Raw genomic sequence first — 72,089 nt, forward strand, 5'->3', positions numbered from 1 at the left:
GAAAAAGCACTAGAAGGAGAAGGGGGAGAAGCCAAGTCTAGAATTCTCTTAAGATAATAATGCATCTGTACTCTGTGTTTGTTTCTTAGGGACCATTCATTCTCAACACTCCAAAGGCTGGTAATGATTGCTGTGGAAAAATACTACCTTCCCAAAAGTGCTTATGGATTTAAAGATCATCCTGAAGACAGAGCAGCAGAAACGTGTGGGCTAAAATATAAAGTAAGGAAGAGAAATATTAAGTATTTTTAAATTTGTAGGAAAAATTACAAATGCAAATGTGTAATATGACTCAATAAATAGCGCTGTTTAAGGCTGTTGAGCGGATTCATAGATTGTTGCTTGCTGGAGCCCAGAGCTTTAAGCTAATTAGTCAACTTAAGCAACGTGGATTGTCCTATTACATTACTACAACTATTTGTATCTCCAAATTTTCTTCCCCACTTTATAATACATTTTAGTCATGCACTTAACTTGGGTGATAGTTATAAAGTGGTGAACCATATGGGCCAGTGTCAGAATGTACCATAGTTAAAGAAAAACTCAGAAACCAAAAAATTATTTCAAAATAATGAAACTTCTTTACCTCTATTTCTAGAATGCCACAAAGAACACAGGTCCACAGCATTCCCTCTTAATCTCTTTCTGCTCTTGTTTCACACCCTGCAGTGGCTCCATGCTTCTCACTCCCAAAACTTCCTGGAAGCTCTTTCTCTTGACAGTCTGAACACTGTTTTTGTTGTTGTTATGTGTTTGGGTTTCTGTTTGCTTTTTATTCCTACCGCTTTCCTTTTGAATTCGCATTACAGAGGTTCAGAAGAACCAATCTGATAAAGGAGGAATTCTCATTAGATGGCAGGGGGTGGGAAGAAACAGAGAGCAATGGCAAATCCTCTTTTGCAAGCAGGAGGAAGGGAATAATAGCTGGGACCATTCATATACGAGTGGTGTATCTCTATTAACAGATTGCACTAGAATGACCAAGTATGACAAGAGGGTTACACTAGAAAAGAGGGACAAGATGAAGTATGGGAAAGTTGGCATGTATGAGTCTGGTCTTTGGTCTGATAAACAGTGCCTCACTTTAGTTTTCACACTGGGTTAATGAGAGTGAAGAGAGTCTGAGGTATGTGTTATGCTTTCTCCCAGGTATTTGGATAGGCTGTGATTGTGTTACATTATAAGTAAGGTAATAATAAAATAATAGTTAATATTTACTGAGTGCTTATTAAGGACCAGGCGTTTTGTAAACATAATCTTATTTAGTCCTCACAGATACCTATGAGATGTGTACTGTGTTCTACATTTTATAGATAAAACAATTGGGCTTTAGAAAGTTTAAGTAACCTGCTCAAATTAGTAGAGACAGAATTTGAACACATGCATTTTTAGTCTAGAATTCATAATTTAGTAATTGGCTTGACAATGTGCTGTAATCTTTTCCTTCCACCTTAGGACCCTGGAAGGGATGGAGGGGAGAGTAAAAGACTTTATAAACACATTAAATTGAAGTTATTGTCTTACCTCGTGATACTTCCTCTGAATTGTTAGCTTTTATAAACATGAGACAAATTCTCATGAATATGAATTGGCTAACCTTAGAAAGAAACACCTTTTAATAATGGCTAATAGAATTAACTAGCAATAATAACATCTATGAGAGAAAATGACCTTAAACACTATTTTTCAAATGAACAAGCATTTTTTGAACACCAACTGTGCCTGCATTTTTGGAAGTCAAACAAGAAGGGTAAAACTTTGATTTTATATATTAAACAATTACCTCAGATATATATAAAGCGTGTCACAGATGTCATTGCGTACAACAGGTCAATTAATGTTGGTTCTCTTCCCTGTTCTCATTGATGAGTTTGAGATCTAGTTGGGGAAGCAATACCAGCACATGTGAAAAAAGTATAGACTAGAAATATGATTAGTATAGGCGATATGTGTTTTATTTTAAATAGAAGTGAGTAGTTAGGTAAAACTTCTCAAGGGAAAAGGGTTCTAAATTGGTATTTTACAGGCTAGTAAGATTTACTTAGTTGAAGAGTTGGGAACTTATCTTAGGAAGATGAAATCATTTAGATACATACAAGGTTAAATATGAGTTTAGGGTAACATTGAATGTATTCATACGGCAGAGTTAAACTCCTTTCTTTCAAACTGAAAAAAAAAATTCCATAAATTTTTAGAAAATAATATTTCAAATATTTTCACTAATTTGAGTTGAACAGCATAATCATGATGAATGCTTTGGTGACACACTATCCCAAGTGAATAAAGGATTATGGGTGAGGATGTCTGACCCCAAAAGAGCTTCTGAAACAATACAAAGGCACATATCAAGTGTTTGGTTTTACTCCAAAAAAACCTCAGCATCTGGCTAAAGGGAAGTATTTTAAACATGTTTCTTAAGATAACACCCTAGGTTTTAGGAGTCTTCCAAGTCATTTGGAGAAGGGACTGTCACAATAAGGGCATCATCTTCAGGACCATCTCATCAATCATTAATTTGCCCTTACAAATATCAACTTTTCTTCTTGTGGTGAAATATTAAATTAACCATCACATGCAACTTTCAGCAGTCAATATACTACACTGGAAGTCACACACAAATCAGAATGCACCGTTTAAAACAGTGATTAATGAAACATCAGTTCATTATACGGCAACGATTTTGTCTATGACCACTCATTTTTGTTATTTTACAGTCTTGATGTTTCTGATGTATTTTTAAGGGAATAATTTTATAAAATGAAAGTTTAAATCTTGAGAGTGACTTTTTAGCTTAGAGGAGAAAATTGGATCTTGCTAACGCTGAGATATATAGTCATTAGTCCGACTGCAGTATACCTTGAAAAGACAACAGAATTATAGCTCAACGTTTACACTGCCGTTCTGTATTATGCAAACTTGCAATATTCTGCATGGTACCTAGTACACTCCAGAGGATAGAGGAGCCAAAGATGATAACACTTTAATAACATTAGGTCATATGAATTTAGTTTTGATACAGTGCACATGGAATGAAATACATAATCTTATTAGAGCTAATTGAAATCACATGCCAAAAAGGGAAATATGGTTCATTGTCTTTAATTTGTCTAAGTGCCATCTGATACCAAAAATATTTCACAATTAACTTGAGTATTTATGCATCGTATATTGTGTCTAGTGAACATCAAATGGAATAATATATATTAAAAAGCATCCTAAAATGTAAGGTTTTCCTATTAAAAGCTATCTTTGACCAGTATATTAAAAGAAAAACGTAGTATATCTCTGGCGTTTTTTATTGTAAACCTCCATTTGGCTATTTTGCTAATGAGTGATTCCAAATGATGGTCTATATCAAATCCTTTGGTCCTGTAACTTTCAGAATAAAAATATGAAATGAAGTAGAATAGACCTAACATTAAGATGCTTTATCAGTTTCTCTAAATAATTTTGAAAAAGAGTAGAAGTAGTTAAAGCTTCAGACAAAAACTGTTTTAAATGCATTTTTCGCATATCTCAAGATAACGCCTTAAGGTAATTAATGCTTCATTTTGGCCTCTGCAAATATGTGGAACACAATGCTAGGAAATTGTTGGCCCTTGAGTCTTAATGTCATCATTTTTCAGATTCAGCTTCTAAAGAATAAAGTCACTTCTAAGCACAACACAGAGAAAATGGCATTAGTGGGATTGGTCGTGACTATACGCGGCAAACAATAAAATTGACACCTTGGGCCTTAGGAGGACAGAAGCACACTTTTATTGCTCTGAAATATGTCAAATTCTTATTAACGGCACTTAAATTTAAAAGCGTCTTTCCAAACACATTTAGGTTTGCCAGATTTCATGGCCCGTACTTCTTTGACCCCGGCAGATAAGCCTGTTTCTATTTCTCCTGTTACACCCTCACCCAGGGGTTTCTTCTAATTCCACACTCTGGTCGAAGTCTTGTTGGCAGGGCTTTCTGACCCTTGTGACCCAGTCCTGGGCATCCTGACCTTAGTGGCCTGACCTCTTGGTGAAGGGACTTTTGCCCTTTGGATCCTAGTCTTTCAGGATAGCCATAAGGTACTTCACATTTGAATTCTGATACCTGCCAAGTGTGCAACCACTGGTGAAGGTCACTGGACTCCAGGTAGACAGTATTTTTGCTCAATTAATAACACTCCAGCTGCATCATTTTCTAATAGGAAGAACAGCTATATTGGCCTGAATGCACCTTCTGACTATTCGAAATTCTCCACCTACAGGAACTTCTCCTGTCCTTAAACTCAAGGACTTAGTGAAAGGGGTAAGCAAACCCAGCGGGAAGTCCTCTTTGAAGTGCAGAAGCTCAGATATGCAAAAGTCTTGATCAGCAAATGCTTGAAAAGTGCTTACTCTTCTCTCCTTTGGGATTGGCCATTAACTCACTCCGAGGCTTTCTCAAGGAAAGCTGTTTTTCTGGTTGCTTCAACTTCAGTCAGTAAGTGGCTTCTCATCAGCAAGTGTTAATAACATTCCAAAAAAATTGCCAAAGTCAACTCATTTAGCACTAGCTTGTTAGCATTTGTAAAGGACGGCCCCTAGTATCCACACGCACTTCCTGAATTACTGCAGCCTTTCTTATTTGTTTTCTCTGCCTTCAAATCTCTTCCTGCTTCAAAGGATCCTATACACAACTAGGTGAGAAATCTTCAATACTCACTTTATGTCATGACTCAAGAGCTTTCGCTGGGGTCCATGTCTCATCTTGGCGACTCTGCCTGCTCTCCCACCATTATTTCTCTGCATTATTGTGTTGTCCCTCCTTCTGTATACCTCAGGGTTATTTATCTGACCTGGTATCATTATTTCTTCCTTCAGTATTTTTTGTCCCTTCTACAACTTCCATTTGCATTACACCTTTAAATTTTAAAATCTTCTTCCTGCAGAAACTCTGCTGTGGTTTACCTACATTTGACCCATCCCTTTTCTATTCATTATACCCTCAATATGGAATAAGAAATTTTACTTAATTGTATTTAAGCTGTTCTTTAGTAGTAATGACAATATTAATAACTACCGTTTTCTAAGTCTTACTACATTTCTTCACATAGCACTTTTTATCATAGCAACAACCCTGTGAGATAAATAATATTATATTTATTTTATAGAGGAAAAACTTGAAGCTTAAGGAAAATTGTTAGGTCAGCTGGGTACCAAGTACCAGGGCTGTATGTGAACTCAAATTTGTCTAATAGCAGAACACAAGCATTCAATTACTCTGTTGTGCTCCTGGCTACTCAAGCACCTAAGCTTTAGTAAGCACCTAGAGGGGATCAGATGCCACAGCTAAGTGCTGGAGACAAGAAGAACTTAGTCCCTGCCTGCCCCCATGGATGTAACTAAAGAGATAAATGGTGAAATGTGTGGAACTGCCTGGGTAAATAAGGAAGACCCCAGAATAAGCGACAGAGCTGAATCTGAGGAAGGAGCTTGCCAGGCTGACGAGGAGTGGCTCTCCAGGTGGAAGGAGGTAGAGATACAAAGGTGTAGATGCAAAAAGGGTCTTGATGGCCTTAAGAATGCAGGAAACCATGTCGGGATTAGTCAGAGAGAAGGCTTCAGAGGCCCTGAAGCTCATATCCCAAAGGGCTTGTATAAAGGCGGAGGGGTTGGACTTTATCTTCTGACATTTTGTTGGCTTTGCAACATGTTCTCTCTGCATGATTGTCCCTCCTTATTAAATCGTAAAGGCTTTTGAGCACAAGGTCACTATCATGTCAATTGTTTGTATTCTCACCCGGGTGCTCCTCCAGATTAAGAGGGATCCATCTGTCCATTGGAGGCATTGGATTCACGTTGTTTTTTCTTAGTGTAGACCTGGTACCATCAAGAAGCAGTCAGGACCCTTATTCTGGGAAGTGTTAGATGACTCTTGAACATGTGGAATCCCTATCTGAAAAGAAATTAAGTGGCTGTTTTTCAATGGGTGTCATCCTTGTGGAATCTGTATTAAAGCTGTGATAAGGAGCAAAAAGAGAGAGAGGCCCGACAGTGGCTTAAGATAGGCAATTAGCCTGGAGAAGATGAAACAGAAACACATAGTAAGAAATAGACCTGGGAGTGGAGGAAAGTGAGGGCATCATAATCAACAATGGTCAGCCTTGCCTTGGTGAGGAGCAGTGTTTCTATCACCATTAAAATAAGATCGCTCCTCTGTACTAGGTCAGTGTGAACAAAAAGGCTTCAAGAAGGAGATCTAAGTTTAAAAGTGAGAGGAGAATCAGAAAAAAATCCAGGAGTTGGATTGGTAATTCTGTAGAAAAAAGCTTCACGTGGGTGTGTTTTTACATCCATAATAGAGTTATTATCCCTTCTTGCTGATGAAAAGGGTGGATGGTCTTAAAGATATTTATAACCATGTAGTTTGGAGCCGTTGCTGTTGTAATGGTGAGACAAGATCACTTAGTGCTCTGTGTTCTGTAGGGGATTATTAAAAGAACCTGGAAAAGATAGAATTGCAGCATTCTGGAATGCACTGTGATCATCCACTTCCCAAAGGATAAAGGAGTTTTTGGCATTCAAGTTCCTGGAAGACTTGATGGAGAAAATGTGACAATTGTCCTCTTTCATGCTAGAGCCTTAAACAGTTTATTTAGTGATCCAAACCTGGTAGGTCGAAAAAGAATCAGTGTCCTAAATCCAAGTTCATCCATCTAGTATTGGCTTAAAATCACATAGAAAAATAAAATAGCTATGTAGAATTCCTTCAGTGACAAAATCATGTACAAAGGCTTAAAATTCAATAATGAAAACATGGAAAGCAAATGTTTAATAGATGCGGTATAGTCTGCTTGAATTCAGGTGCTTCTTCTACTGCTCATGACCAGCGTGACCCTGGGAACAGGATCAAAACTCTGACCTCTGTTTCTTCATCTGTAAATGAGGGGTAACCGTGGCATCTGCCTCACGTGGTTCTTGTGAGAATTGAATGTGTTACTATGCATAGAGTACCTGGAACAGTGTTGGCACACAGGAAGTCCTCACTAAGTGTTAATAATTACTTTTATTCCTTTGCAGTCTAGAAACTTCTTTAAAGAGTATAAAGATTTATAAAAGAGATGTCATTTGAGTACATAATGCAATTGTTTTGAAGATGGTTAAGATGACAGTTTGAACAGATTTACGTATTTAATTTTTGAGTAGACCTATAAGTTGGTACCAAGTGTTTGAATTTCTCTCTATACGAATATACATATATATTCATCTGCCCCGTCTTACCCCTAACGCACACTAGGATGCATACGGGGGAAGGAAGTGGCTGACCACTACTCTGTGAGAATTTAACACACACGCACACTCTACAACAATGTTTCTCAGCACTTGGCACCCTCGCCATCACCCATCGCCTATACTTTCCCTTTATCTACTGAATCAGGAAAAACTAGAGGTGCCCAGGAATCTCCATTTTTAACTTAATACCTGGGTGGTTGTCGGGCACACTAAAGCTTGAGAATAAATGTCCTAGAATCTTAAATGAGATTTAACTAACGCTGAGTAACCAAAGTTTTATATGCTCTGCGTTGTAATTTCCACTTGGCACTTAAACACATAGACTCCACATTCCAATTCTTTATAGTAAATTAATTTTTTCTTTTCATAAATTGGACTCACTGTCAGATAGAATGGCAAGTGTCAAAACAAGCAATATGACATGTTTACTGGCTTAATCTGTGAGACCTTACCACCAGTCTCATCAGGGTTTATGCAAGGGTGATCCGATGACGTGGTCATTTTCCTATTAAAGATCAAAAGGAAATATTTCCTGTTATCCGACAGGTACATCCCTGTGCTGAGTTTAATTTCTGTGTCTCTGCATGATTTGTCTCAGGGTCATCTTGAAATGCTCCAATTCTTTTGAAATGCTCCAATGAGGAATACTTGCCTCAAGGTCCTCCCCTCATAGGGCCTCCGGCATGCACCTCGGCGCTCTAAAACGGGGCACTTTCCACAGAAGTCTTCAACTTCAGAAGGAGCTGCCTTTTATACATCTCATGAATACAGTCTAACTGCTTCAAGCTCTCCTCTCTGACCTTTGTCCTATTTAGTGGAGTTCAATTGTCTCCCACATTTATTTAAGCTAATGATAGAAGCATTAAGCAAAAGTTGAAAAAAGGGACAAATGGATCCATCATGGAAATGCACTGTGCCATAAAAAAGTCCATACACCAAGATGCTATTCACAGAGGGTAGCAAATTTATGAAACTCATTGCCTCCAGATATTATATAGGCTGTTATAGATAAATAGGTTCAAGAAGGACGATAGCAGGTTATTAAACAAAATTGAGATGCCAGGGGTGGAAGTGGCAGGCTCATCCCTTACCTTTGGGAACATTGTGGTGGAACATTGCTCAGTGCCTCAGTCAGAGAGGTGCTCACCTAGGGTGTATTAGTTTCCTGTGGCTGCTGTAACAAATCAGAACAAACTTGGTGACTTTGAACAATAGAAATTTATTCCCTCACACTTCTGGAGAAAAGAAGTCTGAAATCCAACGATTGACAGGCACACTCCTTCCAGGGGCTCTAGGGAGGAATCCAGCCCTCTTTCAGCTCCTGGTACCTGCCCTGATATTCCAAACTCTGCTTCCATCTTCACAATTCCTTCTCCTCTGTGTGTCTGTCCTATCAGATACATGTGATTATATTTATAATCCAGAACAAGCTCCTCCTCTAAGGTTCTTGACCTAATCACATCCTTTGCCATGTAAGGTAATATTCACTCTTTTGCCATATTAAGTAACATTCATAGACTCTGGGGTTTCGGACCTGGACATGTCTTCTCGGGAGCGTTATTCTGAGCACTAAGGTTGTTCCGTTCCTCCTTTTTCTTTGGAGTTGGAGGGCTACCCAGCCTAGTCATTTAATTGCTATCACGGGACGACCAACCTGAACTTTCTGTGATTGTCCTCTCCGTTCCCTACATCAGTATTGAGCACTAGTTCTGCTGGATGTTAATAGTTGTTAAATGAAAGCACGAAGAGCCAAATATGCTTGAGAAACACTGGATTTAAAACAACATTTAATGGGACTTCTCAGAGGCTTACCATGCCAACTGTCTTCATAATGTTCCAAGAAGACAATATAGCGTGCTCATTTTCCAGACTCTAACCACAAACGCCCTACCTAGTGTTCCCCAGCATACACTTTGGGAAACCACACTCTAAAACTAACGCCTATAAGAATAACATTCAATAACGTCCATTGTTGTTTTTGCTTTTGGGACCGAATGTAGATCCATGGCCATCCTCATAATTTCCTCATAATTATTTGAATTATTACAAGATGAGCTTAGCTGTTCTTTGATTTAACAAGTTCCCTCTGGATTTGAGCAGATTTTCTTTCGTTTGGGTTTTACATGGAAGCCAATAATTTTCCCTAGAGCCATCCGGGTACTATCTTCTAAACATATACATGGTCTGAGAAAAACTGTGTACAGGCTTCTGGGATTTTGCTGACTCCCTCTGGGCAGAGAGCTGGTGCCGCCTGTAAGAAACGCCTATGTGCTCGTCTTGACTCTTTCAAGTCAGGCTGGCAAGTTTACAACATTCAGAGGCTGAGCCGATCTTAAAGAGAACACTACACCTGTTCTCCTGACATCTTCGAAGTTTTCTCTTGAAGTCTGGTAAGACAAGAGGAATATTGTTTTGTCACAATAAGTTGATATATTTTTAAGTCTTTGAATTCTCTTTTATTTTAAAAAGGGCTTTACAAATGCTTGTATATTTCCTTCATCTTGTAATTCAATAAATATTTGTTGAATCTTCTGGTGTGCCAACTCCTGCGCTAAGTTTAGGATGAAGAAGCATACGTGAATCTGGAGGAGACTCTGTCCCTGCCTGAAAGGCCTTCTCAGTGTGGTGGGGGACATGCAGCATGAGAAAAACGTGTATATTATGAAACACTCGAATGGCAGTGTGAAAAATGTGTGTGGCAGTGAAGAGGAGAGAAAAACGAACTCTGCTTGGGCAAATTTTGCAAAAGTAACATTTATCCTGGGTTTTGAAGAATGAATAGAAGTTCATTAACTGTGGGAAAGTACAATCTGGGATGGAAAAACAACATATGTAGGGGAACAGAGTCATAGAAGGATTTGTTGTACTTGGGGAATGGTGAGAAGTGTAGAGTTCTAGACAGAGGTAAGAGATATAGAACTGGAAAGAGGGGGTTGAAGAGGTAGGCTAGGGTCAAACTGGGAAAGATTCTGATTGCCCAGCCAAGAAGCTTAGACATTATTGTGCTGGAAATCAGGAGCCTTGGGTGGTCTTTACACAAAGGAGTGACATGATGAGACTTTGATTGTAGAAAGAGTTCTGGAAGTCAGGACACATGGAAAATTTCCTTTAAAGGGAAGAACTTGCTAGATTACTAGTAAAGAAAACAATAATAATGTGTTAAAAAGGCGAAGAGAGCCTGAGCTAAGGCAGTGGCATCTGAGATAGAAGCATCAGGATTCATTGACAGTTCGATTCATAGTCCAGTGAATGAGTGGGTGGCTGATGCTGACTCCAAGGCTTCTGTCTTGTTGGGTCAGTTGGGTGGATGGTGAAGATAATAAACAATACTGGCAAGGAAAGGAGCTGCTATGGGTTGGATTTGTGGGTGAGAGTGGGTAGAGAGGTACTAGGTTTTAAATAGGGAGGGAGATAATGTAGCCTTCTGTGGCAGAGACTACGATTGGCTCCCTCAGCCTCCATTCCACCCCCTTTCATTTCATTCTTATCTCCTATACTGTATCACCCCATTTTATTCCTAGATCCTACACTGTGCTATAATGCAGTATTGCTCAAAATATACATTTCCCAGATGCCCTTGCGGCCACCCATCACACGTACAGCCCTGAGATTTAGAAGGTGGAAGTGGACATCCTGAGGTGGATGCAGTGCTGTACTTCAGCTGTTTCCTTTGGCAAGCGTGCCTTGGGTGTTTGTTTCTTCTGCGGCAGCAGTAGTGGAGTTTCCAACGTCCAGTCTTTGGCTTTGCAGAGTTGAAAGGCAGTGTCTAGGACATCCACTTGCTGGCAGAGGGTGTGGAAGAGGTAGCCTGGTGGATCTGGAGCTAGCAGCCTCCAGCTTCACCGATGATGACAGAGGCAGTGTCTCCCACCGAGGTGATTCTAGGGTGTTGTTCTGGAAGTCATTCTTGTGAGCTCAATTTAAGGCCTATTCCTCCAGTCTTTCCACAAATCTTAAAGCACCAAAGTCTTCTCTTCTTAATGTAGCTAGAATGGTTTCAGTTATCAATATCTGACCCCTGACCAGTCCACTTTCAAATGGGAATAGTATTTTATTACAGAATTATTTAAATACTGTTCTCTTTATAAAATCATTAAATATGTTTGTCATTGAATGTGTTCGGCAATTTATAGATTTGACTGCTACTGACAATGCAGCAATCTTCTCAACTGTGAGATTATGAAGGACATGGCCTTGTTTTAAACACCTCTGAGTGTCCGCGCCTAGAACAGTGCTTTACACCAGTGGCGTCCAATACATTTGTCAGGTTTCATTGCATTTAATGGAATTGACCGAACAATTTGTGCTCCTCCTAACAGTGTCATACAATACAGCTGGCAATCTCCCTAACTCTGATCGTTGTTTTAGATGATAAATTGCCCATATCGTTAGTATCTAAAACGCTTTGATCTTAAATTTCTTCAGAATTCTCTGATGCATACCATCTGGCTTCAGTGACTCATGGAAATTTAATGTCCTGAGTTGTGTTTACCACCTGTTGTTTCTCTTTTTGTATTTATGCTAGTGAATCATATTTGCTTTCAATGAAAAGTGATTCTTTAGTAAAAATTCTATATTTATCGTGTCAGTGACGATCACTGATCGAGTGATACAGAGAAACAATTCAAACTTCCTTTACCCTTAAATGCTCCTCTCCCCTCCAGTGAGAACGCGATTGTATTTTGAGTTCTTCTGCAACAACCACTGATCAGACAGGGATCACTTTCAACCCTCAGACTATTCTTGTAGGGAAGTGGTTTTTCCCCAAAGACTTTTATCTGAATTTGCTTGCATTTCAGTAGTATTCATATCTGGTGTTCTATGCCAATATTACTGTCTCTTTCATATGTTGTATTTCTCCTTATGGACACATGATTTTAATACTTTCTATGGTATGAGGCTTTTATATGAGGATGGCACACAGATACTCCTTCCTATTCCTATCAGATGCTTTTCATGGTAAGCGACAGAAACCCAACTCAAACTGGATAAAGATTAAGTGGAGTATATTAAGAAGTACTGAGATAGAAGCCTTTAGATATAGTTCAAATAGAGTTCTTCTTCCATTTCTCTGTGATTTTTCTTGGTTCTGCCTCCTCTGTGTTGGCTTCATCTTTAGGCTGGCTTCTGTATAGTTGGAAGACAACCGTCAACAATAATAGGAATTATATGCTGACTTGTAACATCCATTGAACAAAATTCCTAAGTTTTGCTCTCATTGGGCCACCCTCTAATGAGAAGGCTGAGTCCATCCCTGAAACAACCATGTGAGCTGTACCTCATGAGTATTTTTCAATGAAGGAAATTTGAAGGGGTTTTGAGAAGGGAACTGTGCTATATCTTTTTTCTATGACCCAGTTTCACCATGGTCTGAAGTAGACTCCGGGAGCCAAGAGGGCAATTTCCCAGTATCCTCAAGGTCAGAATAACTTCTAATACATATTGTTGCATCATTTCTACCATATATATTTTTTCTGTTTCCTCTGTTAACAGTGCAAATCCTGAGGGCAGATTTCATCTCTTTTATGCCTTTTGTATTGATGCTCCTCAGCTACTGTAGGAGTCTCTTCACCGTCAGAAGCCAGTAAAGGTTCACTTCCTAGCTATACGTCATTCTGATTATAGGGCCTTAGAATAATGCAATTTTTAGATTTATTTTATATAATTCTTGACTGAGACTTTGCCTTTTGGGTCATATTGAGCCAGAACTAGGCAATCAATCAATCACTAAATATATATTAAGCTCTACTGTGCCAGGCATTCAGTGGGAGCCTTGAGAGTGGAGATAGAAGGGAGTGTAATATATATAGTATCTCATTAAAACATTTCAAGGCAAAGGCAAATGGGAGACACCTATTTCCCAGGTCTGCGCCTCTCCTCTGTCACATTTGGAATTCTCCTTACTCTCTTTGGTGCTCTTCCCAGGTTACCAGTGCTATTGTTTGTGTCGCGCCATGTCTTTGGTTTTCTACTGCTGTGGCTCACCGGCTCTGGCAGGGTTCTTCCTCCTTCGTCTGGGAGGGCTCTGTTCATCAAACCATTGTGGAACATGTATGAGAACCCCAACATGACTGAAGCACACAGCTGCCTTTGGGACTTCACTGCCAAAAGCTTACATGCAAATAGTAATGTGACGCATGCCAGGATATAGATAAGCACTGGATCTACTCCAAGCTTCCAGAACCCGGAAGTCAAGGAAGTTTACCCTGAGACAGTGATGACTACCTATCAATTTTTTTAAAAAAGGGTAAGTCACCCAAGTGAAAAAGCATTGTGATCACAGGCAGCAGCATGGCCAGAGGCCATTTGCAAAGACCTAGCTTTTAAAGTGGTATAGTAGTATAAATAATTTCTTTTTTGTTTTTCCAAATTTTTTTTTCTCGTGAGGAGAACTTTTAAGATGTACCTCTCAGCAACTTTCAGTGTTATTAACTATAGTCACCATGCTGTACATTACATCCCCATGACTTATTCATTTTATAACTGGAAATTTTGACCTCCTTCACACATTTCACTAACTCCCCACCCCCTGCCTCTGGTAACCACCCATCTATTCTCTGTATCTATGAGTTCATTTTTGTTCTTTTAGACTTCCACATATAAATGAGATCATATGCTATTTGTCTAATACATTTCTGTACCTGGATGGTTTAGTCTATGTGAGCAACTGCTAGGAACAGCCTCGTTTTCCACGTTCTGATTCAAGTGGTGTGGCTAAAGTTTTCGCAGATCCTTAAATCACTAGCTGACACCAAGAGGAACAATTTTCCTCATGAATATATGAGGAAGCCATAGTCAGAAAAAACCTAGGATTATCCTTCTGCTCAGTAGAAAGAACAATTTTGTCTCAAGATCCAGGCCTATGTAAGAGGAGGCCGATTAAGGCAACTCCTTGCCCAGAGTGTCTTGAGAGGGTCTCTCAGCAAAACATCTTCCCAGTGGGTTCTCCACTCCTTCTTGTCTGGCCACAAATTCTCAACAGTTAACTCACTAAGTGGTGAGGTCAATAAAAGTGGGGCATCCTCTTCTATAGAAAGTCTCAGGGAGAAGGCAGCCCTGCCTGAAGAGCATATTAGCCTAGATTAGCTCACTATCTAAGATGAACTTGAGAACAGTTTCCTTTCAGGGGAGAAAAGAAGATGAGATCACAGTGTACAGGCTAGGCAGGGCTGAGATAGGAGCAGCTAGGGCCTAGGAGGAAGAACTCACTCAAATGCTATCTATTCTGCTCTCTCTTCTGTGGTCGGTTGGGTCCCGAGGTCTTGACTTCTCTGTCTCCACTTCTGGTTCTTTCTTTTTTCTGGCAGGCAGAATAATGCTCCCTCTCTCCCAAGATGTCCTCAACCTAAGCTCTAGAACGTATGAATACGTTATGTGACACGATGAAAAGGACATTGCTAATGTAATTTAAGTTGAGGATCTTCAGTCAGAGAGATCATCCTGGATTTTCCAGATGAACCCAATGTCATCACGTGTCCTTACAAGTGAAAGAGGGAAGTGGGAGAGTCAGGGAAGGGGATCTAGTGACAGAAGCACAAGTGTGGCACAGCCAGGATCCAAGGAATGTGGACAGCCTTTAGACGCTGAGAAAGCCTCCCCTGGGCCCTCCAGAAGGAATGCAGTCTGCCAACACCTTGATTTTAGCCCCACAAGACCCATTACAGACTTCTTACTGCCAGAGCTGTAAGAAAATAAATGTATGTTGTTATGAGCCACTAAGTTTGTGGTAATTTGTTACAGCAGCCATAGGAAATTAATACACCTCTCTTCATTTGATGTCCATGCCCCAGGAGGTCACCACCCCCCCCCCCCCCCCCCCGCCACCATCAGGGTCTTCGATTCAGAGGGCTGATGCTGGGATATTGTCTCAGGGTCAAACCTTTATCAGAGCCAGAAGTGGAACGCAACCCACCTTTCAAGGAAAAGCGAGAGGAATGGAGGGGCTGTGGTGATCAAGTCTGAGGCATACCACCAGCAGAGTGTCAGAAGGAGGAGCGAGTAGTGACGCGAAAAAGAACATTAACCAACTACGTGCAGGGATGGAGGAACTAGCACAGGCGTGAAGCAGGGACAGCCAAGAACATTTCAGCCTGATTGAGAGACATGTATTTTTGTGTCTCAAAGGACGTGGAACACAGTGACCCAGGTATGAAGGTATAATGACCCTATCCTTGACCGTTACAGCATCTTTAGATGAATGCTTTCAATAAACAGAACCAAGAAACGAGAGCTTCAAGAAACAACTGTTTTAATGTATACATACGTATTTTGTTTGGACAATTGATGGAGGCTCCCATTATGCCCCAAAATGCCCCAAATTTATCTTACAAATTTTATTTTCCATTTGACAGCGACAGGAAGCCCAACTCTATGAAGATCAGCTAAAATGACTTGAATTTTTCCCATAAATACTGTAAAGGAAGATTTTTGTTTGCTTTTTTTAAAATGTATTTTGGTTTTAAAAAAATTCCTCAAAGGTACACGATAATATACAGTTTTTAAAGGCCATTCATCTTCGTTAGCTCCTCACCGTCACCTTAAGAAGTAGCTTGCGAAATCATTATCGTCACCATTTTGCAGAAAACTGAGGCCCAGAGAGGTTAAGTGACTAGCCCGAAGGTATAAACTTGTAGGAAGGGGAGGCTCAAATTGTAATGGGTGTTATTACTTCACTGAATCCTCTCAGCATGAGACGAAACAAGTAAATGGTATTTTTTTCATTTTAAATTTGGGAGGTTAAAGCCAAATTGGCGAAGCAACATAGCAAAATTGAGTAACACGGAAGAGTCTATGACTCATTGCCTTTTTCGTTCCTGAATACCTGCGATGTCAAAGTTTTCCTTCCCTTTTAAGACCCAGTTTGTATGGTGTCCCCGCCTCTTTTCTTCTTCTGAAACTAAATCCCAATTAAAGTGCTGACAGAGGAGCCAGCGGGGGAGTTCAGCGGCCTTTGCCGAGAGGCCCACAGCATCACCAAGGAGACAGGTTCTGGGACAATGCCTGGACGAACCTGCCCCCATTAACTGGATTAACTGCCCTGGCCCTCCTTCAAGCGCTGACTCGAGTCTCTGCAGACCGGAGGAATTTCATTTCCGAAGTCGCTCGGAACACAGTCGAGTGAGGAGGCCGGCTGGAGCAAGGCCTGAGGTGGAAAGGGAGCTTGGTGCTTTGTGTCAAAAACCGGAAGGGGAAGATTCCTTTCGTTGAATGGCGGTTGTTCTTTGGGTTACCACAGGTCACATTAAGAAAGTAACAACTCAAGAAACCAGTTCTCCCTCAAGTGGGGCCTCCCCTCAACCCCCAGAGAAAATGGAGGTGCCCTCTGTGGGTCCACCACAGCGCTTTCCAGAGCGCGTTCCTTGGAACGCTGGTCCTGCCAGGTGTCTGTGAAAGGGTAGAGTCAGTTTAAAAATACTACCGCTATTACCTCACTTTTAGATTCACAAATGTACACGGACATATTAAAAGTTTTGTTTTGTTTACAGGAAACTTTTCTCAAACTTATTTGATCATGGAACAACTGGCTCTCCCCCCTTAAAAAAATCAAATGAAAACATAATGCGGGAAACTTCTTCTTAGTTCATCTCTAGGGTCTTTTAGCCTAAAAAATTTTAATAGAATTTCAGAAGAAAGAGGATAGAGCAAAAAGGAGGAGAGGCGAGACTCTTGTCGTTCTATTTCTGCCTAGGAGTGAAAAATCGTAAAATATCTTCATGTCTTACATCGTCCATCTGTAAGAAGTGTAGTATTTTCCTCAACTCAACGTTTTGAAGATTCTGCTGTTATAATTACACTTTACTGAAGTGAAATAAAATAAAATCAATTAAAACCCCTTAAGCCATTTAGAAGGAAGTGAGACAAGATTGTTTATTTTTCAGAAATGACTTTAGCAAACAATGTCAATACTTTGCATATTTAAAAGAACAGATCATATGGGGCCAGCCCAGTGGTGTAGCAGTTAAGTTCACATGTTCCGCTTTGGCGGCCCAGGGTGCACTGGTTTGGATCCTGGGTGCGGACCTACACACTGCTTGTCAAGCCATGCTGTGGCAGGCATCCCCTGTATAAAGTGGAGGAAGATGGGCGCAGATGTTAGCTCAGGGCCAGTCTTCCTCAGCAAAAAGAGGAGGATTGGTGGCAGATGTTAGCTCAGGGCTAATCTTCCTCAAAAAATAAAAAATTAAAATTAAAAAATAATAAATAAAAGAACGGGTCACAGTAGTATTCGTGTTTTCTTCACATCTTAGGTGGAGCTTAAAGTTTTAATCCCACATATGAAGTTGTGTATAGAATTTAGAGAGACAACCAGCAATAGCTAAAAAACTCGAAGACCTTTGAAGGATAAATGATGAGAAAACCATGAGAATATAGGCAGCGTATTTTCTCACAAACTAAATACATTGAGTTAGTTTTCAAAGGCTGGTCTCATGAGAGAGGTAAAAATGTATTTACTTAACTGCTATATATAGGATAACGTGGAAAATATATTTCTTGGGATACTGAGCTGCCTGCCAAAGTCTGTCTTTGTATGTCTACTGACTATTAATCAAATTAGCTAACTTGGAAAATAATAAGTTATTCAGTAAGATTATTCCGTAAATTTACATCTGTTGCTATTTCCCTCCCATCTCATTTGCTGGGGGTTCGAGGCAGGGTACGTGAAGAGGTTTATTGTTTTTGATATATTAACTATTTTATTTACTAGATATTTTAACATATGCTTTGAATTAATACTCTATAGAAATATACAATAAACATATCAATATTTACCTTGTATTATGTGTAAGTATTTAAAATGAGTCCCTTAGGACACAGACCCAGGAAGTTTCAGGGTAGTATTTTTGTTCATGCCTAATCATAGAGAAGTAATAGAGAATATATTAATTCCAGCTGGTATTTTCAATTCCAGTGCTTCCCAATTACACACAGGATGAAATGAGAATCCCATGCCTTTCCATTTAAGACCCACCACAATCTGCTTTCTCCCCGATTCCAGGCTTAGTTCCTATGGCTCTGAGGCATCCAATATCTGCTCCAGCCAGCATCCCTGGGCCGTACATCCCCGCGTCTCCCTCTGTGTGCCCATGGCCCTCTTCTCCAAACTCACCTCTAACCATCTGAAACCTATTACTATTACTAGAGGTTAAAACATTTGCCTCCGGTCACACAGCAGGGAGTGGGAAAAGCTACACTTCAAAATAGGGGACCCGCTTGTAGAGCCTACATCTTAATTACTACAGGGAACTTATAAAATGCTGAGAGGGTGACATTGACAGAGCTGGACTTGAAATCTGACTCTATGGTTCCCAGCTAGGTGACTGTGCGCTAGATATTTGATCTCTCTGATCATCAGTTTCCTCATCTGTGAAACGGGAATAACAATAGACCATTCCTCACAGATTCCTGTAAAAGTTAAATAAGATGGTCCCTATAAAGTGCTCGGTTCAGTGCCTGGTCTGTAGTGAGGACCCAATAAATGTCAGCAGTTATTTTTACATCCTTATACTGTAAGATTTCTTTATATATGTATATATATCTTTATATCTATATCTATATATCTATATGTTTTCCCCTCTCCAACTGGACTGTATAAATCTGGAGCGGGAAAAAAGTCTATTCATTTTGTGAAGTCTGCCTAGAGCATCAAGAATAGTTCTTGAACTTGATAGGTACTAAATATATATTTTTGATTGATTAGCATTTAATTGTCTTTTATTCCTTATGTTAAAAATTTCCGGTTGCTTATTAAGAACACTACTATTGAAGAATTTTGTAATATAATAGCTACCTATTCTGTTACAGAACAGATACTTCTAAAAAATGTAAACATTTTAAGTAATCCTTTGGTATTTAGTTAACATTCCGTAAATATTTTTAAATGTATCTTTTTTTGACAAATAGCATAGCCTAACAGCTTTTCTGTTTTCAACCTTCAATCTTTTTTTCACACCATAGGAAAGGTTTTATTAATTATTATTTTTTTGCGTGTGAGGAAGAGTAGCCCTGAGCTAACATTTGCCACCAATCCCACTCTTTTTGCTGAGGAAGACTGGTCCTCAGCTAACACCCGTGCCCATCTTCCTCTACTTTACATGTGGGATGCCATCTCAGCGTGGGTCGACAAGCAGTGCACAGGTCCACAGCCTGGGTCCAAACTGGTGAACCCTTGACCGCCGAAGCAGAATGTGTGAACTGAACAGCTACGCCACTGGGCTGGCCCCCGTTTTGTTAATATTTTAGCTGGGCTAGGATGGTGGGTTCATTTAGTATTCACAGGGATAGATACCACATGCTCTTTTCTAGATGTTTCACTATCATTTAGCTTTAGCTAATGGGCACTTAAAGTCTTGCTGATTTTTCCCCAAAGACCCATAGTTATCTATAACATTCTTGAATAATTGGGCTTTAAGTGGACGTTAACAGGGTTGACTACTTCCAGAAATATGCAGAAATATTTTTACTAGTTTAAATTTGAAATTCGTATAATCCTTGAGGTACAAGTTTTAAAATTCCCCTCTCAAAAACTGAAAGTTCATTAATACATGAAACGGAGTGACTTGGGTTTTTGTTATTAGAAGTTATTGATAGAAGTCTTATTTTATAAAAGTGCTATTCACTATCATTGTAGATGCTACGTTAAAGCAACACCACCACCTGGAACCTACAAACTGCTGCCAGAACAAACAAAATGTATCCCTACAACTTCTCAAGAAACCTCATTTTTGGGATATTCTCATTTCAAAGTCAACTGCTTTCGAGCCGTTTCTCTTTCTTTAGATCAGCATATACGTGTTGACATTGATTCTCTGTCTAAGAATTCGCCTGCAATCATTTGTAAAATATAGTCTTTCACATATTCAACTGTTTTTAAACCAAAGTCAGTATTTTCTGCAGTGGGGGCTGGCTTTGGGTAGAGAGGGACCCCATGCAGCTCTTCTGCACTTTGGGAGTGGTTTCAGCCGGAGGTGAATGAGTGGTGGTGAGTGGGAGGGAGATTCTGAAGGCAGAATATTTCCAACTGTTACTAATTCTTTTCTTTTGTATTTTATTCTTTTCTTTGTTTTAGGAGGAATGGCCCCCAGGCTCCAAGAGCAAAATATCAGAAACCTCATATTCAGCATCTCTTATACCATCTTTTCTAATACCCACAGCAAGCTTGTGAATTTGGTAAGTTATTCTTATCCTCATTTGACAGATAAGGAAATTAAAACTAAAAGAAGTTTGCTTATGAAGATGACACAGGATTAAACGAAAGAATCAGGACTTTAATAGAGATCTCTGACTTTCAGAGTGACGCACCAACCACTTTGCATATTGCCCAAGAGGAAGATAAAATCATTGGCAAGTTAATGTATACATCTTTAATGGTGTTAATAATTGTAATTGTGCTACATAATAATAATGGCATAAGAGACAAGCAGTGCACATAAGTGGCTGAAATTAACATGACTTTTAAACATAGCCATACTTAGTATTTTTGGCACCTATGAGGGAGGGAAGAAAGTTTCTGAGTTTGTCACTCATTGTCTGAATTTGGGAAACTGAAGGTGACAAAATTTCATTTTTCCACCTTCCTATCAAAGCTTGTTGATGACAAAGTCTGTGCATTGCAATATGAAATGAAGTGTGGGCCCAAATGAAATCCCCTGTTTTTGAGGGTAAATTAATTCAATCAGAGAGCATTGCCTGCACCCATCACTCAGATAATAGATAGGGATCTTTCCTTTTAGTATTTCAGCAGTGTTTTTTTCTTAATCCTTAAAGAGAGAGGGGATGCCCAGAGTCTGTGGAGAACAGGTCAACCAGAGTTGTTACTAAGCGAGGTCAGAAGCAGGTTTGTTTTGACAACCTTCTACCTCCCTGGTCTCCCTTGTCTAGACCCCTCCGCGAGAACTAGAGCCCTCTTCCGGTTCTAGGCACTGCCCTGAAGCATCCCAAAGTTCTTCTAAATGATTCTCAAATTATTTTGACCTCAGGGAAAGCTCTTAATCCCTCAGTGTAGACAAGGATTCAGCAAATCTTTTTGCTAAAGGGCTAGATAGTAAATATTTTCACCTCACAGGGCCAAATGTTCTCTCACAACTACTCGATATGCAAATCGTAGTGTGAAAACGGCCACAGACAATATGTAAACAAATGAGAAGGGCCATGTGTCAGTAAAACTTTATTTACAAAAGCAGACAGCAGGCTGGATTTGACCCAAACACCATAGTTTGATAACCCCTGATGTAGACCATGTTCTTCATTACACTGTGTTCTAGTGTCAAAGTAACACAGAGGAGAAAGGTAATACTGACAGCGGGTCCTCCTTTCATCAGTATTAGCACCTACACAATTCCAGGGCCTGTGCCCCGTGTGAACATTTAGTGGCGATTAACTCAGATGTGGATTCTGGACTCGTGCTGCTTTTCCTCTTTCTCCCAGCAGAAGAGCAGGACTATCTTGACACAGGATGGCAATATTTCAAATTAGTAATTCACTTCTTTTGCAACAATATATGTGCTCTGCCGATAAAGCCCTTGGGAAACTTGCAAACTACACAAAGTTTGCATATCCACATTCCCTTCTCAATCTTATCTTGTGCTTTATCTCTCACCCCCGAGACAGTCAGTGCCCTTGCTCTATTGCCGAGAGTCTGCCCTCTCCTCCATATTCCACACTCTTCCTCCTCCATATTCTACCCCCACACGAAATCTTCTTGACCTCTTCAACACCAACACAATGTTCTTAGAGTCTTGAACTTGACAAATTAAATTTATTAGCACCGTGGTATAAATGATGCAGATTTTCTTGTTTAAAAAGCGAGCTTGTGAACCCAACTTATACTGCAGCTGGTGATAAAGTACGTATGATCAAGTGTGCATCTCCACACCCTGCCTAAGCCGTCAGGGATCAAGTCCTTTTCCAGGCTTAATAGAAATTAAGCTGAATCCTGAAGAAGGAGAACCTTCAGTAGCTTTTTCAGTTTTCTGGAAGAAGAGAGAAAAGAGAACAGAGGTACTTATTACAGGAGGTACAGGCAGTTCAAGGCCTACCTTGCTGCGCCAGCTCAAACAGACGGTATGTGACAGATTAATTTAGACCAGCACACACCTTACTGGGAAGTATGTGCTAATAGAAGAAAGCAGAATTAAATATTTAAATATGGCAAAATAAAAATTTGAATTGTCTCTACTCCCTTCTCATTTTTTCTTTCCTAATGTTCCAAGGATGGCTTTTGTTTGGAGATCTAGAGAGTGAACTTTGACTTGTGATTTCAAATGTCGTTTGGACTACAGTCATTAAGCAACCGATGAGAAATAAAAATTTAAGTGGATATTTCTGAGTGAGTAGAAAAATATCACAAGCAATTTTTTGTTTGTAGAAAAGAGAGGTGAGATTCTGTACTAGTCCGAAGAGAAAAGTCAATGGTTATGGTGTGAGAGGACACAGGATAAATGATGTATAGAACCAGGAAGAAAGTCTATAAAATTCAATCAACTTCTATAGGCTTGTTTGGTACAAAAAAGCAGGGACACTTGGAGTAGCTCTGCATTTCAGCAAGCATAATGGATTTTGGCCTTCAGCCTACTCCAGTGCATTTCTTTTCCCTAGGGAGTTATTTTTATAGCCCAAGAAACTGGTCTAAAAGAGTTGGGGTTACTTAAGAAGTGGTGATTTACTATTTAGTTCTGGAAGGGCTCTAATGGCTTGGAAGTCTAATCTGTACCTGGCTTTACCTGAATGGATTCATCTTTCTTGTGTGATAAACTTCTTCATTGGACAACAATGAAACGACTGGGCTAATTATGATGTCAGCTGACACTGGTGGTGTGAAGGCGTCTTGAAGTTGGATTCAGCCCAGCTCAAGCAAAATGGAGACCATATTGAAAACGGAAAGGAGAAATTCATCAGAATCTCCTCTCCAGAGGAGTTTGGGCTCTCGTCCCTGCTCCTTTCTCATATCTACCTCCTCTTTCCTGTCTGTGTGAACGAATGATTATTAGCCATTTTTGTGCTATGGATGCCCTTGGCCCTTTGAGGAAGCCCGTGGAATTCTTCTCAGAAAATACTTTCAATGTATAAAATACATGATATAGGATTAAAAAAGAAACCAGGCATATTAAAACACAATCATAAAATATTAATTTTAAATTTGATTTTTTGATGTAAATTTTTGCAATATATTAACATATGTACTTCTTTACAATGTAGTCAATAAGAAGATCTGGCAGTGTATCACTAACTACCATAATTCCAAAATATGTATAAATTCTTTGAGGGTTCTGACACGAAAATATCAGTAATTTCTGTTGGAAATAAAATCATAGATATTGCCAGTACTACTCTAGTTTTGCCTAAATTCGTAATATGGTTAGAGGCTGGTGAAACCAATGTACTCTTTTTCCCTTCCGAGTTCATGAAGCTCCCTGAATTCTATCCCTGGGCTCAGGGTAAGAAGTGCTGCTATTTACTATCTTCTTTTTGATCTCTGTACAAATTGGGAAACGATGAACTAGCTTAAGAGTGGCGTGGTCCCAGATCCAGGGCTCCTGACAACTGTCACATGTCTAGTTGTGCCAATGCTAAATCCCCAAGAGAGTTAATCTGATTGGCCAGAGACCAAGTATCCATTCTTATTCTCAAAAACAGGAGAAGAGTGGATCCTGTAAAAGATCCTTGCAAAAGATCCTGTAAAGCAAGCTCATCCTTGACCCATTCTTTTGGGGAACAGGAGAAAGAGAATTTTCAAAGACAGGATATGCGTAAGGCAGACACCCCAAAAAGACCTTTTACAAATTCAGGTTTAAGACCTTTAAAAGTAATTTGAAAATTCCTTAGCACAGCCTATAGGTATAATGAGGGAGTTCTCAGGGTGAAGAGTGATCACTGTTCATTGGGAATAAAAGTTGTCTATGTACACACAAAAGTCTAGGTACTTGAAAAGTCTTCTCTGGCATTGTCCAATAGAACTTTCTGTGGTGATGGAAATGTTCTCCATCTGTACTATCCAATATGGTAGTCATGTCTAGCTATTAAGCAACTGAAATGTGGCTTATGTGACTGAGGGAGTAAATTTTAAATTTTCTTTTATCTTAATTAATTACAATTTAAATCTACATAGCCATGCGTGGTTAGTGGCTACTGTAGCAGACAGCCCAGGTCTAACGGGTTAAATAGTGCCTCTCCCTCACTTTCCTGTAACCATGACACTCCAGCCAAACCAGCAAAGAACTCATATTATTCAGCTTCTGACCTTTGTTGTGTCTGTTTCCCAGCCAGGCACACACTCATGGTATCTGTCCATTGCTCTGCGTCGTAGCATACTTCATATGCCCAACTTGAATCCCACCTCCTCTGGACGACTTCTATTATCAGCCTAGCCCTCTGAAATCTTAAGGCATCTATTACTATATCACTAACTGGGACAGATCACATAACGCTTGGTACATATTGATCTTTTAAAAATTGTTTACAGTTTACTTTCAAGTAGAGTACAGGCTCCTCTTGGGGAAGAAACAATTTCTCACATTTCTTTGAATATAGGTGTTCAATGCAATGTTGTTGAAAATGAGGTCACTAGATGCTTTGGAGAAGCAGATGACTCAAATGAAGACGTAAGTCCACTAGAGCAAGGATACCTGGGGGTAGAGAATCACTTTGTGGAAACAGATCATTGAAATAGTTTAGAGCGAAGAGAAGCCAAGAATTCACTTGGGGCTATCTTTAGGCAAATGAAGTATTCTCCTTTTATGGATAATCTCCAGGTCTAAGGATATTGAATAATTTACACGAGATCATATGCCGATAAAGGATGGAGGGGACACTGGAACCTAGGTCCCCGGCGTTCAACAATGTCTTCAGAGCACCATGCTAGAAAAACCAGAGAACTCTTAAGAAGCAAGAGAGGGGGGCCAACAGAAAGAAGAGGATAGTGGAGGGGAAATTCACAAAAAGAAATATAATAGAAGGTTTATGATGGATATCCTTGGTCTGTATTAGTTTGCAGAAAACCTAAGAGGTAATTCCCACAAAATTAAAGGAAATTCAAATATTAGATAGTTGAAGAAGTCCTTCTAGTTTTAAATACCAGTAACTCCTGAGTTAGCTGACTAGATTGAATACAAGAATCCAGGCATAGTAACTAGATATGCTTATGATATCCCCCCCATGCTCAATGGTCTCCAGGTCAAAATTTTTCACCTGATGCAGACTTGGGGTGCATACCGCACTGCACATTTGCATGCCAGACTGCAATGCACCAAGCATGGATGGGAAGCCTTGCCAGAGGAGAAATTATTGACAGCATTTTTTATAAGATTTTGCCATGAAAATTGGAAACTATGTTAGGAAAAAAGATGATCAGGAACGTTAGGTATGTAGTGCATAAAGGAGAGATCACCCGTTTTTCTGTCTTCCAAGCGATAACAGCATCATAGAGGACAAAATTCAACATTGCATAAGCATTAACATGATAGACCCCATACCTCAAAGCTATCCTCTCGGTCTCACCCACTTCTCATCGTACAATAGGGATAGCAAGGAGACAGAAGAAGAAGGAAAGTCTAAGGTAGATGAGTAGATAGGTAGACGCATGCGTAGAGGAAGGATACTCAAAAGTCAAAGAATTGTGCTATGGATGCCCTTCATTCGCTAAGAATGCGATTTGCTAAGAATATCCACAGGCTAAACAAAGCACTGATTAAAATATTTAGACTAAACTATGGGTACTCTACAAAGTCATTCTCAACCTTTAAATTGGGAAAACTACGCTCACTAATCTTTTCTTTTTTGAGGAAGATTGACCCTGAACTAACATCCACTGCCAATCCTCTTCTTTTTGCTGAGGAAGATTGACCCTGAGCTAACATCTGTGCCCATCTTCCTCTATTTTATATATGGACTGCCCGCCACAGCATGGCTTGATGAGTGGTGCATAGCTCCACACCCAGGACCTGAACTGGCGAACCCCGGGCCGCCAAAGCAGAATGCACTAACTTAACCACTGTGCAACTGGGCCGGCCTTTTAAAATCTCTTAAAATCGCTCGTGTTTGGATGTTGTTACTGAATGCCTACAACATTGCACTAAGACCCCAAAATAGTAAGTGTACTTCCCGTGATGCCAAAGCCAGTAGCGTTTACATGTATTATGGCCTGCTTTTGCTCCTTACTCATAGACTGTGAAATTTTCAAGTTATTCCATAAGCTCTCAGGAAAATGTCCAATCATCATTGATGGGGATATGTTTGAAAAGCCAGATATCAAAACCAAAAGAATATTTAGGGGCAGAGTGTATTTATATAGGTAAGGAGCACCTTCATCTACTAAGAGGAGTCATTGTTTAAGAGAACCAGCCTGTAGATGGAATCAACGCAGAATAATTTCCAGTGGAGAATAAATGAAGCGTGAACATGTGAGTTACAGAAAGAAGAGAAGTGAAAATTTGACCAATTGAGGTGACCGTGCCTGTGTACTGCAAATCTGATGCTGTGCTTTCAGGACAAGAGTAGCATCATTTTGATAATATTATTAAGAATACGTCTTATGTGCTTATGACACGCCAAGGCATTGTGCTAAATCCTTTTAAGGATTATTTCTTTAATCCTTACAATGATATTAATATAGATTATTTCTGTTATTCTTCTTATATAGATGAGGAAACTGAAGCAAGATAATTAGGTAAATTGCCTACAACACATGGGAAGGGACAAAGCTAGGATTCAAAACCAGATAGGCAGTCTCTTAGCACCTATACTTTTAACCACTGTGCTATAGTTCATACCTTGAATGAATCAATACAATAATTCCACTTCCATCAAACTTAAATAGTATTCAAAGCTCTTATTAGAGGAAAACATTGTGTGAGAATCCTCATTTTGAGAAACAATGGCTTCGTACCCCTCCACCCAAATTCATGTGTTGAAGCTCTAACCCTCAGTGGGACTATATTTGGAGATGGGGTCTTTAAGGAAGTAATTAAGGATAAATGGGTTCATAAAGGTGGGGCCCTCATCCAGGAGGATTAGTGTTATAAAAAACTAATGTCTTCCCGAGAGAGATATCAGAGTGCCTTCTTTTGCTTGTTTGCTCTCTGTTCTCTCTCCCTCTGCATTTGCAGAGATGAGGCCATGTGAGGATTAGGGAGAAGGCGGCCATCTGCAAGTAAGGAGGAGAGCTCTCACCAGAAACCCAATCAGCTGGTGCCTTGATCTTGGACTTCTAGCCTCTAGAATTGCGAGAAAATAAATTTCTGTTGTTTAAACCACCCAGTCTATGGTATTTTGTTGTGGCAGCTCAAGCTGACTGAGACAGAAGCTTTAAATTGTAAATTCTTTGTTCAAGCAAAGACTTATGTGTTTATAACCTGCAAAATGAGTTTTAAAGATAGCCATTAAAATGAAAGTCTGAAATTGAAAATTTTCTAGAACTCATACCTCAACCTTCCCTTAAAAATTATGTCCTTGATTCCCAGTGTTTGTGAATCTTCCATAGCAGAAAATCTGGGCTAATCATTACTAGAAATCTCATCAGTAAGAGTTTCATATTGTTCTGTGTGCATTTAAAAATTAATTTAGCCCAATTATTTGTAAGTAATGAAAAGAATTGCACACATGGACTACTCTTATCATTTTTTTAATGTTTGAGCTAGGGCCCTCTCCTTTTTGAAAAAAAAGTACAAAGTTCTTATGAAGAATGGAGTAACACATTTAGTTAAAATAGAGATAACTTCAGGAATAATTTTTAAAGTGTAAATTTCCCTTTCCATTTGCACAGATAGATTAAGGTATGGTTACTGTATGGTCCATTAAAGTATTCGATTTCCTCTTTAAATGGGAAGATGTTGACGTTGTATATAAGTGGTCATTATGAACCTCAAAGGAGGTAATCCACGAGAAGCCTTGAAAACTGTCAAGTTCTGTTGAAATGTTACCTCCATCATTATTACTGAGTTGTTTACTCTAAGTGACCAATACCACATTTTGAATTTAAATCATGTGGTACTTTATTGAAAGGGAATAATAACCATGTAAGTTTGGAAAACAAATGCAACACTTCCAGAATGACCATGCCTTGTATTCTAACAACAATGGAGCACATTATTAAGTACAGTTTGGTGACAAAAATATTCCTAATAAATACAAGTTTTGTTAAGGGTCTAATGGAATACCATAAACCAGCCTGATAAAGGATCTGTATTATGGGTAAAGTGGATTGTAGAAATTATAATCATTTAATATGGTAGATTTCTGCAGAAAGGAGATACTTAATTTTCATTCAACCTGCGTATGGCGAGCGTTTGCCACTGTAAGGCTCTGTGCTGGCTTTTGAACCATAAAGTCAAAGTGGTTGTGTACCTGCTGTTGGGTTGCTCTATATGATGAGGTTTGGTGGTGGTAGGGAGGGGGAATTTGTAGTGGCACTTAGATAAAAGTCCCAGGTGATCGACCTGAAGCATGGGATGAAGGGAATAAATTCAGGGAATAAGATGGAGAGCTTCATCAAAGAAAATAGTGGAATATTATCCTCATATACCCCCTTCAGGGACAATATTGGATTGTCAGTCATAGGCTCACTCTTCACATATATAGTTCATGCTGCAAGCAGTGATCTTTGCCTTTTGATTCTTGATACACAAAGCACCCAGCATCAATAATGATGCCCTAGTAACCTACGAGAAAAGCCATTACGTAACTTTTTTCTTTTCTTCCTTAATGCTGAGTCTTAGGGCGATTAAATCTGACTCTTGTGAAACTATTTCAGTTTTTTTTTTTTAGAAAAGAGGAAGGAAATTCCTTTCAATAGGAAGAGAAATGAAAGAAGAACAAATTTAAAAATGACTTTTGCTTAGGTGTGTCTAACTTCTGTATTACCATCTTTATTTTGCCTCTGGAACACATGCATTGTGTTTAGGATCTGATTGTCAGGCTATTTTTTGGGTCTCTGAAATCTTTAAAGTTCTATTCACTGGTTTTGTGCATTTTTGATTTCCAATTTAAGGAGAAGAGTGCCTGAATGGGCTATTCCATCCACCATTGCCGTGGTTTTCACCCTTGTGTTTGGTTTTCAATCAAAATGCATTAATTTGCATCAATCAAATCTAAGTAGGTAAATACATTCTCCAAATTTGGATACTATTTAAAAAAGCAATAAACTCATGTAATAGGTTGATTTCAAAATTCTGAGTGCCCTAAATCTATAGTTGTAATGGAAACTATTAGTTTTGTTAAATGAAAGAGTTAATTATGTAGGGTTCTTATGCGAGGAAAGGGAAAGAAAAAAAAGAAGTTTATTTTTTCCCCATATCTGTCAGTTGGAAATATGCAGTGTTGTAGCTGAAACATGAATATTTTAAAGTAACAGCAAATGCCTGTAATTCTTCTTGGCCAGCGGTTCCAGGCATGTCCTTTACTGGCAATGAACCACAGGCGGGGAGAGTCGATCTCACAGTGCCAAGGAGTTAATTACGCTCTCTTAGACTCTCACGACTTGAGTGCCTTTATTATATGCCAACCCTCCCCCCACCTTTTTGCATAAAGTGGAACAAATTTCCTCTCACTCCTCGTCAAATTGTTTCATTTTAACCAGGTGCAATTTTTATTTTTCTCTTTGTATTCATGAGTAATGTTTGCAAAATCAAATCAAAGAATAATGATGCTCTAACTTACGCTGTCTTTGCACTTTCATATTTTTTCCTAGGGTTTACAGCGTAAACACAGCCCCAAACCCAGGGGACACTATTTCAGCAGTGCGACAGAGTAGGGTGTCAGACTCTCCAAACTATCTTTAGTTTATAGTTTATACATTAAAGAAAATAAATGCAATTGAGAATGCCTAATGGAACTGTCTGGCACATGCTACGGGAGGGTACTTAAATATAGTCTGATAAAAAATTAAAACCAATTTATCAACATGGCAAAACATTCGGTAATTTGGAACACTCTTAATGTCCATTTAAAGTGCAATAGTCAGTAATTTATTCCATTTTGGAGATTTCAAGTTATCAGCATTTAGTACAATTTATAGCTCGTTATTAATTTTGCTATTATTTACTTTAGCAAATAGGAGTCGTCTTAGTCTGCAAAAAAAAGTGCTGATTCTCATCTGGTAGAGTACCTCCGTGTAACAGATTCAGTGTGGAACACAAATTGACAGCTTGCTACCGCCAAAGTAGAGTTTTCAAGTTATTTCATGTAAGCTTTTAGATGAGTGGCTCTCATGCGTTAGTATCTTGAAGAATCAACAAGGAAGCTTATTAAAAATGCAAATTTCTGGCTTCTAGCCCCAGGGACTCTGATCAGAAGGTTTGAAATGGGGCCAAATAATCTGCACTGATTTTTAACAATCATCCCTAACTGATTCTGTTCGTAGGATACATTTTGAGAAATATTCATTGAAATAGAAGAATCTGTGCTTTTTGAACACAATATCATTTTATATATGAACTCCCGATTAATAAGTAAAGTAATCCTAAAATTAATCAAGTTGTTGATTATAGTCAACTTTGAGGATTTGCACAATCTTTTGGAAATTCAGTTTGGGAAATTATTCCATGTTGTATTAACATTACAAGTTGCGTCTCTAAAACCAAACCAAATTCATTAAATCAATAATTTATTTAAAATGCTGTGGTACACACTCAAATGAGTAAGGTGTATTTCCTTGTCTTAAATAATATAATTCACGGGGAAATACAGATAGTGAAACATATTATCAAAAAATAAATATAATAAGTAATAATATTCATATATACTGGAAAGAATAGGCTGATTTATTGAAAGCAATATTCTGTTGTGTTCCAAAGACTTCCTACGGAAGATGGGCTTAAGGGAATACATATGATGCTGAGGTCTCATTCTGGCCAGGCGTCATAGTAATGTTCATTATTATGGAATAGAACCATACCTTACTGTGAATATTTTGGCTTCAGAACTGAACACATTCTAAATAATATCATTTTAAATGATAATCTCATTTTTTTCTGTTAAGGAGCTAGAGCCGGCGTCATTATAAAAGAATGGTTTGTACAATGAAGGAGATAATCCATGTTCTTTTCATAGGTAAGAATGGAGGACCAGTGAGCCTCCTTATGACATGCATTCAACCTTGAAATATTTCCCCAAACAGAAAGTTGATTATAAAGGAATGCTGGATGTCAACCAGTAGATATCATCTTAGACTTGAAACGATGGTCTAAGTAGAAAGTACAAGACTTCTTCATGGTCCTGTATATTCCAGAGAGTGTTACAGAGAATCAGCCTTATTACAAGCAAAATTGAAATACCACACGTTTCCTCAAGGACATGACAATATAAACAGGCCATTTACAGATGAGTAAACAAATTCTAGGTTTTGGAAAGGGAAAAGCAGAAGAGGAAATGAATCCGTGCAGCATCAAGGTTTAAGGCCTCAGAGCAGACGTTCATCCCCAGCTCTCGGCAGAGGAAGACAGCTCCTGGGTGATGAGTGACAAGTTGGAGGAGAGGAAAAAGCGACAGGCGGTTTCCAAGGAATTTGCCACCCAAGGCATTCCTGGTCTCTGAAGATGATGCCGAATATGACAGGGACCTCAGCAGTTCATTTTTTTCTGATGTGCCATCTGAGTTTTAAGAACCTAGAGCGGAAGAACAAGAAAATTCAGTTAGGCTCTAGTTCTACATCCATTATCCAGGCAAAAGGCCATACAATGAAACCTACTGGCGCTGTTTATGTTTGCCAAATGAAGCATTTCAAATATTAAAATGGCATCAATACAGGTTTCTGGAGAAGCTCACTGACATTAATAGTATTGCCAGAAATGTAACACAAACTTCTGAACATTTGTCTTATTTAGGAAGTTCTATTTTTTAGTTCGTTTCCACAGAACTGGAGAAAGGAAGTGTAAATTAGATGGTAGTAGGGGAAGGAAACCAAAATTTAACGAAGGCTTATCGTGAGCTTCACATTGTGCTATGCGCTGTGCATGTCATCTCGTTGGGTAAGTGAATGATAAAAGTGAAGTGTGCTAAAGATGCAAGCGGTAGCAATGTGTGGCTTACAGACATTTCACGGTTTGACAGTAAGCATGCCGTCCCAAGTTACTTTAACAGTTCGGCTTACTAATTGCTGAAACTAAAAGTCATTATCAAAGCACCCAAACTCAAGAGCGGTCTGCAGACACCTTTCCATACACACACTTGCACGTTTTCATCTGTACATCTTTCTGAAGAACTATACAACTTTAATTATAAGCCTAGGAAAATCAAAAATTATTTTTTGGACTTTATTGATAATTGTCAAGGTGGCAAAAACACGAGGAGGGTGAGGGCAAATTATGCAACCACACACAGTGTAGGTTTTATTTGGGAAACTTACAAGCGAAAGGTTGAAGAGAGGTGGCCCCCGTCTCCATTCTTTCATCATTCTGTAGAGAAGCATGGCGGCACCCAGTAGTGCAGCTGGACTCACAGCAGTTTTCTTCCTGCTACTCTGCTTCTTACAGTGTAAGCAGAGAATGGCTCCATGAGTGGCTGTCTTAGCCTGCATTCTCCTGAAAGCACAGCCCCGAAGACATATCTTTGAGTAGCCTGTTTAGGATTGTATTCCATGGAAGCAGGAAAAAGGGACAGCAGAGAGATACATGGGAGGAGGGAAAATGACCCAAGATGAGGTAGCCACTTGCCACTACTATGGCTCCTAAGTTGCTCAATACTGTGTAACAGCCTGAGAATCTATATAACACATGTCTCAGGATCATCCACTCAAAGGAAAAAAAGGGGAATTATCGATTGCCTTCTGTCTCCCAGTGGCCAAGGACTGTCCCAGAGCACATTAATTTACTCTATGATTCCTATTACTCTGCTTCTCTTTGTGTCAGAGAAGTTCTAGAATAGGATCAAGGGACTCATATCCCAGGCCTGAGGGGAGGTACTGTGGGTTGCCTCTGTAGGAAACTAAGTAAAGCCGATGGCTAGAATAACCAGTGATATTTTACTAAGTTATATGATATATGTAAATTTACTTAAGGTGGAGGACTAAACATTTTGGACTCAGCCACCAGCAGATTAGGTGCCAGTTGTTAACAGCTCAGCCCCTGGAGACCTAGGGAACATGTGAGAAGTTGTAACATCATCTGCTGGGTGAGATGAGTCACTCAGACCACAGAAACCTGGGTTTGAAGTGCAGCCTTTCCTGCTGGGGTGAATGTGGGACCCGAACACAGCATGTCCATTGTCAGGCAAGGAAGAAAGGGCACCCAGGATTGCTTTTGGGATTCCTGGTTGACACTCCATGGTCAGGTCTGGAGATTTAGTGTGTAAATTCTTTCTAAGAATAATAATAACAAAAATGATGAGCATTTTTTTAACTTACTTTTAGGCATAGATTAGCAATAAAAAATCAATTTGGTTTACCTGATAATCCTTACATGGAACTTAATTCTCCCATTTTATGTTCACGAATTGTAAAGGAAAGTTTGATTAGAGGAAACATTCTCCATATCTTGCTTTGTAGATAGGGATACAAATGTGGGCCAAAGGTCTGTTCGAATCCTCCCAGCCTCCGTACGTTATGAAGGATATGCTGCTCTGTATCTCTGATATCACAAATGAGAGAATTATGTTGATTGTGAGCATTTTCTATTTAAGGAGTTTTGTTTTGTTTTGTCAAAAAGATTAGTTTTTCCTGATTAATAGCACCTTCAATGATTTCTAGATTCTCCCAGGACTGCAACTGTGTAACTGATTCACCAGAACACTGAGCAACTTTTTGAGGGCTTTGGTTTAATTTTGTTTTTTTAAATACACATCCTTTCCTTTCCCATTCTTGTACTTCCTCCCACTGCTTAAAGCACTTTTTGGTATTTTCTGGTGATGTAAAGTCAGTCCAATTTATCTTTGCTCAACATATCTTTCCTTAAAATGCCTTGTCTCAGGGCTGGCCCCGTGGCCGAGTGGTTAAGTCTGTGCGCTCCGCTGCAGGCGGCCCAGTGTTTCGTTGGTTCGAATCCTGGGCACGGACACGGCACTGCTCATCAAACCACGCTGAGGCAGCGTCCCACATGCTACAACTAGAAGGACCCACAACGAAGAATATACAACTATGTACTGGGGGGCTTTGGGGAGAAAAAGGAAAAAATAAAATCTTTAAAAAAAAAAATGCCTTGTCTCCCTGCTCACTTTGCTTCCCCCTTTTCAATTCTTATGGATAACCAGAATTAATTAAGCCAGTCACTCCCAAACCCCACTTCTGTTCATCAGCATATATACAGGTGATGGAATCTAAATATTTTGTTTAATAAAGAGAGGGTCATGTCCACTGAATGTCACTTATGGGAGTTAGAAAAGGGAGGCACCCATTCATTCATTTCCTCTTTCAGTAAACAACGGTCGAATCATAAGATGCCTAGAATGCTGTTCTCTGTGCTGTGGGATACTGTAAAATATAAAAGACTTGGGCCCCCAAAGTATGCAAACTAATGTTGCCAACCCCATTTTGTCAAGTAATTTTGGTGTGGGAAATAACCAGTGGGAAAACAAGTGGGGAAAGAAAAATAAGTAGTAAGACGCGGAACAGATGTTCAACACAGCAGGAGACAGCATTCAGACCTGGGATCCAACTTGTAAAAAGAAAGTGTGTAGTGGCTTGCATTTTGAAAAGAACCCCAGACAGGAAAAGATTATACTTTGTGGCAAAGACACTACAGGGAGACCTAAATGAGATCATAACTACTTTCCTCGTGGAACCACAGAGAAGAATTTGGGGTTAGGAAGCCCATTAGTGGATGACATGGCCGGGAGCAGTATTTGGCCAGGCTGGGGCACTTGTGGTGAGCTGTGTCTGTGTAGGTGGTTTATAAAGCTCTAAGTTGCCTTTTTATTTAGCATTTTTTGTGTAGAATATTATTTACACTGCAGTCTCACTGTTTTCTAATGTTTCAGAATACTGGCTATTTATTAGGTTATAGCAATTATATAAAAACATAAAATTAACAACCAGCAAGAATCATTTTTAGGATTTCTCCACTTTTAATTAAATCTAATGTCAGTGTTATAAAACCCACAAGAACAAATACAATTTATTTTGCTAGTAAAATGGCTTTTCAAATGCTTTCAAATCTCTTGGGGATTAAAGTTCAGTAAGACTTGAAGTCGTATCATTCCGTATGCTGGAAAAGGCCGAATGCCACATGGAGAGTTTGGGAGTGTTCTGAACCAGTGAAGGGAAGTAGCAGAAAAAACGCTTATCCACTCTGCAATCAGAGAAGTATGAGACTGCCATTCATAATACAGTTCTTCGCAGTCATACAGAAATACAATTCCAGGTCATTAGACGGGTTGAGTTCCAGAAGAGATTTTGTAAGAATCAAATCACATGTGAGCTGGGTCAGAAATCAGGAGGTTACTGTCTAGGTAAAGAATGTGGCAAAAATAAGGTCTAGATGAAAGCAAATTGAGAGTCAGCAGTTTAGAGTCTCAAAGGAGAAAGTCCGGAGAACAGGCCGAGAAATGCTTTCTATGTTGGACCATGGGGATACAATGATAGTTTGTCAAACTGCTTACTAGGTGAAAAAAAAATAAAAAGAAAATTCTCTGGCCAAGCTCTTGAAAACTATCAGGGGTGTTACCAGACCAAGTGACGTTATGGGGTAGCCTATTACTCTGAGTTTTTTCTTGACCCTCTGCATTGAAATTAGCACCTTCCTTCTCTGTATTGTATTTTATTTATAGTGGTTCTCTCTCTCTGCAGACTTTTTGGGTATTCAATTGTTGACTTGCTGGTCATTTGTTTCTTCCTCTTTGAATGTGACCTTTGTGCTGGCCACCGTCTATCTCCAGCCCTTGGACAATGCCTGATGCATTCTAATACTCAATAACTGTTGAATGAATGAGCACAAAGTGAAATGAAAAGTTTACAACAATCTTGCCATATCATCAATGTTGCATAGTGTGCACAAATGAATGGTAATGTATGATGCTACTATTGATTAAAGTTTGGACACTTTCGGCAGAGAGCTTGGGAGCAGAATTACCGTGATAATAGCACTTATTGTTTGTGGGTGTGTACAGTGAGTTTCAATTCATCTTATTTATGTAGGAAGAACCCAATATTAAATATAATTTTGGCATAGACTTTAAAAAATAACAGCCTTAATGTTGATGCATTAGTATTTTTGACTCTTTTCTCCCAAAAGAGAATCCAATTAAATTAAGGTTAGGGTTAAGGAAAGGTTATCCCACAGTGTTTGACTGAAGAGCGTTTGAACTCCATGTCCAGTTTTTCAGAAACAGTAGCTTGAATTCTACTTTTGTTCCCCGGGGCAGTGACCACGAAATTGATACAGTATATTCTTAAATATACAAAAACTTAGATATTTCTATATTACTCATTTAAAATATGTGTTCAACTTTAAGGGATTATTTAGATCTTAAAAGTATTTTGCACCCAATCTCATCTGTTCCATCAATTGGTTACTCTGCTTCAAGCGACTCACTCTCCCTTTCTCCTTTTAGCTCCTTAAATTAGAAGTGATGTCTTATATCTAATCTGTTATAGACAAGATATAAATTGCATGAGGGGAAGGACATTTCTGCTTCATTCCCTGCCTAGCCTTCAGTGACATGGTGACTGCATAACAACAACAAAGACAAATTTCAGATAAATGAAGGAGAAGCTAGTGAGCTGTTTCAAGCAGTACTTTCTGGAACATCCATATTTTGGTGGGGTTCAGAGTCTGGTTCTTGACTGCATGTTGAGAAATCAGTTTTTATTAGTTTGTTTTAGTGGGATCATAAGCTTTTAAAAATTTTAATTCTAATTTTGATTATATATTTTCAAAAGGAAACTGTTGATAAAAGGCTTATAGCAGTGTCCCTTTCTCCCCTCCACCCCACTACTAGCCCCTTCACACAGTGAGCTTCCTTTGGAGACAGGAAATGTTGTCTCTCTTAGCTCTTCTGGTACTTAACTCTCTATTTCTAAATACTACATAGTATTGCTTTATTTTGCTTATTAACTTTAAACATTATCCCACTCTATCACAGTTTGGTGATAAATGCATTGTCAGTGTTAGCATTATCGTGACTAATGTAAATACTATTCATTGCTGAGCCAAGCAGCATGCTGTATTTATATTGCACTCTTTTTTTTTAAATTTTATTTCAGTAACATTGGATTATAACATTATATAGTTTTCAGATGTACACCGTAGTATATTTCAAATTCTGTGCAGATTATATCATGTTCACCACCCAAAAACTAATTATAGTCCCTCCCCTCACATGTGAGCCTAATCACCCCTTTTGCCCTCCCCCTCCCCCTTCCCCTATGGTAACCACCAATCCAATCTCCGTGGTTATGTGTTTTGTTTGTAGTTGCTTTTATCTTCTACTTATGAGTGAGATCATACAGTGTTTGACTTTCTCCCTCTGACTTATTTCACTCAGCATAATGCCCTCAAGGTCTATCCATGTTGTCACAAATGGCCAGATTTAGATTTAATCATTTCTTATGGCTGAGTAGTAGTCCATTGTATATATATACCACATCTTCTTTATCCATTTGTCCCTTCATGGGCACTAGGTTGCTTGCAAGTCTTGGCTATTGTGAATAATGCTGCAATGAACATGGGGGTGCAAGTATCTTTATGCATTTGTGTTTTCAAGTTCTTTGGATAAATACCCAGCAGTGGAATAGCTGGGTCATATGGTAGATTTATTCTTAATTTTCTGAGGATACATCATACTGCTTTCCATAGTGGCTGCACCAGTTTGCACTCCTACCAGCAGTGTACGAGGGTTCCCTTCTCTCCACATCCTCTCCAACACTTGTTGTTTCCTGTCTTGTTAATTATAGCCATTCTGACTGGAGTGAGGTGTTATCTCATTGTAGTTTTGATTTGCATTTCCCTCATAGCTAATGATGTTGAGCGTCTTTTCATATGCCTGTTGGCCATCCATATATCTTCTTTTGAGAAATGTCTGTTCAGATCTTTTGCCCATTTTTTAATTGGGTTGTTGGCTTTTTTGTTGTTGAGCTGTATGCATTCTTTATGTATTTTGGATATTAACCCTTTATCTGATATATGTTTTGCAAATATCTTCTCCCAATTGTTAGGTTGTCTTTTTGTTTTGTTGATGGTTTCCTTTGTTGTGCAGAAGCTTTTTAGTTTGATGTAGTCCCATATGTTCATTTTTTCTTTTGTTTCCCTTGCCTGGTCAGACATGGGACTTGAAAATATGCTGCTCAGACCCACATCAAAGAGCGTACTGCCTATATTGCATTCTTATAGAATTTTTTTCCCTGGAATTAATAACTGCAACTTTTTTTTCTGTTTCCTTAGTTTACCTTGAAATTATGGCTAAGTCATCATACATCTTCTAATACCTATGTAAAATATTGCCTTATTCAAATTCCCGTAAGCTCAAATATATCTGTTGATCTATCAATTTCTTCTTCATCTTTATTTTCCCTAAAGCATCCTTCCTGGGGTCTTATGCCCAATCTGGAATGGCTCTTCTCTGTGTGAAGGCTTCTGCCCAGCTGTCCTCTTCGACACTCTGCAATCTCCTAGGAGTTCCTTTTGCCTCTCTCCGTTTGGGATCTCTCTGCTTTGGATTTGTTTCCTAATCCTAAATCGCCCTCCTTCTTTGTTGATCCACTATTATGGACACAATATACCATTAACTTCTGCAGAAACAGAGCACAAAAGGTGATTTTCTTTGTGACATAACATTTCTTAAAATGTCCTTATTTCATAAGGACCTTATATACATAAGCTTATATATGGTTGATAGTGTGTTTGGGTGTAGACTTTTAGAATGGATATTATATACATTAAGAATTTGAAATGCATTGTGCTACTGTCCTCTAGGTTTCTATGTTGCTATTAGAATACAAAAGCAATTTTTATTCCTGATCTTTTGTGTGTAGGCCTTTTTTCTCTCTGGAGGGTCCCCTTTTTATTGTTGCTTTCTTGTATTTTTTTCATTTATTGCTTTAGGCACTTGGTGGTATATATTTTCAATTTGAAGACTTACATTGTTCAGAGGTAGGGAATTTTTTGGTCTTCTCTATGGAACTGCTGTGAGTCAGATGTTAGGCCTCTTTGCTTAGTTTTTTTTCTTTCATCTTTTCTCTCCTATTGGTTATCTCTTTGTATTTATTTATTTATTTTTTAGGAAGATTAGCCCTGAGCTAACATCTGCTGCCAATCCTCTTTTTGCTGAGGAAGACTGGCCCCGAAATAACATCCATGCCCATCTTCCTCTACTTTGTATGTGGGATGCCTACTACAGCATGGCATGCCAAGCTGTGCCATGTCTGCACCCAGGATCCAAACTGGCAAAGCCCAGGCCGCTGAAGCAGAAGGTGCGAACTTGCTGCACCGCTGGGCCAGTCCCATCTCTTTGTATTTTTGATCTTCCAACTCTTTCGTTGAATTTTTGTTGAGGTGATTATCTTTTTATGTGCTCTAATTCTATTTCTTCTTCTATGAATGTTCCTTTTTCTGCATTTTGGTTTTGTTCTGTGGGTTCAATATCTCTCTTATCTCTCCAAGGATATTAATCACAACTCCCCCCCAAATTTGTTTTGGTTCTTTTCTCATTTTAATTTTAGAAGCTTTCAGTTCTTCGGTTTTGTTTCTAATTAAGATCAAGGCCCTAAAAAGTGAATAGGAAGTTCTGTGGGTGTGGGCTGCATTTCTGCACTGCTGAACCTGCTGTGTTTACCATGACTGACCAGCCAGCTTCTGTGTTTTGAAACCCCCAAATGTCTCTATTCCTAATGGGGTTTTCTGTGAGGCAGCATATTCTGTCTTACACCTGCTGAGGAGGAATTAACATGGCTACCAGCTTTCTGGAATTTGGTGGAAAAAGGAAAGCATGGGATCCATAGTTTAGCAAGCCAGCTTTAGCTTAATTTCATGTTTTTGCCAATATAGTACCTTGCTGTCTTCTGTGCCTTGTGCCTGAGGTGTGTGAGAGGTGGGGTAGTCATCTGAAGGGACTCAGAGTGGGCAGGGACCAGGGATGAGGGCCTAATTGCTCCCTATGTGGTTTTTAAATACTCTCCATGATATCTTCAAATCATTCCTTGTAATCCCAATACCTGAGCCTTTCCAGGGTTGTTAGGAGCCAAACGTGTTAGTAAATCCATGTGCAAGATTTCCTTCCCCTCACTCTTCTAAGTTATTCCTCCATTTACTTCAGTCTTCAAACACTGGGGCTCAGGGTTACAGAAGTCTAGTTACTTTCTAAAGAGATATTTTTATATCTGTTTGTTTTCATTTTGTCTTCCTGGATTTTAGGGGGTTGGATTTTGAGAGGAGAGAGCATGGAAATGTCGATTGCACCAACTCAAAATCGCAAATCCCATGATCAGATATGGAGAAAGAGATTCTCATTGTTACCAAACTTGTCAAAATTTATTTTTAAAAAGAACAATTTATTAATTAGTACTTATCAAAATTATCACAAAGTAAATTAGAATATTTCTAAGGGCTGCTGAAAGCCATCTTGTCCTACTAGGAAAGTCAACTTAAGAAACCAAATAAAGATGTAAGCATTTCTGGTGGGTATTGAATCAGAGCAGAGAAAGTTAAGGGATCCTTCTGGGTAACGTTATGACATTATCCTAGGTGCCTGCCAAGATCAACAGAACACTTATATGGGGCAGCCAGGGAACTCTTACCACTGGACAGTTCTGCTAATACAGAGACAAATTTCTATTTTTCTTTCTCGGTTCTTCCTGCAGACTACCGATATCTACCGCTACAACAATACATTTTACAATTATTTTGTGAGAAAGGAACAAACATTTATTGAGTGTCCACTCTGCACCATATACAGTACTGTGGCTTATGCATTTTTATTATTATTATTTCCTTATGATAAAAAGCTTATGTATTTTTAGCGAGATTTTAGGGAAGTATCTGGTTTCTAGATGAAATTTAAGAGATTACTATCATTTACTTGAATCATTTCCTGGGAAATGTTTCACATGTGGCTAACTACATTCATTTTATAATGAATTTTGTAGTTTTTAATTGAGTTGTTGATTTTTTCTGTTTGTTCATAACTCTGTGCATAAGTCCTTTGTTTACCGATAACGTACATTGACTACATACTCAACATTGTACAAAATCTCCCTTACTTGTTTTTCCACAGAAAACAAGGAGCATGAAATCTTTGTGTTTGAAGAGGTCTTAAAAAAGCAGGTCAGAGTCCCAAACTGAACACAAACCCTCACTCAAGTTTGGAGAAAAGCCAAAAAATAAAAAAAGGAGGAAAAGGAAAATTTTAAATTGTAATGTAAAAACACCCACATACAACAACAACAAAAATGTACTGTTCTAATCACTGCACATTCTTATGCTTCCTGGTCAGAACCGAAGCAACACTGAAATGTTTTTCTGCGGCTGGATGCTGCTCTGCATTTTGCACCTGCTCCTGAGGTGAGCCAGACTGGCAGGGAGAGGAGGTAGGAATGATTCCAAAGTGTTAATCCTTAGCCAATCACTAGAGTCACAAACCCTCAGGGTGAGCTTGAACCACACATGCATGGGAGATGCTCATCCTGCGTTAAAAAAAGATTTTGTGAAAATAGCGGCTGGTTCTGAGCCCAGCAAGCATGGAGAGGAAGAATAAGTTATCCATTTCAAGAAACTTCATAAATATAGGACTTGCTTAACACAGACTGCTGACCTTGAATTCCCTTCTTATGAGTATGTTTGTATTCTGGAAGCAGCCCCAGAAGCCTAGAGAACTATTCACAAAGTGGCTATTAATAAATGGTGGTCTAAAAGTTACAGTAGTCCGAAGTCCGTAGACAGGTGTTTCACTTCAATATTGTAAGAAGATGCAGTAGAGGTCAGGTGTTTCCCATCCACAGCTTTGCCTGAACAGTGTTCGGGTGTGTGGTGCGTGTCTATGTGAGTGTACATCTTCATGTATACACATGCACAACCCACGCACACATACTTCGGAAGTCCTCCCTTGTGTGTCCATTCTGTAGTAGATAATGTTTATTTAAGAGCATGGTACAACTTAAATCAATATAGCAATGACTTTGTTTCTAAAATCATTTCAATGTTTTTAGAAATGTGAATGACTATACCTGGTAAAGTAATGTTGGATCAATATATTTTCACTTCTTCTTCTACTGTTTTTTTTGGTGAGGAAGATTGGTTCTGAGCTAACATCTGTGCCAATCTTCCTCTATTTCGTATGTGGGACACTGCCACGGCATGGCTTGATGAGCAATGTGTAGGTCCATGCCCAGGATCCAAACCCGTAAACCCTGGGCCTCTGACGTGCAGTGCATTAACTTAACCTCTATGCCACCAGGCTGGCCGCTATTTTCATTTTTTTGAGTATGACCTTAATAAAATTAAGACTGGGTGGTCTCACAGGAAAAAACATTCAGGTCTCTCGTTTAGACTGGGTTCATCTCAAAACGTAGGAAAAATAATATGAACTCAACCTGTTTCCTAAAGAGAGTTGGTCAACAACATCTTTACACACAGAGACTGGTTTTTCAATATTTAAAGAGCAGTTACCTGGATCTCTTATGTCCCATAATCAAATAGAAATAGAAGACCAAATACTGTGACATAAGGCAAACATTAGCAGTAAGAATAAATCGATGTTTTCTTTTTCATCTCAGTTCCATGTCTGGATTTATAACATTGCCTTCCCTCCATTTTGTTTTTCGATTTCTTCTATCTCCATCCTTTTTCTCCCTTCTCCTGGAACTCAGCTCCTCATAGTCATTTTATGGAATAAATTGTAACATGAAGAGCATCTTCAAGAAATTATATCCTATGGCCTTTCTTAAGGTAATTCAAACTTGCACTTGGCCAAAAAAGAACTGTATGCTAAATTTATGTATGTTCCTGGAGACAGAGAGAAACTATTTTTTCTCTGTCCCCTTCATGAGACGTTTAAACAAGTGGGTAACAGGTGCAGCATGCCTGGAACACACTGTGCTCCAAATATGCTCGTAAGAAGATGTCCACTCTGGGGAAAGCATTTCGCTTCTAAGTCCTAGTGAGCACCACCTGTGCTCGGTCAGTCACTGGCAGCATGCACCCTTGGTGATGAAAAGGGATTTTATTGGGCTGTGGATAGAATCATTTCTCCAGATATTTAGGGAGGGAGCCAATACATTACTTTACATCTACCAAGTTGGATAATAACTGTACATCCTTTGGGATAAGATATTTCACCTGCATTTTGAGTGGAAGGAATAAGGCAAGATTGAGCAATGTACTAAACCAATGGATTAGTCTCACTTGGAAAAAAAGTGCTGCTCTTACTAATGTGAAATATAAGATTTGGTTGTGCCAAGATGGTGATACTCATGTAGAAAAAAAAAATTTGAGACAGAAAGCAGGAAATGGTGGTTGGTAGCCTTGAGGGGCAGTCCTCTGTTTTTTGTGTTAACTTCAGAATTCGCAGATCCATCTCATGGTCTTGGCCTAATAAAGATGATTTACCCCACACTATAGAGCCCCAGAGACAATATTTGTAAGCCATAAATTAGTAATACATATGTACTTATGATGAATAAATTATTCTGCAATATGATAAGCGTGATCTTGCTTTGAAAAGAAAAATAGAATCTAGGTTCTGAGGCAGGATTAACTCTATCGGGCCCTGAGGATATGTATTTTTTCTTAAGTCATTTTCGTTGCCTAGCGTTTTAAGCATCCTAATGGTTAGAAATGGTGTGCTTGTCCATAGAGAGCATCCTTCTAACTCCCCCAGGCAGAGCTGGACTATGATTGAAGCCAGTGCTGAATGAATTTCCTAAGTATGGCAAGGTGCTCTTCTCCTGCTCCATAGCCCCATCCACCTCCACCCTGATGTATATGCGAGTTACTCTCCAGCTCCTGAAGCATAATGCCGCTGTATGTCAATTTAAAGATCAAGTTATTTTGCGAGAATGATAGCTATACTGAGCACCATCTGTGATTTAGTTCTCCAGGTCAAGTTCTCTATGTCTACATGCTAACTCTTAATTATTCTGGATGACCACAGCATAGATTTGGAGTTGGGAATTATTGCAGAAAACTAGATGGTATGGAGGAGTTTGTCCTAGTGAAAAAGAGGTTGTTGAGATCTAAAAACAGAACTCTAGGCCTGACCCCAATACCATTTCTGTTTATATTTTAAAATACGTACTTCCAGTTGTCCAGAGGAAATTTCCACTTGAATGTTTCATCACGTATAACATTAAATTTGTCTTCCTCTCTACTTAGACTTGATCCTCGCTTATCTATGCCGTTTTGTCAGGGATATCATTATTCTTCTAGTTTTCAGGGCAAGAAGCCAGGAATTTGGGTGTCATCTTTGCTGCTTCTCACCATCATTCTCCTGGTCTCGCCTTCCATTAAGCCTTCCATTCTTGTCTTTTTTGAAGATTACCTAGGATTCACCCTTCTTCCCTATTTGCGTGTAGTTAGCTTATTAGCCCTCTGGGCTTTCAAAGCTCACCAGCTGTCCATCTCCAATCCCCAGCACACATTCTCTGCCTTCGTTGGGGCTTTCTTCACTGTCACGACACCTTGTGAAGGCTTATCCTGCCTCTGGAACTTTCTTTATACTCTTCTTGCCTGAAACGTCCTTCTGGTTCTGCAGACCTGACAATTTCCTTTTAATATCAATTCTTTTCTAACTCAACCTGACATCATAATTTAATCACCTAAATGCACTTAAATGCACTTTCACGAGCACCCTAAATTTCCTTCCTATTTTGTCTTTCTTTAGGCATTGCCTACTCCCAGCCGTCACCATGGCAATACACAACCAAAGATGAATCTACCCATTCTTTTTATTTATAAAAACAAATAAACACTTTTTTTTTTTTGCTACTGTTTGTTGTTGGTGCTAAACATTAACATTCTACAACAGGGCTGAACAGTACACCACACCTTTATTCTAAACCACTGGGCCCTCAATACCACTGGGGAATTCTTTCTCTTGTGTCCGATTGTGGCTCTTTTACATTACCAGCTGTTGTCCTGTTCAGATTTTTTACATCTTTCTTCTTAGTTCTCGCTTCACTTCTAGCAGTTGACTTTACCTGATTCTTCAAACAAAAGAGCTCACTTTTCTCCTTGGCACCCTGGCCTCCGACCATAGACTCCATCCTTATCCATCTTCCCTCCTGTCTCAGAGCAAAGTGTCTCTTTGTCTTCTCTCTAAGACGTCTTTCCCCCCTCCTTCCCCCGCAGGATCTTGATCATTTAACGCCTCTTTCTGTAGCTAGTCTATATTTATTGTTTGTTCCCTGAATTCTTCTCTAGACTGTGTTGATATGTCCAAGTCTCCCTCACTCTCAAAAATGTTTTATCTTATCCCTACATCCTCTTCAAGCTACTTCCCAATTCCTTTTTCAATTTGTGGTTAATCTTCTTGGGGGTGGGGAAAAGGACACTTACTGGCTCTACTTTTTCAGATTTCACACAGGCCTTAAATTATCACAATCTAGCTTCCTCTCTTATCACACTACTGAGATTGTTCTCCTTAAGCCACAAATGACATTCTCTTTGCCAAATCCTATTTTCTTCTCAATTTACTTGATTTTTCTATAGAATTTGATGCTCAATATTATTTCTCCCATGGATTCTAGGGCACTGATCTCTCCTGGTTTCTACCTAAGTACTGTCTTTCCTCCTTCCCTTCGGCCCACCCATTGTATTACAGGGTTTGTTTCCTCAGTATGTAAGGGATACTTGCCTTGATATCCATTTGTTTTCTTTATAGAATCCCTAAATTATTCCATATTTATCCAGAGTTTTACCTTATATTCCAAACTGAATTTCCATATGCAGATAAATTCCCACTCTGTTTGTCCAGGCCTTTCCCATTTTATTTCCTTCAGTCCATTATGATCTTTATCTTTTTTTTCTTTTAAAGATTTTATTTTTTTCCTTTTTCTCCCCAAAGCCCCCCAGTACATAGTTGTATATTCTTCGTTGTGGGTCCTTCTAGTTGTGGCATGTGGGATGCCACCTCAGCATGGCTTGATGAGCAGTGCCATGTCTGCGCCCAGGATTCGAACCAATGAAACACTGGGCCGCCTGCAGCGGAGCGCGCGAACTTAACCACTCCGCCACGGGGCCAGCCCCATGATCTTTATCTTTTTTAAGAAAATGTATCTTTTCAGGTCATTACCCCTTGTAAATATCCCTGGTGTCTAGAGGATAAAGGTCAAACTCGTTAGTGGGATGTGAAGCCCATCAGCATCTGGGCCCTCATCTTCTATTCACAGTTGTATATGTGGTTCTCCAGACATATTGGAATTCTTACCATAAACTTTCCTTCTGCTATATTTGTGTACTATTAGCCTCTCCCCCCAACCTTAGCTCTGAAAAAAAGATTTCATGACCATGGATAAGATTGTATAATCCAGATCTTGAAAAATACTAATATCTGACTAGTTAGAGATTATCTAGTTGGCGCCTTGGGACAAGGCCACGCCCGGAGAGAATCAACTTTTTTTTCCCCTGAAAAAAATCAAAGTGATCATTGTCAAACATTCTGGAAACTTCTTCAATATGGGGTAAGCAATAAGGTATGTCCTTGAACTGAGGGTTGGAGAAATGTCTTACTTTCTCAGGCTCAGGGACTTTCAGGCATGGGATTGATCTGGTGTCCTGGGTGGGGTTTCCACAATACAGATTCTGATGTGAGAGGATTCAGGTGAAAGTGCTTTATTGAGGGGAAATTTGAAAGGGCACAAGAAAAGCAAGACATATGAGGGGAAAAGCCAACCAAGGCTATGATTTCAGGTGAAGTCCCAGCCTGGGCTTCATCCTGTGGGTAACTCGAAACCACACCTCAGATGTTGCCCCGCCTTGCCTCAAAGGGACTGGAATTTTGTCTGCTTGCAACAGCAGTTAGTCCCTGGCTTACCTGCTGGGCAAAGCGGGTAGGAAGGAGGATTTGTAAACTCCAGATGCTTCCAGCTCTGCTTCAGTAGCAGAAGAACAGTCCTCTGAGCAAGCTGCAGGTGCAAGAGGTTAGAAGTAGAATTGAGAGCTGGGGATGCACGCATGGAGCTGGCAACAGAGGCATGAAGAACATCAGTGATCTCCACTACACCTGGTTATAGAGAAGCAGATCAGGAGCTAATCATCACAGCTCTTGCCCTTCCTGCTGCCAGCAGCAGTAGGAGCAAGAACATCAGCAGGACAGAGAAGTGACAGCTTTTGGAACAACCATCTTCTGGGGAGCAGTGGAGTCCCCTGGCCACATGTGGCCATGCCTAGTCCCACAGCAAGGGAGGAGATGAACCATGACCCGGACCCCCGGGCCCCAAATAGAGGAAGCACTAGTGGTCACTGGAAGCCCAGTGTGCCGATCAGAACAGAGACTTCCTGAGGGTCACTCACAGCAGAGCAAAAGCAGAGGGACAAAATGAGCAGGACCGAGAGGGATGCCCAGGCATAGGAATTTCAAAATGTATGCAGGACAGTATCCTGGGAAAGTCAGAAATAACTGAGAGGTGGCAGAGACACTGAGAGAGAGAAGTCAGAAGAATCTCTGAAGCCAGTTAAAGTTTAGGCTACGTTCCTTTAAGGTACTGGTGAGTGACCAGGATCATCAGGTTCTAAACACCAAGAGCTACTTGGAGTTGGTCCACCAATGAGCCAAGAGATGGAGCAACAAGGGCTTGTCTTCTACTCGGGCTCCGAGACCCAGGAACAAGGTCCCAAATGGCATGAACTCTGTCCTAAGTTTCCCTAGACTCAGTTTCGCCCTGCTCTGTGCTTAAAGAGCACTCAGCTACTTTTATTACAGAATTTGCAGTACTGCACTGTGGTGGTCTGTTCCAGTGTCTCTCTGACCCAAAACTCTTTCTGGAAAGGAACTGTTATATTCACCTCTGCTCCTCAGTATTTAGCGTAATATGTGGCAAGTATTATGATCTTTAGAAATGTTCATTGAGGGAACAAAGTACCTTGAACCACGGTTTTTATCCTTTTGGAGGGCAAAAACATCTCTAAGAGACTGATGTAAGCTGTGAAACTTCTTCCCAGGACAATGCAAACACACAGTCTTGTATACACTAACCTAGAAGAATGTCTCAAACAGCAAGAAAAATAAATCAACTTTGTCACCAGGATAAAGCAAGTCCTTCAAACCAAGACTGATAGAAGAGAGCCTTCAAAATTTTTGAAATCCTGGTATGTTCTCTTACAGTAAGCTAATGAGAAACTTGAAATCAATCCAAGCGTGAAGAATCTAGGAGCTTGCTCCCAAATTACATGCACCAACTGCTTTGGAGGAAGTTCATAGGAATCGCAATTAGTGTGAAGTGAAGCACTGATGGGAACCAAGCAAGAAAACAGAGGAGAAGGAAATGAAGAGACCTTTTAATGAACAAAGAAAACTGGCAGAGCAGGCAACTCTAGCCCTTGAAAACGAGCAGTGGGAAGAGGCGCTATTTTTCCCTCCATTTCGTGTAGCACTCTAGGCTGCCTCATTTGACTGCTGGATGAGTCACGTCTAAGGTATTTCAGCCAGATGCAGGCAAAACCTCCTTCTTCATAGATTCTTTTTCAAGTGCCCCTGGGAGCCTCACTTTGCCATTTCATTCCTGTAATCTTAAAATGTTTTTACTTTCTGGATCTTGGCTACAGAACCAATGATATTGACATCGACATCATTTATTTAAGTAAAGGAAACAACTTCCAGTGTTCAAGTTCAATGTGTTAATATTGCCACTTTAGAGATTTCAGAGTCATGTGGTCCTCTGCTGTGTTTTCACCTTTGATGAAAGAGTAACGAAATATTTTGCATATATTAAGTTCTAGGGAGTAATTATTGACTAGCTGATTGTTGATTAAGAATAGGTTTAATGAAAGAGCTATCAGTTTATATACTTTATATCTAGTTGTGAGATATTTTAAATCTTATTCTCTCTTTTACTTTTCTGAACAGATCACCCTGCAATTTCACCCTGCAATTTAAGATGGGCCCTCAGCTAAACACAGGAGGTGAAATTAGGCAGCATCCAGATAGAATCAAATTTTGGTAAACAATTATTTAAAGGTAAATTGAAAATATAATCTACCAAATTATTATGGTTATTAAATCACAATGTTAAACAAAAATTTATTTTATTAAACAAAATTTGGGGTTATTATTTTATTAAACAAAAATTGTGGTTAACCACAATTCTCCTGGCTATAAAAACTCATTCCTTCTGTTGCACCATGGCCATAAAATTTCTTAATGTGTGGAAAGAGCTGGAAGTAAAAACATCCAGGTGTGAAATAATATATGTTTGAAAGTTTCTTTAAACTTATTCACAGAGATGAATTTAATCAAAACTGGTATTTTACTATCAATTGTTAATGTATGCTGTTTTTATATATATTTGTTTGAAATATATTAAAATGTTAAATTTTATGGGGCCAGGCCTGTGGCCGTGTGGTTAAGCTCACGCACTCCGCTTCTGTGGCCAGGGTTTCGCTGGTTCGGATCCTGGATGTGGACCTAGCACTGCTCATCAAGCCATGCTGAGGAGGCGTCCCACATAGCAGAACGAGAAGGACCTGCAACTAGAATATACACCTATGTACCAGGGGGCTTCAGGGAGAAGAAGAAGAAGAAAAAAACAAGATTGGCAACACATGTTAGCTCAGGGCCAATCTTTAAAAAAAAATTTAAATTTCTGATTATTTATGATAAAACAGCATATTTTCTTGATACAAAGACTCAAGTGTTTCTGAAATTGGGATGCAACTTACAATCTGTGGAGATATATAAGGTAAAAGTTGTCTTTAAATTAATGGTGTGTTGTTCAATTGACGGATTCTTAGCATGCAGATTTGGTAAAATAAGATTCTGTTTAGTCTTCCAAAAACTCTTCTCAGAGATGGTTACTTTAATTGATATTCTATAGCTTCTAAGTTCTCTATCTACTTTCCTCTTTCTTATCTTCCATCTTAACTAATTTGTTTGGGAAAAAATTAGGCAAGGCTTGCTGAGACTGGGTAAGAATGAGATATATTTGGCTTTCTAATCCTGTAGGAAATATCTGTGTTATCAGTGAATCAATGACAGATGTCCTTTTGTCACTGATCTACAAATCAGCTTTAGGAAACCCCCTTCATACCTGGCCTTGTTGCCTTGTGGAGTTAGACTAAAGCATTCAAACCAAACTTTCAAACAATATCAGACCATAGAGTTTTCTTTTAGCACCTGGCCACAATTTCTCCCCAAATATGAATTTATTTGTGTTAGAATTGGCCAAAGGGTTTGTCTCATTAAACTGTATTCAACTGAAAGTATTTATCAGTGATGAAAAATGAAATGTTATGTCAAAGTTGCTTAAAAGGTGATGGGGAGAATGAAAGTCATTTCATGAAACAATGTGAAAAATGAAAAAGCTCTCTTTGATCATAGTTCATAATTGAAGGTTATTTCCATTTTTCTAGGTAGTTATTTTGGCAATTAAATCTACTCAAAAGTTTTATCTCTAAAAAAGTTAATTGTATGTTGAAAAAGTGAATTGGGATAATGTACTCTGTAAAGGTTAAAAGAGGTTATTCCAAATGTTATTTCAGAAACATTAGATTTGTTATCATATGCACAAAAGTTTAAGATATTAAAAAAATATAAGATGCTAAAAATGTTCTCTGTAAGGAAAAAATATTGTTTAGTTTTATTAGTAAGAATTGTCGTGAACACATATATTTATTATACATATTATTAACTGCTAATTTAAATCAGTGTTTGTAAGGGTGATACCAGTCTATGCTGGTATGTGTCATGTTATTTATGTTGCTTATAAATCTCCTTTGATTTAATAGCTAGATTATAAATTCCTGAGGGCACTGATTGTATTTCATATTTTTAAACATCTTTATTGAAGTATAACTGATGTATGATAAACTACATATATTTAAAATATGCAATTTGATAAGTTGTTCTATAACTTACTGATGCTCTGTTCATTTTTTTCCAGTCTTTTTTTTTTCTCTTTGCATTCCATTTTGAAGAGTGTCTATCACTATGTCTCTGAGTTCACTAATCTTTTCTTCTGTAGCATCTAATCTGCAGTAAATCCCATACAGTGCATTTTCATCCCATATGCTGTAGCTTTTTAGAGAATATCCTAGACATTCAATTTGGATCTTTTTATGTGTTTTATGTTTCTACGTAATATATGGAACAGAATCATAGTTGTTCTAGTACTCTTGTCTGTTAATTCTAACATCTGCATCAGTTCTGGGTCACTTTCAATTGATTGTATTCTGGTCATCTTTGACTGGTTGCCAGACATCGTGGACTTTACCTTATTTGATGCTGGCTATTTTCATATTTCTATAAATGTTCTTGAGTTTTGTTCTGAGGCATGGTTAAGTTACTTGGAAACAATTTGACTTTTTCAGGTCTTGCTTTTAAGAATTGTTAGGGGGGACCGTAGTAATGTTTACTAGGACTAATTATTTCCCACTGCTGAGGAAAGATGCTTCTGAGTTTTCTTCCCAATGCTCCATGAACTATGAGGTTTTCCAGCATGACTGTGGGGACCATGTGGTATTCCACATCATGGGTGAGCACCAGGCACCGTTCTAATCTTTTCCTACAATTCTTTCTCTGGCCTTAGGTCGCTTCCTTACATGTCTGTGTTGATTAATACTGAGTTGAGTGCTACTTGAGAGGAACACTCTGTAGACTTCTCGACTTTTTTCTTAGTGCATCTCTCTCCTCTCAGTACGCCGTCTAGTGAACTCTGGCTGCTTTGGCCTCCTAGACTCTCAGCTCCATCTCTCCATCTGAGGGAGTCTGCCAGGCTCCTCCTGGGCTCCCCGTCCCTGTACTGCAGCCTGGAAACTCTCTCAAAGGAGTAAGCTGGGGGCATCATGGAGCTCATCTCTCTAGGATCACTTCCTTTGTTTCCTGATGTTCATAGTCTAGAAAGCTATTGTTGCAAATATTTTGTCTTTCTTTTTTTGTTTTTGGCTGTTTTAGGTGGGAGGGTGAATTCAGTCCTTGTTACTCTATCTTAGCCAGAGGTGGAAATCTACACGTTCTTATAATATATGTTATATATAGTATATATTTATGTATAGTACATATGAGTATCATTATGTTTTAGTCCAGGCAAATCTCAACTATCTGGAACTATTGGGAAAAGTATTATTTCAGGCTTTCCAATCTTGTAAGAAATATTCATGCATTATCTGGTCTTGATATTGTTAAAAAGTTTCATTTGAATGCTTCAGTACAACTCCATATGGCAACATTGCAAGATATGAAGGTGATTTGCTATATCATATATATATATACACACACACACATAATCATGGCTCCATCTCTGTGCCAAGCCCTTGTCTCAGTGTGGTCTGTGAGGGGATAGAAGCTGATGTATTGTTTTGATCAGAAGAACTTCAGTCATTTTGAAATTTATTCATAATTACTTTCCTATCCTCTCAATTATCTTTTTGCTCAGTTCTCTTACTCAAAGGTACTGAATCCCCTTTACAATAATAGCAGAAGAATTTTTTAAACCTTGTCCATTTTAGGACATGGTTTCATGAGTCATCGACAGACTTTTTCTAAGAATATGAAGACTACTGGAAGGGAAAAAAAACATTATTGAAAATAAATTGGAAAACATTTCCGTCATTTAAAAAATGGGCTCTTTATGCAAATCATTTCCCTGTGCCACATACAAAAGAAATCTATAACAGAGTGCTTGTTCTTGAGAATCACTGTTAAAGGATACGCAAAGTATTCTTTCTCAAGAGTGGGTAAGTGTGGCTTCTAGGGTTTGATAATAAGAGCAAGACTATTCATGCATAATAGAATCAGACATTTTACTTTTTTTAAGCATGCCTTCCTTTGCTATTCTGGACAGGTGTTTCCATAATGCAATTTAAACTACAAAAATGGCTCATAATTGCCAACACCTAATTTAACATTCTGAAGCTAATCATAAAACAACCTCCTCTTTCAGGGAGAGACAAAGTCTCAGCTGGGCTTTAAATCCTGATTGTATGACAAGCTTCCAATTGAAATTTTAGCTATCAAGTAAGTGACCTTCAGTGACCACAAGCTGGGAAGCTTGGTAACTAACCTAAACAGATCTCTAGGCAAACCCCCCACCCCAGTGTTGGTTTCCAGACTCTTGAAATATTCACCTCATGAGAAAAGACAAGCAGAATTTGAAAAGCAAATGGTTGTAGCAACCTTCGATCCTCAATTCTCGAAAGGCCACCAGCAAGCTGTGAAAATATTCCCATAACCCTACTTCCTGTGTGGTAGCCTAGAACACTGAAAAAATGTTTATATTGTCAGCCCACATACAGCAGTCAGCAATTCATTCCACCTTTAAGAAAGTGTTATTTCGAAGAAATATTGTTCACATTAAAATAAAAGAAATCCTACATTCGTAGCTGCTTGCAGATCATAATAAGGTCATGCTTAATTTTTTGTACTTCCCATAATCCTTTTCAGTAAATTTCAGTTTGAAGGAAGCTTAACTAGTAATCATTTTGTGTAAAGTTTTCCTTCTCTTTATAACAAAACTCTCCCATAACAAAATTTTATCTTTGCAAGATTTCTTTTCCAACTTCACTTAAAAAAATAATCCTGGCGTAGAGGCATATGATGCTGTTGGACCAGAAATACCTCATTCTTGTCTTTAAGTAAGATTGGTAAACATTTCACTCTTATTGCTAAGCCATTAATTTCTTGAGGGTAATCCATTTTTCAAACCAAGTTTGAATTCTCCACAGTGACCAATGTGCTGCCTTGCACAACACTGGCACTATTAAACATTTGTTGAATGAATGCTGGACTTTACTAATATAATGAATGAACAAATTGATTTTCTCTATGGCTGCGGTGATTATACCCCTGAGGTTTTTTTCCTGATTTACAACTTTATATCTATAAAATTTTGCCAAAGGCATGTGATTAAATAACACTTAATTATACATTTAACAAGGTGTCTATCCTATGGTGAATTCAATAACATTTTATAAAACAAAACAGAAAATACCTCAAAAGATCTATATCAAGTAAAGCAATATATTTGTAAGTTTTATTTGGGCATGCTCAACCATTTTCTAATACAGATTTTGGCTGACTTACGTAAAAAGACCTATACAGTAATATTATTAGAATAAATTAGAGGAAAGTTAAGAAAAAAGGAAGAAGCAGACACGCCAACCACAAAGGCCAACCAGTGGATACGATTGTACGTTAAAATTGGCTGTACATTTTTTGGAAGCCAAGATAAAAAAAAAAAAGGAAACACAAGGGGTTACATAACTTACTAATAGAAAAGAAGAAAATTTACTACTTTCTCAAGGAAGGCACATTTTTTTCCTGGTACGAAACTCAGAGCAAGTTCTCATGTGGGTCTTAGGTAGAGAACATTGAGTAATTTAATGGACAATGTCCTTATACCAATTTCACAGCAAATGCGGAAATGGGCCTCATGTGGCTCTTTCTTGTAAAGGCCTTCAATAAAAGTCGAAGGCATAATATTAAAACACCAGGGAGGAAGACAGTTCTGGGAGGGACCCTGCAAATGAGATGCCAGCGTGTGTTCAGTCTTGACCCCAAGGTAGAACTTAGAATGCTGGGAAAAGTCAACTGCTGAAACTGGTTTTTGGTTGATATTTCCTACTTGTTAGGAGCTGGGTAACTGCAAATCCTTCAAGGTAACCCTCAGCTGGGGGCCTTGGTTGAGGATTTTATGTTTACATTTTAGAGTAGACTAGTAAGACTTAGACTCCACATGAATGGTGAAAGGCCAATCTACTATTAAAAAAATTCAAAACCCTAACCAGTGTTGTGGTCTGAATCTCCTCACTCCACTAGATGGTGGGATGTGAGGGTGTCATCCAATATGGCGGAGCTTCTCAATCTTTTCCATCAAGGAACTTCTAATGGTAGGGTCAAGTTAAACTGTTACCACTAGCATTTGGGATAAATTCCCAAAGCTTTGTGCCATAAGTCAACAATCTCTTTAAAATCTCAACTTGGGATTTCAAAATGCATACACATTATTATTCCATGAAATACTCACATTTCGTTTTAATATAAAAATAATGACAATATCAAATGCTGATGAGGATGTGGAGCAACAGGACTCTCATTCATTGCTGGTGGGAATGCAAAATGGTACAGCCACTTTGGAAGACAATTTGGCAGGTTCTTACAAAACTAAACATACTCTTATCGTACGATCCAGCAATCACGTTCCTTGGTATTTATCTTAAAGGAATTGGAAATTTATGTCTATGTGAAAACTTGAACACACATGTTTAGAGCAGCTTCATTCATACTTACCAAAACTTGGAAGCAACCAAGATGTCCTTCAGTAGGTGAATGGATAAATGAGCTGTGGTGCCTCTAGACAATGGAATATTATTCAGCACTACATAAAGAAATGAGCTATCAAGCCATGAAAAGATATGGAAGAATCTGAAATGCATAAGAAGTCAATCTGAAAAGATATATAATGTATAATTCCAACTGTACAATATTCTGAACAAAACTATGGAGACAGTAATAAGATCATTGATGGCCTGGGGTTAGGAGAAGGAAGGGTGAATAGGCAGAGCACAGAGGATTTTTAGGGCAGTGAAACTACTCTGTATGATACTATAATGATAGATACATATCATTATACATTTGTCCAAACCCATAGAATGTATGACACCAAGAGTAAACCTTAATACAAACTGTGGACTTTGGGTGATAACGATGTGTGTCAACATAGATTCATCAGCTGTAACAAACGTACCACTCTGGTGGAGGATGTTGATAATGGAGGAGGCTATGCACATGTGTAGGAAGGAGGTATATAGGAAATCTCTATACCTTCCACTCATATTTGCTGTGAACTTAAATCTGCTCTAAAAAATAAAGTCTACTTTAAAAAATGTTTAAATTAAACTCTAAGAAGATGAGCCTTGTTTAGAAATTAGCTTCAAGTGCTTCCTGCCCCATCTCTCCAAGAGTAAACTTAATCCAGTTTGAATAGCACAGCTAGAGATGGGCAAGGTGGTTGCAACTTGAAAAATTGTCAATGTATGCTACCACCTATCCACTACAGCCCTACGAGAACCCCATTAAAGTTCTTGTAGAAAGCTGAACTCTGAGTAACATCATCTCCCAGCAGGTTTGCCGGAAACATCAGTAAAGAATAACTTAAACAATTGACATGTTATGGGAACTTACATGATTCCCACAGCTTGAATGTCCATCAAGGGAAATCGCTGCACTTTTTTCAGACACAATGCTGAGTCCCTCTTCCTGATAATAGGAAAATTACTCAGGCTTTGGTCTTCTGGGGTCAAAATAGTATGGAACTTGTGCTGTGAATTTTGTCATTCAAAACTAATAAATCAATAACTAACACTTATACAGCTCTTGCTATGTGTAGGTTTTATGCATATTAAGTTGCGGTCGCCTGTGAGGCGGGTACTACCATTATATCCATTTTACGAAAGTAGAATTTGAGACACAGAGGACATAGGTAGCTTGCCATCGGCCACACAGCCAGTAAGAGGATGAGCAGGCATTTGAAACAATCAGCTTGACTTCAGAGTCTTCCTTTTAATGTCCATGCTAAACTGCCTTGAGATTATTCTATTTGAAATCTTTTCATTCTACAAACTTGAGTTGCTTCAAGTCTACAGATGGCCTAGAACTATCCTTGGAAGTGTCTGGGCCAAAGCAGTGTCAGGTGCAGACTACAGCGAGGCACCGCTCGCATCGTCTCTCGGCATTCTGCGTTGCTGTCTCCATTTCAGTGACTTTCTCTGGAGTTCACGGATTGCTCCTCCATGACCATTTTGCCTCATGCCCTCTGAAAAATACCCCATGTTTCCATTATACCGTTTCTACTTTAACTCTCCCTTTTAATCGGGTCCATCATTCAGTGCTTTCCAGTGCACATTCTGAGAGGAAATCTTGGACCAGTTCCTTTTTCACCTTAGGCCATACCGTAACTTCTAGTCAGCCTTGTGCTTCATCTGGTCTGGTCAGCAGTGGCTGGGGGAACTGGGACCTGGTGTATGGAGAGCAGGACTAGTCAAGGAGCAATGATGCAGGTGAAGTGTTTCCCTTATAAAGACTGTGTGTGCATGACAGGCTTTCTCAGACTTGGCCTGTCCACTCCAAAGTTGAAGTAGATGTTATATTGTTGTTTTGTATTTCCTTGAAGAACTTAGCTCGTTCAATAACCACTTGTCCTTCCTTTATCAAATATGTCTTGGCAAGCCACTATTAATTCACTTGTATTATAAAGAGAGGTGACATGATTTCAGTGGGCATCTGTGGCTTGTCCAGGTCCTCAAAGCTCTTAATGAGTAGAAAAATGACCTCTAAGTTGCAGTGAATGAACACTTGAAAGCATTTGTAAGTGTTTGGAATGCTGGCATTAGTCAATGTGAGTTTTCATGATGGCTTACTCCTTGTATACTCAGTCTCTAATTTACAAAAAAAAAAACAAAAAAACCCAAAACAACCCTTTTTCTTTGTTATGTGAGCTTTTCCCATTTTCCAGGCAGCTGCAATGTGGCATTCTTCCTCTCTGGTTATGTTCCGAGTTTGCGAGGACCATCCCCACACTATTATCTTAGACTGTCCTTGTTTATGTTCTGTGTCATGCCATCGCTGTCACCTGGCCTCTCTCCCTCCTCCACCGTCACTACTGGTTTCAAATGCCTGGTGTCCTGCTAGGGTTTTGCTATTTAAGTGTTTCACGTCCATTTAAGTATGTGCTAATTTCGTACTGAACCGACGTGACACTTGTAGGTAAACAAATCCGGCATAAGAATGAGATGAGCAGTTCTGTCTAATACCTATTAGAAACATTTTCTGTGCTTTGAAAGCAATGTTTTTCTCACAGCTGCTTTGCTTTTGTTTGTATTGATAGCATTCTAGTTTCAAGCAATGAAAAACTAAGATTAAAGGTGCATGCTTAAATCTGAAATTATGTTTTTCAAAGGATGATATGCAATTATGCTTTTATTTACCAAAACCTCCTGTTAAGAGGATTATCTTTTACAAAAAAGTCTGTTGATAAAAGTTCTGGAAGCTACAGACTTGAGAAGCCAATGCTGCTTCTTTAATGGGAAGGACAGCATATAAACTGATGTCAGATTTCCAGCAAGAGCGATGTGTATCTTGCTAATATATTGAGTGTAAAATACTGTATGGGAATATTTCTTTAGAAAAAGATACTAATTTTCCTTCAAAGTTTCTTTAAAATGTTTTTCTTTGTCTTGTCATTTGGGACAACTTTTTATTACATTAAACATTTTAAGTTATGCAGTTTTGAAACAAACTGTAGGAACAATAATCAGAATGATGTCATGTGATATTCACTCAATGCATTGATCACCTTGGATTACTGCCTTGCTGCAACACTTATAAACTACTTTTTTTTTTCCCGAGGAAGATTGGCCCTGAGCTAGCATCTGCCAATGCTCCTCTTTTTGCTGAGGAAGATTGGCCCTGAGCTAACATCCGTGCCCATCTTCCTTTACGTTATATGTGGGGTGCCTACCACGGCATGGCTTGCCACAAGGTGCCATGTCCGTACCTGGAATCTGAACCCGCAAACCCCAGGCCGCCGCAGTGGAATGTGCATACTTAACCGCTGCGCCACTGGGCTGGCCCCTAAACTACTTTTATAATCTCAAGATTTCAACGGCCATAGTGTTTTGTAATGAATCCTTAACGTGCAGTTACAAGTATAGATATATTATATATATATTTATAACTGACTGCTTATATAACTATATATAAATATATGTAACTAATTATATTATAACTAAAATGACTACCTTCTTTCTTTTTTGAGGTCATAAATATGTTTTGCCTTTTTATTTACATGTTTTTATTTTAATACTTATTGGCTTGTATAACGTATGGTTACATTATTTGCGAAAATTTTAACAGTGAATTAAAAACTAAGAGTTTAAAAAATACATTACTTTTGAAATGGGATGCTATAAGTGAAATCACACACATCACGGCATTAATTTATAATAAGGTGACCTCTTTTTAGTTATTTTCAGAAAATGAATTAAGCCGTTATGGGTGATCTTTTTACCAGTGGGTCTAGAGAAGATGGAAAACATTTTGATAGCCTTAGAGTCAAGGGATGTGACCACTTGGAAACGCATCGTTAAAGACTTAATGCCAGTCACAATACGGGAAAGGCAATTCCACAGACCTTTTCTAGAAGAAATACAGATGTGAGGTCAGGAAGGAGGATTTAAAGTAAAGCGCATCTGGGATTGTGAAGGATAATCAGAAGCCATGATACAAGACAAATAGTGAATGTGTCTCAGCCTGCTCCATGGCCAGCCATCTGCCTCGATGGACTTTCTATATTGCACAGGATTGTTTCAGAGACTTCCTTTTTCTCTCTCTGACCTCAGCTACTAGAAAACTATAGTTTATACGAAGTCAACCCTTTCGTGGAATCCCTGACAGGGTTAGTATATATTTGAAAAATTTCCAATTTATGGTAGCCTTATCTTCCTACATATTGGATGTTCAATGCCCATGACAACTTATGGTTCCCTAAAATTACACAGATTGTCATTCTATTGTTTGTTTAACTAAAGACATTTAGTGATTTTTCCATAAACAAGCAGTGGTCATTTGAACTCCTGAGTGAATGGCTAAAACGAATGCACACCTGATGGTTTTTTTGACATTCAGGATGAAAACTGAAACATGTTCTTCTTTTTAATCTACGTAGGAAAAAGGTCCATTTCCCTTGGGAGGAAAACCTCAAATTTTTATTTTAATAAAAATAGTGTGAACTAAACATATGAGAACACTTTTTAAACAATAATTAATAGACTTATTTTTTAGTACAGTTTTAGATTCACAGAATAACTGGGCAGATACTAAAAGGAATTCCATATACCCCTCCCACCTCTCAGAGTTTTCCTTGTTACTAACATCTTGCATTAGTGTAGTCTATTTGTTATAGTTAATGAAGGAATATTGATACATTATCAACTATAGTCCATCAGTTATAATACGGTTCATGCTTTGTGTTGTATAGTTTTATGGTTTTGAATGCATAATGACAAGTATCCACCATTACAGTGTCAAACAGAATAATTTTACCAGCCTAAAAATTCCCTATGCTCCACCTATGCTCCCCTCAAGCCCTAGGCAACTACTGACTTTTTACTGTCTCTATATTCTTTTTCCAGAATATGTACAGTATGTAGACTTTTCAGACTGGCTTCTTTCATTAGCAATATGTGTGTAAGGCTTCTCCATGTTTTTTCGTCTCTTAATAGGTCATTTCTTTGTATCACTGAAGAATTTTTTATGGGCCGGCCCCGTGGCCGAGTGGTTAAGTTCGCGCTCTCCGCTGCGGCGGCCCAGGGTTTTGCCGGTTTGGATCCTGGGCGCGGACATGGCACCGCTCGACATGCCACAACTAGAGGGACTTGCAACTAAGATATGCCACTATGGACCAGGGGGAAAAAAAAGAGGAATTTTTTAAATATGCAAAATTACCATGACCAAATATAGCACTGAAAATTAAAGGTCTTTAAAAACGTATCTTTAAATAAAATTGAATATAAAATTGAATATCAAAAAGTTGTTTATTTCAGATGCACAAATAGTTTGCAAAGGCCACTAGGCTCAACAAAATTTCTTTTAGTCTACAAAATGTATTGTCCTCGTTTACATTTTCTGGTACCACTAACATGCCTCTGAGTCATACTCAGTCCTTTCTTACCCATCCGTAATGCTTGGACCATCTTCTAGTGTTCTGTAGGCTAGTACACTCCCACTGACCAGAGGAATTGACCCATAATCAATATTCCGTGGATCCCAGAGTCATAGGAACCATTCCTCCTCTTCCTTGTCCTTCTGAACTGCTTCCTCCTCTTTCCTGGATACCCCTGACTTAGACATTAATAATTTAATTTATCAGAGGAATTTTTTTTGATAGGGGCTGAAAAACCACAAAATTGTGGGACACTTCTCTACGGCTATTCTCTCCACATCTCATCGTATCCATGGTCAATGATTAGCTGTTTCCTGAGTCCTCCACAAACATAAATTTCCATGGAAATGAAAAACACATGAAACTGAACAAACTAACAAAAGAAATGAGAAAAACTATTTGAATTTTTCATTGGATCTGATGTCTCCTATTTATATCCTTTCTAATAATTACTCAAGCATGGTTACTTAAATTAGGATTTTTTAAGATGAGTGTACTTATAAAAAATTACTCTGACTTGAAATAAAAACAAGTTTTAAAAATACTCTGTTTTTCATGCACTTATGACCTAGACCACATACAGTAGTAGCTTCTGTTTTCTTCAATAGGAACAAGTTTGTTATGCAAGTATTTCTTGAACATATGTTTGAGAGAGCCATTGGAATGATCTAGGCAAGATGGCTTTATAACCACAAAAGACTGGCATAAATTTAGTATACTAGAAAATATAATTGACTAGTATAATTAAAAGTTCATCTTTCTTCTAAGCAATTTGTGTAAACAGAAAGACATCTTGTAAAATGGCTTGGATCCAGCATTTTTGGTCTGCTCCCTTTTTCTAGGAACCATATTGATCGCAGTTTTAGAAATAAAGCTATTTAAACAAAATCAATTACAACGATATTAAGAAGGTCGTGAGCATATTTATAAAAATCAAATGATCTGTTAATTAAAAAGCACAACCCCTTAGGAACATTGGAGCTTGAAATTTCCATGGCAACAGTTACAAAAAATTTAACAGCACACATTTTATTTACTTTGCAAAGAGATAGATCCAGTCACACGTGCCGATGACCTAATACAGGGCACATTTATAGTAGTATGTTTGAGCTAGTCGGTTGAGAAGAAGTGTCAGCAAGACTGGCAGGGAAAATACAGAATGGAAGTCACAGCATATTCATGCATTAGTCATAGCTATCACACTGGAAAAATATATTTAATACTAAGTGATGTACTTATGTGTGCTTTTACAAGTTAGTAAATTTTCACATTGCTGAACATGCAAACATCTATTCGTTTTATGAATATGGAATTTCCCCCACAGTATTACACTTTTTCCATTTCTTTGCATTGATTGTTAGGAATGCTATATTTTCTTTCTCATCTTTAGTATTGTTTTTAACAACATAACCCCCCTGGCCACCACCAAGGCGCTTTCAAGTCTACTTCAACCCGCTCCCTTTTTAATTCCTTTGTATCATTAGAAGTAGTGAAAATAATAGTTTCATCTACTTATTTATCTTTTTTCCTTATTTTCAATTATGCTGGACATTGTTGTCCTGCTACCTCAGGCCACTGTAAACTCTGCTTATATTCAGATTTCATGTGACTGTAATTCATGACAGTCAAGTGTACAAATCACGCAACGTATGCGTCTATAACATATTTTCTAAATATTGTTTGTTTAATGGTAATAATGAATATCAACAAATCAATGATGCTTTTGTTGCAGAAAAATCATAAATGTAAAGATACATAAGTTGCTTGATAGTCTGAGCTCTCAGAAGGCATATGAGTTATTGGGGGAGATGTTATGAATATAAGTGAAATTACAGCAAAGAACATGAGGCTATGAACAATCCGCGTTTAGAAAGTGGTGCAGTCCAAAGAGGCAAAGAAGGGCAGAAGAGGGAGAGGCCGTCCAGCATTCGATCATCAGGGTACGTCCTGACAAAGGAGGCGGGGTTTGGTCCAGGTCCCGAAGAATGGAGGAGATTTAAATAGCAGGAAAGGAGGAAGAGGAGTTCCCAGCAATGAGAACACAGTGAACTAGGGCAGAGAGAGGGGGAAAAGTTCAAGGTATATTGGGGACACTGAAGGGAAAGTTCATGCCAGGCTCTAGTGAGAGATAAGTTTGCAAAAACAGACTAGGACCAGATGTTGGCAGGCTCTACATTGCAGGCTAAATAGTCCTAGTTATGGGTAGCAGGGGATCATTTTGTGGGCTCTGAGCAAGGGGATGGGTGCTCTTCAGACAGATTAATCTGACAGCAGTAGGCAGGCTTCTTTGCTAGGGGAATGCTGGAGGCACGGAGACCAGTTAGTGGAACTATGAAAGTTGGGAAGAGGCACTTATTGGATGGGAGGTGAGGTGGGGATGGTCAGTGACGATTAGTTCTAGTAATGTTGAATTTGAGGTGAATGTCAAAGCAGTCAGTTGAAGTAGAAATACCCACCTGAAAACTGTTTCAGGAGAGAGAATTTAAATTTAGGGAGTCATTCCAACTAGGAAATTTTGACTAAATTCCTCTGCTTCCTTAGAGGTCTAAAATTAATTGAAGGTAACAATCAATTAAAACAGATGACAGATTTGAGGGTGAAAAAGTATAAAGAACAAAAATTGGAGAGAGGGCTGAAGATGGAATCTTGGGGACCCCTGCATTCTCTTGGGAAGAAGAATCACAATAGGAAAAAAGAAGTCGTTAGAGCAGTAGATGGACCAGAAGAATAGAACCTTGTGGAAGTCAAGGGAAAGAGTGTTGATCAACCTAGTTAATACTAATGTCCATCTCTCAGAGACTAAGGCAGAGCATTTGTTTAGTCATGATTTTTCACTACATAGTTCACACATTGCTAGGAAATGCTTCATGTAACTGAATATACCCCTCCTCTGCCAACAAGTATCAACATACGCTGTGACCTGTTGCAGAGTGATTTATAATGTGCATAAGACCTAGAAAACTTGTTTTCCTTATGCTTGTGGATACACGTCCGTCAAGACATTCAAAAGCATGACCCCAACGACATGAAAAACTCTAGAACCAAGTTTTCTTCTCTCTCCTATTTTGCTAATTCCAGAAATCAGCTGTTAATCACAGAGAATACAATCAAACACGATCAGATCTTCTTTAATCCCTAGGTCCAAAATGACTAAAAGTCTGCTGAGGCAACCTTCTGTCAGCAGCATCTGGCCAGATGTAGACGTTGCTCGTGATAAGAGGGTAAGAAATCCGTTCAGCTCTGCATAAAGAGATTGCTCTTGGCACACTACACTGATGCACCTGCGCGTACTTCACAGAGGGAAAAGCTAGGAAAAGAAAGTGGATTTAGATTCTGCTGTACTGGAGATTGTGCAATATGATGACTGGTGTTGGCCCCATTCGTTGGGCCCAGAATAGTAACCACTGTAATAAACCATCAGCCTTTAGAGCGTAATGTAAAATTCTAGCTAAGGGACAGTTGCTTCTTGGAATAATGTATTCATCCCTTGGGTTAAAGGTAAGAGGGAAAAATTGCTGAGGTTAAATTACTGTCACTTTGCCCTGATGACTTAGAATACTAGATGAGGGTTGCTACTGGACATCTCTCCTGCTAACGTTGCTGAATCCAGTTGAGAACTTTCGAGACTCGTTATATAACTAAGGCTCGCAGGGCAGCCCAGCTGGGAGAATCCTGGGCTAGATCCAGTCCTTCTGCGTCCGCCTTCGCTATGTGATCCTGAGCAAGTCACCGAACCTATATTGCCTTGGACTTTCTCAGAAAAGAAAGAGATGCGTCTCATCCACAATGAAATCAGGAAGATTCTTTTAAAAAGCAGGAAGCGCTGTGGGAATGGTTTGAAAAAGTATTCCTGGATCTACGAAATACACATTAATTTTCCTCTAGGTTGATTTCAGATTGGTAATGGCAAATATTTTATTAAAAATTTGTAAGATGGTAAACTTCAAGCATAAGTTTACCACTTCTGGAAAACGAGAGTGGTTCCAAACTTGGAATCACATTTTTAGACACTGTACCCCGGTTTCTCACCAAACTCCCGTAGTTTTCTACACGGCCTTTGCATGTTGTTCAGTTCTTTTGTTGTCCTTTCTCTTTCCTTTGCATTTTCTCTCTTTTTCTCTCTCTGCCTCCCCCGCCCCATCTCTGCTGTAAAATAGTTTCTGTTTTCAAACCAAAGAGGTTCTTTGTTTTAACTGAATGACATTTTTTTTAAAAATCCTCTTTGGGATAACTACTGAAGAGTAGACATCACTGTGTAATTGTATGAAAAATAGGTCCAGCAAAGAGTGGTTAGGGTCAAGCGATCATCAGACTGGAATTGCCAGAGATTTAGCTTGAGGCTGGAGACTAGTACAAGAGGAATAGCAATGTCTTTCTGCGCATCTAGATTAGGAAAGGACTTTTTTCTTTAGGTGGCAGTTACTAATAAGGCTGATAATAGAAGATGGAAATGTTAGCTTGGAATATAATAGACAGCAGAAGATATCAAAACTGTATAAATCTGCTAACTACAGAGTGCTTATCAGAACTAACAAAGATTTGGAAACTTTGAAAAAAGTGTATTCATTCCTAAGTAATAGGAGCTACATTCATGTAAAAGAATATTGGTTGGAGAGACTTAAAATTGTGTGGCTCATTGAATATTAAGCAAACTTGAATATAAAGTCATCCCTCGTTTTCCAAAGAGATGATCCTAAAGGGAGTTTTTTGTTTATTTGTTTTGTTTTGCTTTGTTTGCCACCTTGAATGTACGCACTTTTAGGAATGTGGTTTAAAGAGCTATTTAGAAAATTTAATTATTTTATTTGGCTGCGCACAATTTTAAAATCGCATTATTTTCAATGAGATGGTCATGAACAAACATTGCTCTTTTCATGCTCTCATTCTATGAAGCAACTATATTGAAACTCACTTGCACGAATACTTTATAATGCCTGAATATAATGAAAAGCATTTTCCAAAAAGTATCCTTTAGACATTGGTGTCTTTGTTATAACTGGAATCACTTTTTGAGTCATCTGAACCGAAGGACTCATCGCCTTCCTTCCCATGTAAGTTGCTGGAGATGTAGGGGTCTTTTACACTTTATGGGTAGGGTGCTCACTGAAAATATTGCCCCACACCACAAATATCACAATATGATGAAAAGCCATCAGTTCAACGACTTAATTATCACTACTTTACTTTTAAAAGTGATATATAAAAGGTGTGTTTATATCCAAACCTTGTGATTATCAGGTCATACTCTAGGAATAACTAAGTAGGTACAAATTTATTTGCCATCTTTTAAAAATTTGATTTCATCATTAATTGAGTTATTTGGGGTTAGTGGATCTTTCCCGAATAGAATTTTGTTGTTAAGATAAGAGGACCCGTTTTAATATGAGAGATTCTGTAAGATTACTTTCTTGTTTCTGAGGGGTAATTTTGAAAAAAAAAATCACCTTATATTCAAGCATATATGGTACTTGTGCTTTTTAATGATTGGGTCTGTTGAGAGTAATGTAGTAAGGACAATATTTTTGAAATACTTTGTGAAGTGTATATCCTCTTCCTGGTAGCCACTTTCATTCCCTGTGGCCCTTCAGCTAACATCACCATAAAGAAGGGAAGGGTGAATACTCAGGACTGACGAAGAAGGAGCATAGAGAAGCTCCCACCAGCTGGAAGAGGAAGTAGAAAGACCTTCTGATTCCAGAAGAAGGTAAAGAGAAGGTGTGAGCGAGAGGAGGGTAATGGCAGGAGTAAGACGTGAGGGTTCTCTTGTCCCACCGTTTGGTTAAAACCCAAAGACAGAAGGGCATAGAAATACTCATATAGGTTTTTGGGAGTCTTGGGCATATCCTGGGGCTAATGGCAAGTCTCTCAGAGAAGATGTCTGTTTGGGGTCACATTCAATATGGCACCAGGTAGTAGAACAGAAAAAGCCAAGAAAAGTGAGGTAGAGGTAAGCTTCACAGAGCTCTGTACACTTCAGGTGAGTGTGAGAGAAAGCATTTAAGAGTTCTGCATGGAAATGAAGAAGAACTGAGAGAATTCGAGAACCTGGGGTCGGGATGAGGAGCCTGGAGCACACGGGGACTTCATGACTGGAAGGTCTGACTACACAGACTTCAGCAGCAGGTCCCAACACCATGCTCAAAGATCTAATCAGCACAGACTGAAACCGAGTCTCCCATTGCCAGGTGCCCAGGAGAAAGACCAGATGACACATTGCAACAGTATGAAGCAAAAATACTCAGGGACAGTACGTACACCTACAGCCCCACTTCCTCAGTTGTAAATTTTAGGAGTCCCCCTTCACTTAGATGCCAGGTTGGCAAGGAAGGAAGACAGAGACATCTCTTGAGAGTAAAGAAATATCCTTGATAAAGATTTCAATTTTGGATGGGCTGAATATTTATCTACCCAACAGAAACTCAGTTAACCTAAACAGACTTTTAAGCAGAAAAAAAACGAAGTTGCTTGTCATTGACCAGTTTCAATATTTTTTGATACTACCTGTGGAAATGTGGTCTTCTGATCAAAATATGATTTACTTTAGAAATAGAGAAAGCGCATCCCTATTTTGCATGTCTGAATTCTAGAGTTTAAGTACTTCACCCTAATTTATATATTGAGCTATCAGTCAGGATAGTTTAGGTTAAGTTGCAGTAACAAGCAACCCCCAAATCTTGGTACCTTACAATAAAAAAGGTTAATTACTCACTCATGCTACATGCATGAGAGTTGGCAGGGACTGCTAATATTGCAGTTACTCAGAGAGAATTCCAGGCGGATGGAGCATCGACCATCTCAACTAACTGTGACGGGGAGAAAGAGAATGTGGTAAGTCATGCACTGGCTCTTAAACTTCTGCTTTGAAGTGATAGGTATTCACTCTGCTCAAATTTTAATGGCTGAAGTAAGTCACATGGTCATATCTAACATCTAGGGTACATAAAAGTACAATTTTACTATACACCCATGAGGAGAACCAAATGCTTGGTGAACAGTGCTAATGGCCACCACAATTTGGAAGCCATTTGTAACTTTCTATGGTTTCAGCATGGAAAATCATCTTACCAGGACCAGATTTGAGAAACAGAAAGGACACCAGTGACTAAAATTTCAGCATAAGTAATGTATTGTTTATAATTTGTTCCACCTTTTTCTTAACATTTCCTAACATAGTAGCATCTATATTGCTCAGAGTTCAGTCAAACTAAGAGAGTTCACTCTAGATCCAAGGGTGACAGACTTTTTGTATAAACAGGTAGATAATACATATTTTAGACTTTGTGGGCCATATGGTCTCTGTTGCAACTACTTGATTCTGCTTTGTGGTGTAAAAGCAGCCGAAGCTAATATGCAAATATATCGTGGTATGTTCCAATACAACTTTATTTAAGGACACTGAAACCTGAATCTCGTATAATTCTCACGTCACGAAATATTATTCTTCTTTTGATTTTTTCCTAGCCAGTTAAAGAAGTAAAAACCATTTTTAGTCTACAGGCTGTACAAAAACAGACAGTGGACTGGACTTGGCATAATAAGGAATCTTATATAGAGAATCGAGAATGTACAAAATTATTGGAAGGAATGGAGGAACCGTTCCAGCCTTAACAACCAGGAGCAACTAGTGGCTCCAGAAATTACTCTGCTTTTGCCTTGAGCAGGTAAACCACTGTCCCGGATGCAGGAAACTGAAAAATTATGAATCTGCTGCTAATAGTGCTGACTTCCCAGGCTGCAGTCCAGGCTCCTCTGCCATGAGCCAGAAATACGCCGCTGCTGCTCTGGGAGGCTGCTGACTCAGGAATCCACCCACCCCGCTGGGAAGGCTCTGCTCTAGCTACCACCTCGGCCTTGATCCTCGCCAGCAAAATGCCTCAAACTTGACTTTTTCCTACATTTTCTTCAGTTTCTAAACGTTCCCACAAATGTACGATAGAACTTAAATCATGGCCTAGCCCCCAAAGAGTCTGAGAAATGGTTTTTTAACCTTCCAGCTGCTGTATGTTAGCAATGGGCTAGAACGGATGTTGGACAGAGCGATTAAAGGTATGGGACACAGATTCACATAAGGGAGACAGACTTGATTAAGATGACTTCTTTAGAATTTCTAGAACCTTCTGTGAGCTCTCAGGAAGATAAAAAGTCCTCTACATAATTCCTACAAGCAAAAATAATTGTATACATGCTTCCTTCCCACCAGTGCTACCATCCCAAAGCAATCATTTAGCCCAACCCACTGACCTGTGAGTTTCCCACAGTTGTACAAAGAGATTTGTGTAATCACGTTCATAGAAGCATTATCGCAATAGCAACAAAAAGTGCTTGTCAATAGAGAAAAGGGTAAAAATTTTGGTAAAGACATGGTATAAAGCAATTAAAAGAAAAGAAATGGGTGTGGACACTGACATGGAGGGGATCTGAGACTCATTGTAAGCAAAGTGACTGAAAGAGTAGTTTGTGAAGTATGATCTCACTTTTGAAAGATAATTTTTCAAGTGCATTGCTGTCTTTACTGCTTTGTTTTTATTTTAAATGTAATCCAAAAATACAAATATATTTCATAGAAGTATATAAAATAGAAAGTGAAAGCTCTCTATAATCCTAATCTCGTGAGATAACAGCAGTCAATTTTTTGTATGTATATTACTTTTTCCTGTACATACAAAGTTTGGATTACATTTTTAAAGGAATTTAGTTTTAAGAGGCACATTTTTATTTTGAGAAATAACATTGGTTGTGTCAGGGCTGTAGTACTTGGGGATCTTTGTGGCCCTCTGAATTTCTTTATTTTTCTACCAAAAAAGCCATAGGGGGTTGCTGATTCCTTCACAGATATAATTTCCATGTGCTAACACAGAGGACTAACTAGTCTCATAAATTTGAGTTCAATTTTGCACAATTTTAACTTGTAACATTTCAGAGACTGTTTTCCACAAGTACTAGAAAGTGCTCTTATTTTCAGTGCAAGTATGCCATTTAATCAATCCAAGATGGGCAAGATACATGCAAAGATTAAACAAAAAAATTGATAATGTATCTCTGAGAAGCACTACGTTCCATTAGGCCCTTCTCAAACATTTGTGTACATCTCAAATTGTAAGGCTTCTAGACAAATCCTTCATTTTCCATTGTACAAAAAGATAATCTCCATAAAACAAGTGTATATAATAATAATTTCATTCCTTACTTAATATTTTAATGAAAGTATCTCCATCATGGTTTCTTCTCATGCAATAGGGTCCATCGCTGTCATCCATAAAATAAGCTATAAAACTTAAGGTAAGTTTATTAGTTCTGCTACTACAACACATATTTATTTTCTACTTTAGCAAAATACACATCGATGAATAAGCTATGTTTAGAGCTCGCTGTAAAAACAAAATGCTCAAAGCAATTAAGTCTAGAGGTAATAAGGCACTTAAAGTAATTAGTTATAGTTAAACCTCACTAATTCTACGTAGAAGAAAAAGGAAACAAAAGAGAAAAAGGCTGAACGGCAGAATGCATTTAAGGAGTGGTTTTCAAACCATTTGGTCTTAGAACTTCTTTACACTCTTAAAAATTATTGAGAATGTCAAAGTAGGCCTGCCAGATAAAATATAGGATGCCTAGTTAAATTTGAATTTCAGATAAACAATGAATAATTTATTAGTATAAATATGTCCCAAATATTACATGGGACGTATATATAGCAACAATTATTCATTGTTTATCTGAAATTCAAATTTACTGTTTGTCCTGTAGTTTTATTTGCTATATCTGGCAATTCTACCCTACTTTGTTTATCTGGGTTATATCTGTCTGTATTTTCCACATTATAAATTAAAACTGAGAAATTTAAAAATATGTGTGTGCTATTCATTCTAAGATAACAGTAGATCTATTACATAAATAGCAATTTTTATGAAAAATAGCTGTATTTTTCTTAAAAAACAATAAGAGGGTTGAAATTGTTTTATATCTTTGCCAATCTCTTTAATATCTAGCGTAATGGAAGAAAGCTACATTCTCCTGCCTGCTTCTGCATCAAATATGTTTCCATACGTTGCAGTATGTTGTTCTGGTTAAAGTACGTAAAGAAAATCCGACCTCACTCAGATATGTAGTTTAGAAAAGGGAAGAATATTTTAAGGCCTTTCAGCTAACTGTGGATATTCTTCTGTGATCTACACGCAAAATCCACAACTGATAGCTTCTTAAAGGTTGGTTGCAATAAGGACCCTGAAACCATGGCAGTGAACTTTTCATACCATCACATGAAAACCCACTTGTCTTTTTAGCCCTTTGAATGGCTCTTCTATCCTTGCCTGATTTTATAGCATCATGGGCATTAGCCATTTGAGAAATAATTTGTTTACTGATTTATGTAGTTCTTTCAAATGATTTTTATACAATATCTAAGAGTCACGTTTGTTAGTATCACCAACAATCTCATCAGAAGAGCCTTAAGTGTTAATTGAGAAGGTGTCAACCTCAAAGGGGTAGATCCATGTTTCCCAAAACACTACTTTTTGCTTAAGTTCAAATTTTATCTTTGGCGTCAGATTCACGTAGTTGTTTTCCTTGAAGTAACTGGCTCATTTTGCTTGTTTGCAAGAAAATGTCTGCCAAATACCCAAGTCTGAATAACCACAGTCAGTCATTTTCTTAAGCGGGGATGGTGTTCCACTACGAGAGCAGATAGTTCAGCTCACAATGACGTTTCCTTGGGACCTCTGTCACACTTTGGCACAAGTGCTTTTATATGTACTTCCAATTTTCATCACACACAGTATCTTCAAATGTGTATTCAAGGGTAGAGATTTAATTAAATTAATGCTTAATCAAAGGGATTCTTAAGCGAAACTGGTTTTTGTTCTTTCCCCCACGAGTGTGTGGCAGTGAAGACTATCGTGATTGCTAGTACAGTTTAGTGTCATTGCCTTTTTCATGCTAAGGTGCCCGAGCCATTGCTCTTTCACCGTCAGTTCAAGTGTCAGCATGGTGAAATGTAAATGGCTGCATAGTATTATTCTGAAAACAGTTTTGACTTTGTGGACCTACTGAAAAAACCTTGAGGACACTCAGAGGTCTACATGCTAGGCTTGGAAAACTTCTGCTTTAAAAAATTTTTTTTG

The 72,089-nt window shown here is 38.7% G+C and overlaps 1 long non-coding RNA gene across 1 annotated transcript; it reads left to right on the forward strand.

Annotated features, from left to right (window-relative positions):
- The first annotated feature begins 9,581 nt into the window (after positions 1-9,581).
- Positions 9,582-49,244, forward strand: LOC124231304 (uncharacterized). The gene is made up of 3 exons (XR_006886486.1): positions 9,582-9,646; positions 20,323-20,423; positions 49,167-49,244. It is a non-coding gene; the product is annotated as an uncharacterized LOC124231304 (long non-coding RNA).
- Positions 49,245-72,089: the final 22,845 nt, after the last annotated feature.

Source organism: Equus quagga, chromosome 21 (genome assembly GCF_021613505.1).
Source record: "Equus quagga isolate Etosha38 chromosome 21, UCLA_HA_Equagga_1.0, whole genome shotgun sequence".
Taxonomy (NCBI): domain Eukaryota; kingdom Metazoa; phylum Chordata; class Mammalia; order Perissodactyla; family Equidae; genus Equus; species Equus quagga.